Source organism: Ciconia boyciana, chromosome 3 (genome assembly GCF_034638445.1).
Source record: "Ciconia boyciana chromosome 3, ASM3463844v1, whole genome shotgun sequence".
NCBI lineage: Eukaryota > Metazoa > Chordata > Aves > Ciconiiformes > Ciconiidae > Ciconia > Ciconia boyciana.
This window is the reverse complement of record NC_132936.1, coordinates 49,862,489-49,934,294: the sequence shown is the minus strand read 5'-3', so window position 1 is coordinate 49,934,294 and position 71,806 is coordinate 49,862,489. Positions and strand designations below refer to the sequence as shown.

At 41.8% G+C, this 71,806-nt stretch overlaps 2 protein-coding genes across 4 annotated transcripts in view; both read left to right on the top strand.

Annotated features, from left to right (window-relative positions):
* The window catches only part of POPDC3 (popeye domain cAMP effector 3), a 13,551-nt gene extending 3,850 nt beyond the window's left edge, over positions 1–9,701 (top strand). The window contains exons 2-4 of the mRNA XM_072855586.1: positions 5,020–5,764; positions 7,636–7,744; positions 8,679–9,701. Coding sequence (XP_072711687.1) covers positions 5,274–5,764; positions 7,636–7,744; positions 8,679–8,999 — 921 coding nt within the window. The 5' untranslated portion in view covers positions 5,020–5,273 and the 3' untranslated portion in view covers positions 9,000–9,701. The remainder of the gene's footprint in view (positions 1–5,019; positions 5,765–7,635; positions 7,745–8,678) is intronic.
* Positions 9,702–21,368: 11,667 nt separating this feature from the next.
* On the top strand, positions 21,369–55,131 carry POPDC1 (popeye domain cAMP effector 1). 3 transcript variants are annotated; one of them, XM_072855585.1, is made up of 9 exons: positions 21,369–21,632; positions 27,116–27,349; positions 29,667–29,791; positions 40,143–40,330; positions 41,234–41,342; positions 43,323–43,490; positions 47,253–47,394; positions 52,614–52,717; positions 54,861–55,131. In XM_072855585.1, the coding sequence occupies exons 2-8, from the start codon at positions 27,127–27,129 to the stop codon at positions 52,679–52,681; spliced, it is 1,023 nt and encodes a 340-aa protein (XP_072711686.1). In that variant the 5' UTR covers positions 21,369–21,632; positions 27,116–27,126; the 3' UTR covers positions 52,682–52,717; positions 54,861–55,131. The 3 variants fall into 3 exon arrangements, with proteins under 3 accessions (XP_072711686.1, XP_072711685.1, XP_072711684.1); XM_072855584.1 differs by lacking the exon at positions 52,614–52,717 and adding an exon at positions 25,851–26,027; XM_072855583.1 differs by lacking the exon at positions 52,614–52,717.
* Positions 55,132–71,806: the final 16,675 nt, after the last annotated feature.

The window sequence follows — 71,806 nt, the reverse complement described above, 5'->3', positions numbered from 1 at the left end:
TGTGTTTTCCAGTATTATAATTACTGCTTTCTGTAGGATATAGTCTCAAGAAGTTTAAGGTAAGCTAGCTTGTGGTGTTAGTCCATGGAGAAATAATTGCTGCATGCATGTTTTGAGCCCAGAGTGGGTTCAAGGACAGTTTATCACTGAAAATAGCTTGTTTATCTGCCCATACTTGCCTATAGATGCGTAGCCATACCTCTCTGTAGGTGCATAACTCCTCTGTGCACCGAGTTAGACACTGCATTGCTATTAAGAGTTTGGTTGTCTTGGTCCCTTTGGGTATCTAACCCCAAGTGAACAACTGCAGAAGGAAAGTAGCTTGGGGAAAGTGTGCTACATAAACAACCATTGAGAGCAATAGGTATCAGTAGGGGGCCAGAGATTTCAGAGACGTAGGGGCAATGGAAGGAAGGGGTATGTTAATCGACATATGCATTTACATTGCATGTTAGAGGAAGTACGTGCTAAAATTAAGGAACAGCTTCTTTTTATACATCTAAATGATGGCCAGACCAGATGTAACTTGCCAGCCTAGATGGGGTGCTCAGAGCTGGTCCCTCTGGAAGCAGGGGGTGTTGATGCTGGGAGGACCTCCCTTGGCTGGAAGGACCGCTTGGCTCCCCATGGAGTTGCTGGAGCAGCTTCACTGACTGCTGAGCCAGGCTGCGGCCACTAGCTCATGTATAAACATCTACACTGTAAATGGCTAAAACCAGTGAGACACATCCTGCTAAATCCAGCATAATCTCATTTTGTACCTGAAAGTATATAGGCTATAAAATAAAATCTTCCCTTTTGCTTCCAGACCTGTAGCAAACAATTCATCCAGGCTGGTTACACAATCAGCATGTACAGTGTGAAAGTGCCGAGGGCTTTCTGGCTGAATACTTGGGATAAGAGAACTAAAGAATGGAGTATTCGAACTCTGAATAGCTTTACTTTTGACTTAATTAAAAAGACCAGAGAGAACTGCTGGTGGCCTCAGGGCTTTTAGGGTTTATTTTTTGCAGAAATTATTGTGATCCAGACACAGGAACTAACACTCAAAGCTTCTCAGAGCTGAATTTGAATCATCAGTGACAAAAATGGAGTGAAGTACCCAGTTCTCAAGCAAATAAAAAATGTACGTAATTGGTAATTCTTTGTGGGAAAATTACAGCGTATGGGGAAAACGCCCATTTGGGGAGGGGGAGGTGGTACTATGTGCATTTAAATTACAATATAAATTCATTCTGTTTTGACTGCTTTAGTATGCTGCTTATATGAGGTTTTAAGTTGCTGGCAGGTATTTATTTTGGAGAGTATAAGTGAAATACTCAGTTTACTGCTTTGAAGCTCCAGCAAACTTGTTGATTTTAACACTTTCTGATGACAGCTTAGTCCTTTCAGCAATGCTGCTGTTTGTTTTAAAAGAAGTCCATGCCGCTGTATATTGCTCGCATCTCTAGCCTGGGCTGATTTTTCCCAGCACTTGATCTGCTCCTGCTGGAGAGGGTGGGACATGTGGTGGGGCAAAACACCCAGAAGCATGCCAGTAATTCAGCCTGTGTTGGCAGGGCATGTCTCCTTCCTGAGCTGGAAGGAGACCTCTTCCACGCACCTCTGGCTCTGGCAGCCTACAGATGTCAATGTTGTGTTATTCTGAATACGGTAGTCACATAGCAGAGACTGTGCTTGTGCATGGTGGTGCTTCTCCTTAGGCATGGGACAGGGTAGAAAGTATTCGACGTTTACCTGGGGAAGCTACAGTTCGTCAGGCTTATAATCAAAGATACCTGCTTTAAATGCAGTTTCCTGCTGAAGCTTGCCTGATCACCACCACCAAATGAACCTGTAGCAATAACTGTTCACCACAGGAAGGACAGCTGAAGCAGGACGTCAAACAAGGCCGGGTCAGTTGGCGCGTTCCCTGTCCTGGTAGCTAAGAATGCGGAAGCATCTCAGTGAAAGGATGGTGTCCCCTCCGGGTGCTTACAAAGTTGGTAATGCCGTGCTACTGTCAGGACTTTGTAGATGGGTCATCAGTGGAGGATGACTCACAGTTGGTACCACAGCTGTTTGTTTTTTTGGTTTGGGGTATTTTTCTTCCCCCACTCCCACTTGCAGTAGATGAATGGGTTACTCAGAGTGACTGTTCTGAAGACCTCGAGTTTAAATTTTGGACTTGTAGAAACTATCAAGAAAAATGTGAAAGGCCTTATCTAGCACTAAATACCGATCAAAATTAGAAATTTTACTATACTTAGGCACATATATACTATCGTCTCTGCTCTAAACCCAACATTTTTTAGCTCCCAAATCTTAGAATAATTTCTTGATTAAAAAGAGGTGAATCCTCTCTTTCTGCCTGGAGTTCACTGGCAGGAAGCATACCTGCTCTTCACTGTAGCCCTAAGAAACCAGCTCCATTTAGTAGGAGGCTTCGTCAGTATTTCCAGAGGGTTTGTTTTTGCCTGCGCACCTTGTGTAGCTCGGGAGAGTGTCATGTTGGTGAGGCTGTATTCTGTGCTAGTGCTGGCCTCCCTCCTTTGCCCTTCCTCTTGCCCGGATGGAGGGAGGCCCTCTCCAGCCTGGGTGATGCTGTAGCACAGTAAAGGTTCTCATTGTGCAGAACTACTGAAATAAGTGGGAATTTTGCATACAGTGGTTTTGGAAGACAGGTGCCATTCAAAAAATAAACAGTTACAAATACAGGACAGTTTTTCCAGGGCTTTGGTTTTGTGTATGATGACCCTCTATCTGTGTCCTAGTGGTGTGCTGTTCTTTCCAAATGATTTTGACCGGTCTTGTCATGAATAGATGTTTTACAGCAATGCTATGAGCTGTAGTGTGGGCAGACTGTGAATGCTATAGGTGAATTGGAAATTGAATGTAAATTTTGTGAAATTATTGCAACATCATGTCAAACTATTGCAATGTGTGACTTTACATGACAGAAAGACATGGGTAGTAGAAAGTAGATCATAGTATGGATCCACAGTGGTTTTGTTTGTGGCATGCATACAGCTTCCCATGTAACTTCTCAGTCATGGTTCCATTCAAAACACCGAATTTTTTGTAGAAATCAGGGTCTTCATGAGAACTGCTCAGAGCAAAACGTTGGCAATAGAGTAGAAGTATTAACAATAATCCAGAATCACTGTTATGATTCTATTGATTCTATTTAAAAAAACAAACAAAAAACTTCGGCCACCAATTTTTGGCTGTGCCGTGGAAATGCTGACTGGACTCGGAATACAAGGTCTGGGAACTGCATGTTCCAGTTTTATTTTCTTTTGGTTCAGAAATCTTACCCCTTGATCACAGAAGTACCACTTAAAATTCCTCATGCTCTTACCATGCCTAGGTAACTTCTTCATAGCTGATGCAGTTCTCGTCTCCCATTCTCCAAGGGCTAAGTCCTGCATCTGGGGGGAATCCTGTACCAGAGAAGAGTATTTGGGTAAAGAGACAAACAGAAAAGCTTATAGTTGCACACTACCTCATTCTTGTAATGCTGGTTCTTCCACTGCAGTAGGATGTCGAGCATTTTAATTTGGAGAGGTTCCGTGCTCCGTAGCTGTGATACTTTTATGGGTCAGTGACTTCCCTATCACCACTCCCAGTGAGGGAGAGCTCTCCTCCTAACCTTTTCTTCTGAACTCTGCTGCTCGGTTGTTTAGGATTTTATGTCTTCATTTAGCATTAGTGTTTTTGAATCATGGAATTAATGTTGGGGCTTGAATAAACTTTAAAGAAGTAAAGCTGTAGCAGGTAGAAAATGTGATACGACTTTGCTTTATTAATTTCTTAGATCTGTCACTGTAAAAAAAAAAAAAGCCACTGAAAGCCCTGCTGAATGATGTTGGATGCTTCACTGCATCAGCAGTACTTTTTAAGTATTGACTTCTGCGACTCTTGGGGGGCGGGGGGGAAGCTACCTTTTGATATTCTAGACAGTCTAATAATTTAGATAGCAAGATATTTCTTAGCTTCCCTGCTGTTTTACCAGGAAAAGAACCAGGCAGTTAAAGACTTTGGTGGGTTTCAATCCTGATTACATTACTGATAGGCACTGGCTTTGCAATTGCTGCCATGTCTAATGTCACATTGAAGCATGTATTTTTACTTCAAAAGACAGACATAGAAAGCTGGTTTTGATTTTTTTAAAATTTATTTTGTTTTTTTCATGCTTTTTGGTTGTGTATCTTTTTATTTAACTCTTAGGAATACATTATCATATGGAAACAAATAGCATGTTTAACATTTTACAGTGTTAAACAATAAAATTGTGGTCTGTGGCATGAAATTATACAAGGTAGAACTTCGAATGTAAAATTGCGTTGTAAATGCCCTTTGAGAAGTATTTTGCAGGACTACTTACTTCATGTTCTAATAACATAATTTGTATAAAGCTGCCTTGAAGCTTTGTAGTCTTCCTTATACATGACAGCTTTTTGCCTGTCGTCCTTGGAGTAGAAAAGACCATCCCCGTGATACATGGGTTTCCCTTATTGTGGTGTTTGGGGATGTAGTTTGTTGTCTCCAGGGACAGAGAGCAGCCTTGCTCAACTCGTTAATGATAACAGAAAGGCGAAGGAGGGAAAGGAGAGTGGTTTGACCGAAATCCGGAGTGAGATGGAGGCGGTGAACAAGGAACAAGAGTTCACTGTCACTTCTTGTCCAAGAGCTAAGTAGGGCATTAAATGAGACTTGCAGGCAGCAGGTTCAGGACCAACAAATGCAACTACCTTCTCAGCCGTTAGCCTGTGGAAAGGCTTGTCACTGGATGTTGTGGATGCTCTGTACAGGTTTAGATGGATTTAGTGGCGATTTGACAGTTGCTACAGGGATCATAGATACAGAAACATGACCTTCAATTGAATGAATATTAAGGTTTGATCCTGGAATCACAGGGCTACAAGGGGCATTGGAAGATTGTAATGCAGTCTGTGGTTTTAGATCATAAAAGCTTTGATAGAGTTTAACTGATGAAAATAATTTTATAAGTAATTCATCTTTTCTTCACTTGTCCAGATCAGATGAAGCTACAGATAACACGGCCAAAGTCAAAACAATGCATGAACTGACAAGAAACAGCATTGCCTTCTGAGAATGTTAGCTTCCTAGTTGCTGGAAATCCTAAGTGTGACTTTGCTACCAAAAGAGACCCTGACGTTATGTGATCATTGAGCAGAGTTTGCAAGAATGGAAAAGCAAAGGACCCTGCTAGCTGCATCTCATAAATAAAAATTTCTAAGATTCAGCTGAATCGAAAAATTGTTCCAGCCATGGGAGAAAATGCAAGTTTTTGGGAAAGTTTGATATATGCACATCCTACGTGTACCACCTGGAAGCAAGAGGCAGAGGGATCTATCTACCACCTAGCCAGTATTCTCTTTGTTGTGGGCTTCATGGGTGGAAGTGGATTCTTTGGGCTTCTCTATGTCTTCAGCTTGCTTGGATTGGGCTTTCTCTGCTCTTCTGTTTGGGCTTGGCTGGATGTCTGTGCTGCTGATATATTCTCTTGGAATTTTATACTGTTCGCTATATGCTTCGTCCAGTTCATTTACGTTACCTACCAAGTTCGGAGTGTTTCCTTTGACAGAGAATTCCAGGAACTCTACAACGCTCTCTTCCAGCCTCTGGGAATTTCCTTGACTGTCTACAGGAAGATTGTCTTGTGCTGCGATGCAGAAGTGGTTACCCTGGAGAAGGAACACTGTTACGCCATGCAGGGCAAAACACCTATTGATAAACTGTCCTTGCTTGTGTCAGGCAGGTTTGTATCGGTTTGTTCAGATTACTGCAAATATCTTTATTTTTTCCTCCTTCTTGAAAATGAAAGCAAAAAAAAAGCCTGATTTGTGTATTGTTTGTTCATTTTCCAGTACAAAAGATTAAATATTAATGCAAGTAATATAAATATTAATAGGCTAAATACACTTGTCTGGGACAGCACTAGCGTAAAAACACTAAGCACTGTTAAAATCTGTAATAGCATAAAGAAAAGGATTTTAAGTCATTCTTTTCCAGACCACTGTATCATAGCACTTAACAGGTTAGGCTGATAAAGGGAACAAATGTATGCTTCAATCTTCAGGCTATGGTTTTCTATCTATCTACTGCCTAGCTGATAAACACAGCATCTTATTTTTCTTTGCTAGTATCATCTGAAACAGGACTAAAAGGTAGTTATGAAACTGAATATACGGAGACAAACTGTTTAATAGAGATCTTGACTTCGATACAGATTGTATGTGGTTACTTTCTGGGGAGTGGGAGAAGAGAGGGAGTAAGGGAGAGCAGAAGGCCTAAAAGTGCCCTTCCATTACAAGGGGAAATAGTCCAGCCCTATCAATATTTGAGAACTGAGTCTACAGTTGCTGTATGCTGTGGCCCTTAGTTAGACCCTGAGGCAAAAAATCCACCTGCTTGTGCTCTCTGCTTACTGGAGACCCTTCTGGAAACCTTGCTGGTGCTTTCCTGAAGGGAAATAGTAGCTGTCATACTGTATACAGAGTGCTGTACAGTACTGGAGCACCACAAGAGTAGATGGGATGCTCAGAGATGATGGACATGGTCTGTCTTTGATGGGACGCTTTGTAGGTGCGTTTTGACAGCCTGCTGCATGGACAGATGGAATTTGTAGGCAGCTTGAAACTCAGCTGATTTAGGACTACTTGCAATGAACAATAAGGATTTTAGGTAGGTGTCCTTAGTGACATTCAGAGCATTCTTGGGAGCTGTCTAGAAAGTACCATGTGGAGGTTGCTTTTGGTCATAGTCATACTGAAGGGGAGGTGTCCATCCTTCTACATGCCCAGCCAGTTAGTAATCATGCAGGGAGTTGCTGCTACCCTCCTTTGTGCAGTATAGGGCTGCTGCTTCTGATTTTGTAAGAAGCATTAATCTCGGTTTGTAAGCAGATGTAAAAAGAGCAGATGTAAAAAGGGGACTCCTACAGCTTGCTTTTCTTCTTTTAGCTCATGAGGATTAAGCATACGTTTCCTGCTTGTGTGCCTTCACACTTAAATATAATTTTAAAAGTAGAAAGTTAGTTTTTCTTTGGCATCTGCAGAAAGCCACAGCATTCACACAGAGATCCCATACCTCCATGCTGTTCTCCTGGCTCCAGAGACAGTCCTGTGGCCATGTAATTCCTGTTAAACATTGAGAGAGCCCAACCTAACACATACCGTGAGGAACTCCTGCTTCCCACGCCCCTGCTTTTGCCACTTTGTTCCCTCTAAAATGCATATTTGCCAAATCTAGAAGTATATCCCATGGCTTTCAAGTGAAGGAGGCAAACGGTGTTATGTGCATTGGTCTTTCACTTCTCCGGTGCACGCTGACCTTTTCATGACAAAGCTTGCATGTCGCTGCACAGACCTGCCCCGGAGGGGCACGTATGACTTGAATAAGGCCTAGAAAGACTTCCATTTCAGTTGCACGATGTCTTGTATTCTCTTTCAAGTGGCCTGATCAAGTTGTGTTCAAAAATATAATTAGGATACTGTTGGCCAGTGATTGCTTTTTCATGCTCTCAAAGCTGTATTTAAACTCCTCACATAGTAGAAATAACACATTCTTGTTGCAGTCGTTGCTGCTGTACACGTAGTACTAACAAATTAACACATCTTATCTTGGTAGGATCAGAGTGACAGTTGATGGGGAATTTCTGCATTATATTTTTCCTCTTCAATTTCTGGATTCTCCTGAATGGGATTCACTGAGGCCCACAGAAGAGGGAATTTTCCAGGTAAAAGTGGAGGGGGGTTTTCTGAATACTACAGAAAACTGTTCAAGTACTAATTGGTTTAGAAATAAGTTCATTTAGTTGTGGGTTTCATTTGTGAAATTATACAAACAAGTGGCGTTCCATTAATTTGGGGAGGGCAGTCCTCTTTACCCGCTGGACTGGTTATGCTGTTTGTATCTTCCTTCTGCTTGCATCTTGTTGTTACAACAAACGGGGTTTTTCTTAAAGCTAATCCGGGAGGTAGACTCTGTTTGCATTCTTTGGCTGTGCTAAAATCCAGCCCTGAGAAACGAGGTTTGCAGGAGGTGGGTGGCAGCTGGTGCTGAAGAGGCTTCCCTACGGGGGCTGAACTGGAGAGCATGGGCTGGCGAGAGGCATGGCTGTGGTACAGCTTGGCATGGGGGGACAGCGTGGGACCCGGTGTCCCTCCGGGCTGCCCCTGTGATCCATCAGCCCTCCCACTGCTGTCACCTGACTGACAGGCTAGCTCCTGCCTGTGTGGGATCTGATATCTCATGTCACGAGGGCAAATGGCATTTGTCGAGAGCTTTCTTTAGATCTGCCTTTCCAGCTGGGGCTTCCGAGTGCGAAGCAGGGAGTGCAGGGCCGATCCTGGGGTGCGCCGTCAGCCCGCGTCCTGGCTGGGGCTGCCGTTCAGCGTGGGCACGGGCACGCTGTCACTGAGGCCGCCGAGACGCAGTCATTTGGTCCGTTCCCAGTCACCCTTCTTGCTTGTCTTTTGCATACAGTAAACCTCCCAGAGCTCTCTGGCTGGATTAAATGGCTTTAATTGCAGTAGGCGTGAAGACGTGAAGTGTACGTTACAGGCACAGTCTGCGTTGCCCGCTGAGAGAGGGGATCCTTTCTGAGTAGGGGCAGCAGCGGCAATATCACTGCCTTATCACCTAGCCAATTTTAATTTTCTCTTCTATAGGTAACACTTACAGCAGAGACAGATTGTCGGTACGTGGCCTGGAGGAGAAAGAAGCTGTATCTGCTGTTTGCTAAACACCGTTTCATCTCCCGCCTGTTCTCAATTTTAATTGGGAGCGACATTGCTGAAAAACTGTATGCCTTGAATGACAGAGTGCATGTGGGGAAAGGCTTTAGGTACGATATTCGGTTACCAAACTTCTACCACGTTTCACTGCCAGAGACCCCTCCTGTGCAGCCCTCCCACCACCTACAGAGAGGGTCCCCCCGGCGCAAGCCCTCGGGGGTTACAAACTGCGGCTCCTTCAGCACACAGTCCTAGGAAGGAAAACTCTGCTGCAGCCATTGCCCAAAGTGATGAAGGGAAATGCAAAGCGGTGAAGCAGAAGAGCAGAAAGATGAAGCAGAATGAGACCCAGTTGAGCCAAATTTGACTGACAAGTGCCATTTACTTTCATTGGAATAGCTTGAATTCTTCCTCTCTCTAGAGCCAGCAGGTTGGCTTCTGCATTTTGACTGTTTGTGCAATATGTTTTTTTTCTGTTGGTTCTTTTTTGATCTTCATCTCCTTACTTTTGGAGGAAAGCAATCATAACAGGCTGAAGTTTTATTGTAATTGTGGTGGCCTCTGTGTTGTTTTAAAAAAAAATAAATTATACTTTCTCAAAATTATTTGCCATAATGAAGCATAGTCAGTATAGTCAATGAAAACAAGTAAGTTGTTTTCAAAATATAGCAACTTGCTTGTAACATTCATATTTATGCCACGTGAACATTGTCTCAATTAACATGAAGAATATTGCCGAAAAAGACTGAGACCAATTGTATTGGTTTTGTTTTTTAAAGAAAGATTTTGAAATGCACAGCAAGATTCTTAAAAAAACAAACAAAAGAAAACAACAAATTCTGTCCCATGAGCGATTGTTTTTTCTCGGACTGTCCTAAAGGGGTATTATGTGAAAACAAACATAAATGTAATTGCTGGCATTAGAAGAGTAAAGCAGTTGTAACTGCTGCAAATATAGCTTAGGGAAATGATTGTGTAGTGTTTCTGATAGAACCTAGGCTTCCACAGTATCAGTGCCATTCGTGACATGTACAATAAATACTGTCAATCAATCAACTGCCAAACCACTGGAGTTTGCTTTACAATATTCTTTTTAGCCAGGTTTGTCAGGAAGAAACTAGGAAACAGCTGCAGCAATAAATAAAATTTTTAACTGAAACATTCTTGTATATTTCCAGAGTCACTTTTCTGTGCCTGTGAAATTCTTGATTTAAAAGGTATTCTCTCCCTAATTCTGTGGTGTTTTAATGGCATAAGGGAGCACCAGCTCTCGCTTCAGTAGGAGAAAGCTGGTTTCGACCCTTGAGGTCACTGTGCCTTTGGGGAGAGTGTCTGAATGTCTTTGCTAACTCACCTTCCTGCTGCTATGCCTGATGCCTGCCAGTAATCAAAAAATAAGAAGCATTACTATTTTATGAGACTGTATTGCTGCATGATATATCTGGAGGTAGATCACGTTTTTAATATTTTAAAATTGCTGGACTGTTTGGCAAGACAACCATTGTGTGTTTGTGCCTGTGCGGGTATACATACGAGTTTAGATCTTGGGAGTTGCTGCTGGAGGACTTAAAGTAATGATACAATCTCATGCTTGAAAGGTAATAATGCAGTATGTATAAGAAAGCTATTAGAAGTGATATGAAACACCACCTGTTTGAAGGACCTTCAGTGTAGAGCAGATAACATTGTACGAGTTTTACTTTTAGCTTTATGTCCCTTTCTCAGAGAGGAAAATCTGCCAAACATAAATACCATAGCATACAATATGGTAATCCCCAAGTCCTTCTAGTAACCCTTCCACGCGCTGTATTCTGTATGTGTTACTTAATGTGTGAAGTTCCTGAGTCACAAAGCTACTTTGTCTTGGTCAAAAGAGAATTGAAGAAATGCAGACAGAGAGTTCATTGATGGCTATTAAAGACCAGCCCAGAAAATAACTAAAGCACCAAGTGCCGGAGGCTGGCAGTGTGTAGTAAGGACCTACAGCTGTGTGTGCCCTATTCCTATACTTTTTGCAGTTAAGGGACAGGATAGCAGGCTACCTGACCCCTTGGTATGACTCCACAGGTATTCTCATGTAACTTCAGCGCTGCGATTAGTATCATGTCTTATTTGTTGGCGGTGCCCGGTGCCTGAGGTGGGTAAGAAGTGCGTCACCTCTCGTGGATGTTGTCACTTAGGCTGCGCTTTGTGATCCCTGCTCTGCTTCACCCAGCTGAGCTGCTCTGAAAACCTTATGCTGGTTTTTAACGGGTGATTTAAAAATAGCCCCCCATCTCTCATTCTGATAAAATAACAAGAATTTATAAATTTATTGTGCTATAACATGTGTTGGACCAATATGAAGTTTATGCTTAATGTTTTGTGTGTTAACAATCTACAAACAGAAAAAGATTATAGTCTAGAAACATAAAAGAGATGTTATTCTAGACAGGCGTAATATAAATCATCGATTAATGCTCTCGGTTTTCTTGAATATATGGGATTGTCCCATATATTCAAGAAAACTTGCCTTAACTTAAATAGGGTCAGCATTTAATAAACTAGTATGATCATCTTCACCTTCAAAATAAGACCAAGGAGTCTTGCCTACCCAATTTCTGTATCAAGCTTATATATTCTATTTAAACTATAGCATAATGCTTAGAAAGATACCTGCTCTGGAGTGATGGGTGCTTCATTACATGCTTTGGTAATGTTTTCTTCTTTGTGACTGGTGCGTGCCTTGGTTTCAGCCTGGTTTCCAACCACAATCCTCTGTGACGCTTTTCTCTGCTGGCATCATTTACTATCAGAAATTTGTACTAGGACATGTCTGAGTCAATATCCGAACACACTCTCAGCTAATCTTGTTTAGCTTTTGCTACTGTGCTTTTTGGGCTTTGAATCACTCTTTAAAAATTGTTTCCAGTTTTCCAGCATCTGTTTGCGTCATGACTAGCAGAACATTTCAGCTGTAAAATTCAGGGCATATATATCTACAATAATATCAGTACACACAAAAGGACTGGAAGCGAGACAGCAAGCCCTCTCCACCTCTGTGTTTTTTAACCTTGACAGCACTTCTAAAATGTTCTGTAAAATGTGCTCTGGTATGTGACTCATAAACCAATGTTTTGGGAGAGCTGTATAATCTACCTAAGTAAAGACGTACTCAGACTGATGTCAGTGAAATAATACAAGCTTTTGTGATATCATTAGAGAGTTGGGGTTGTTCCGCCTGGAGAAGAGAAGGCTCTAGGGAGACCTTATTGCAGCCTTTCAGTACTTAAAGGGGGCCTATGAGAAAGATGGGGACAAACTTTTTAGCAGGGCCTCTTGCGGCAGGACAAGGGGTAATGGTTTTAAACTAAAAGACGGTAGATTCAGACCACGTATAAGGAAGAAATTATTTACGATGAGGGTGGCCCAGAGAGGTGGTAGATGCCCCATCCCTGGAAACGTTCAAGGTCAGGCTGGATGGGGCTCTGAGCAACCTGATCTGGTTGAAGATGTCCCTGCTCATTGCAGGGGTGTTGGACTAGATGACCTTCAAAGGTCCTTTCCAACCCAAACCATTCTATGATTATTTATAGGTTAGTAAACATTTGGAGCTAGATGAAGCTCTGACTTGAGCATCATCCAATTTATGCCTGTGTTATTACTCAGGAATAATTATGAGTGAGGTGGTCAGGCTCCTTCATAATTGGTTTAAGTAAACGGGTACTTGAGTCCATGCTGCTTTGTGAATTGAGAACACTATCAAGGAATCCTTTTCTTGATCTGCAGTGATTCCCCTTTACTCACATTTTACATTTCTAACAGTTCCATAATCTTCTATGGGATTATGTCTACGTTTGTATACTGTTACAGGTAGAAGTGGCAGAATGTGGTGCACGTGATGATTTGCTCATTCATCAGCATCAGTTGATCCTCCAGAGTTTTTATAATTGTGAGCATCATACTGGAATCACCCTTACAACCTGCAGAAGGGTTCAAATTTACTGTACAAGCTAAAAAAATACATGGCCTAGGACAGTCCAAAAAGGGGAAAAAAAAAAGAGAGCATTCAACTTCTAACTGGTTTTATCTAGGAGAGGTTCATTTTAAATTGGGCTTGTGGCAAATTAATTTATTGGATGCAGCAATGTATTGTGAGAGCTTCAAAGCAAGTCTTGCCTAGTTAGGGACATGGGACTGACCCTGCAATTCTTTCATGAGGTAGTATTTTCTTAACTAGTAGTAGTGTAAGTACAGGTGACAGATTCTAAGCAATGTTTTTAATCCATCATGCAACTCCACTCAAACCTACAGAATAACCAGAGAGAATGTATCCCAACGTACTGTTATAACTAATAATGCTATGGAAGGCAAATTGTAAGTGCTTAATGAAAAAGATTATTTTATGCGGTTGCCTGTGATAATAGAGGCGGGACTTGGTGACTGAGGAGGGCCATCCCGGTCCTAAATTTTCAAGAATTAATTGCCCTGCAACAAACCAGCAAATGTGATAGCGATCAAAGTAAACTTCATAATGGAAAGAATGATGGCAAACTATATGTATAGATATATGACCTCCACTGGGATAAAGCTGGGAAAGCTGAATACATGCTTGGATGAAGTTGTGTAGTTTTTGCCACACCACAAAAAAGGTATATGCTTGCAGTAATTAAATCATATGTTGATGCTACATTTCCAGCAAGAAAGTGCTCTACAGATTTCATTATTGTAGATGGTAAATATAAGACATATTTGGGCTCAATATAAATGAAAAATTAAAATACAATGTTGTACTGCTCATATAAACAGGTCTTGCAAACCATGTGTTAAAAATTAAACAAATCTGTAGCTATTTAGATAGAAGAAAACTATTTAAATAGAAAAGGAAAAAAATAATATCTATTTGCTGAATTCAGACATTAACAGATTAAATATTTTTCTTTCTATTCCTGTAATAATCAGATACATATTCTTCTGCCCCAGTGTTACTGTATAAAAGATATTTTTTTAGAGTACAACAAAATAAATGCCTCATTAAGCTGATTTGTTAATCCCTCCTGAAAATACTTGCTTTGATTACATTAATATGCATTAAAAATGTAATAGGTTCAGGGCTCCCAAGGGAAAGCACCCTTTTTTTTCTGTTTGTCTAATTCACGTTAACTTTCCTTTCTTGTAGATTTTTGTGTGTCTGCAATTTCTGCTTACTCTAATTCTATTTCTGTGTGAATCAAAAGAGTTAACGGAACTTAGCATGTAAATCAAGCCACCTCATCCCGATGAATCAAACCGTGTAGGTGGAGCTTCATCAGTAGGAGTGTGTAGGAGAAAGGCAGCGCAACCACGTCATGTGCAAGCCCCAGGATTCGGGGTCGTGTCCCAAACCATGGCTGGCAAAGCCCTTCTAGAGGGTAGCTTTGCAGGTGGCTCTGCCAGCAGAGGGTTTGGACCCAAATCATCACTCTGCAAGCCACAAGTGTTGTTAAACGTTGTCATGGACCAGGAAAAAGATGGGGCATTCCCAAAAGCTTGTGGGAGCAGAAGGATTTTGTAGCAGTTATTCTTCTGCTGTGGATTCCCAGGCAATTTTACTCGGTCGTCAGTTCCACCACAGCTCCTAATTTAAGGGATCTGTGGTGTATTGTGGGGACAGGACTATTTCCCTACCTCAGTGGGGTTTTGAAGATAAATGATGATAAAAGACATGATTAATAACTTGGACACTAAAGTCATATAAATAAACAACTGCAATAAAATAGTGGTAAATAATTATTTTAGCAGTGAATCTCATAGTTTTCATTGTATCCACTAGTAACTCTCCACCCAAACTTGTCTAAAGCCTGGGGAATATAATAATTTTCTGAGAGTAAGCTACCTTAGGCTGAGAAAGACACTGAAGCCAAAAATCCCATTTCATGGATAAATGCTCTAACTATGTCATTGTAAGGAAGTGGGCAGCGCCATCACCTTTGGTAGCAACCACAGGTCATAGGCGAGCGTTAAAGCATCTCAGCTGTGTGAAAGGAGGTGAGTGGGTCCCTGTCCCCAGGCAGGGATTCTGGCCGGATGACCCCCAGTAGCTGGTGGCCTGCCGGAGCCAGGGCTCGGTGGAGGTGAGGCACACATCTCTCTTTGGTGTTTCCTGTGTGTAGGTTTTACTGACTCCTAAGAAGCATACAGGACAATCTAAATACCCAACGGGGTTTGGACTTCCAGGGGCCAACTGTAGGACATGGCTACAAGGGTGGGATACCGGCAGGTAAGCTATGGGATTGGTTTAAAACTCATTAGGTATGACCCTGTATCTTCCCATATGCCTTCTCTTACACTGGGGTAAATGCAAAATAACTTATCCCGTAACAGAAGTGACGCAAGCCAGTTCACATCTGCTAGGATACACAAGGATGAATATCAGCAGTTACCATAAAATAGCTAGAAAGCCTTACTGCGCTTTGTTCATTTAACTCATTCGTGTTAAAATCCTTAAAGTTTTTAGTGAATCCAGTTGTAGGAGATATTCTATTTTACTAAGAGATTTAGCTTAGATAAAATATTTTGAATACTTATTTTGAATATGAAGCAAAACTGTCCTGGTTTCATTTACAGCAAGGTCGGGTCCTCTCAGATGACCTTTTTAAGCAGATCTCCCTAGTGAGGTGAATGGGAGTACTTCTTAAAAACCAGTCATACAGCACCGCACTCTGCTTTTTACTGGGTCTCCATTTTCTTGTTCAGTTATGGCTTTTCAAAAACATAGTGTCCTTTCAGTATATATGTTCAAATTTTAAAGAACTAAGAAGTAATTATTAGTAGGAAAAAATACAATAAATACCGATATTCTGAAATCAGATATGGAACATAAAACATTTTCATACTGGCTTTGGTTTTACAAATTATTAGTGCTTTTCCCTTTACTGTAGTCATTGCCATTTTAGTTCTGAAACTGCTTTATGCGGTATATGTACTTAAGCTAATACTACATGCAAAAGCAATAATCATATATATATATTATCTGTATATTTATTGTGGTCTGTATCCCTGTTTTTAACTCTGTATAACAGTTTTGTTTGTTGGTTTTTTCTTTACTGAACAAAGAAGTATAATAAACATTCTTCAGAGGACTGGTCTTATTTATTAATTGAAATTAGAGGAATTTTTTTCTTTTAATTCTGTGTTTGTCTTCACTCTCACAGATCACTCAAACAGTAGCAAGAAGCAGTGGAGGTATAATATGACTCTGCACACATTTTGATAGTCATTTACAGCATGCACAGCTGAAGTCCAGTGTCTGCATGTAGGAAGCAGCATAGTTGGGGTGGACAGTAAATGCGGACCAGACGCTCCTTAGCGATTGTTTGATGCTGACTCCTCTGAAATGGTAGAGGAGGCAGCTAATCCAGAAATTGGGTGCTTATTATCTCCTTGAGGGTTATGCTCAAAACGAGGAGTATTTCAGAGACTCTTGTTTAGGACTGCTAGTCTGATCAAGTGCATAAAATGCTCCTGCTTGATACTTGGGCTACATAAACCCATTTCTGTGCATTTGGACCAAACTTGTGCATTCCTGGTTTGCTTTTTGCTCTTGAACCTTGTTCCCAGCATTTATTTTGGCTTACTGTCTTCCCCAGTATGTTCCTTCATGGGATTATCCATTTTCTCCCCACTCTTGCTCTCTTCTCTCTGTGTCTTTTTTGCAAAGAAAAAATTAACTTTAAAAAGCTACCTCATGCCCATTCACGGTTCTTCTGAGGTAATCTATTTACCTTTTCTTCCCCCTCAGAGTGTGGACTATTTTCACCCTCAAATCCTACATGCTTTCTCTGTCACCTGTTTAAATAATCCGGTAGACTCATCTTCTGCCTCCCCCCACTTCCTCTTTGTCCTCCTTCCTCAAGTTTTTAAGTTAGATTTTTTGATTTTTTTTTTTTTTAGTTCTGTCTGTCCTTCTGGATATGTTAAACAGTTGTTATTTAGTTCCTTTTTTACCTTGAAATAAAATTCTAAACCCTTATCAATAATTTAAAAAATTCCTAGAAAATGGTAGTTTTTAATGATGCTAATATGCAAAGTCCTGGAGATTCAAGCCTAGCCTTCACTTCTCAAAACCAGCCACTGATTAATATTAAAATGCACAGCTAAAAAGGACTAATACTGCAACAAAACATTAATTGCCATTGTACCAATACCCAAAAGCATGCATACATTTATACCCTGACAATATTTGCAATTCCTTTTGTTTATACAGACAGTCACGTAGGCTCACATAAATTCACAAAGATGTCCGCAGAGAAAACATCGTGAGCTGTGATTGAGATGGATTTACTTCAGGATCAGCAGAGACATCTTTGCGTGATCATTGTGAACTTTCTTTGTGCATGGAAGTTGTCCAAAAAGGGAACAGAGAAATCACAGCCAGTTCAACCAGCGCTGCCAAATCCGCTGGAGCGGGGACCCCTAATGGGCTGTCACCCAGCGAGGGGACAGATGCAATGCAAAAGCACCGCTTTATTACTCGTCTTCCAGTTATGTGTGAAGTAAGAGCTGCCTCACGTTAACCAAGAGCAACATGTCGATAGCAACTTGAGTCCTGGACAAGCGATGTGGTCAAAACCCGTCTCTGGCACTCCTCTGTTTCCAGAAACGAGCAGACCCGTTGGAGAGAGGCTCCACGTTATTCCCCGCCGCCATTAGCGAGCTGCCCCGGCAGGGCAGTGACAGCTGCACCATGACCCTGACCTTAGGAAATTCAATCGGTTTTATAGCAGCTCTCCTTTTTTTTTTTTGGGAACCATGTGATTTAGGTAGAGCAAGAGCAAGCGGGGCAGGCCTTTCCAGCAGCAGTCTCGGGAAACACACTTGTGAGCGGCTCGTAGGCTTGCATGTATTCATAGAAATCGTTCGCCGAGCAATTTCAAATAATGAACATACAAATTAAATTGTCAGCAGGAGACAGCTCACGCATAATTCAGGAACAGGGATAATTGCTAAGTGTGATTGAATAAATTGTGTACTGTGCACAGTTTAGATAACTTTAATAGCAAACAATTTTACTCTGCCCTTACACCTCAGGATTGTGAACCCTTTGCATATCTACGGCAACCAGTGCATCTGTTAAAACTTGGATACTTTGACAGTTCATTTTAGAAGGAAGTTGGCTCCTGGCTCCAAGTTTGCAACAACCAATTACTATACTATCAGTCAGACACTTGAAAGCCCTGGGATACAATGTTTTATATCTCAAATTCAAACGAGGTTCACAAATAGATAGCCTTTCTTGTATAAACAGGAGACACCCTCCCTGCAGAAGTGGCATGGGAAAAATTGCCAGACTATATTGTGCTACATCAGAAAGTGGCCGTCAGAGGGTCTGAGGTAAAAATGCACCAGAATGCACACAATCCTCTTAAATAAACCTCTGGAATATTAAAGAGCTGAGAGTATTTGTCATTCACAATCTCTTCCATACAAACTTCCTTCTAATAAAACGTAATTCTCAAGGATGCTTTCAGGTAAAACCCAAATAATTTTTTTCTGTGGAAAATATGTGTAATTTTTCAGTTATATGGCACATAATTTCAGCATCTGGGATGGGATTTGTCTCAGTGAAATGTGGCACTTCTGAACCATGGCAGCATATTTCATCCCACTCCAGACAGTTGTCAAACACACACAGGATTAATTACTTTCTAAAAGAGCCCCCTTGCATTGTCTATAGAGGGAGTTTAAAAGATTAGTTTAGAGCAGACATCTTTTAGCCTGTAGATGCTGAATACGCTTCCTGAAACTATAAATGGAAACATTTCATAGATCTCACCATTGTCTGAAAATAGCCCTGTCAGCCTGGCACATCTGGGATCCCAAATACAAAGCATTTGTTCTCTTTAGTGAAAACTTTGCCTAAAAAAGGCTGCGGAATCGGGCTCTCATTTGGAAGAGGCAGAGCGCTTGCAGTTTTACAGAAAGTTACTTTATCATCTGCTTAATCAAGTCTTTCAATGCCCAGCGAGGCTGAACTGAGCAGCAGGCGAGGGAGGCTTTGGTCTCAGCTATGCTTCTGAACTCCTGTCCGACCTCCGCTGAGCGACATCTCCCTGCATCGTCAGCAGGCCTTATTTCCCCTGTAATACAAAAGAACAGCCAGGCACCAAGAGGGTAGGGTCTACTGTCGAAGATCACGAAGCAGGTCAACGGAGATAAGGAACGAGACCGAGCAATTTGCAACATCCATGTGACATTTTCTACAGCAGACCATTACTGTGGAGAATAACTAAATAATTGGAGAAAGTACTTAAGCTATCGAGACTTTAATAGCAAGAGAGAGAAACACGACAGAGAGAAAGCCTGCATCAATGAACAGCTGTAATACCATTAGACCTGTCTCTGCTAACAAAATGCATCAATTCAACACAAATCTCTAAAAATTGATCTGGCTATTTGAAGCCAACTCCTCATCAATGTAGATGCAAACAGTTTTTATTTATATTAGCAGACTTCAATGAACTTGTGCTTTATTGACATAGATAGGAAGTTAACCCAACTTTTTAAGTCTTTACATGTCCTACATCAGTAGGACATCAAACTGATTTAATTAAACCAGACCATTCTCCTACAGTACATGAGACCTTGGTTTAAGAGAATAAACTGTACTTAATACATTCTACTTAGAGAATGTTTACGTTAGCTGTATAACTATAGATACTGTTATCTATGTTATCTAATATTATGTATGTAACTAAAGGTTATGTAAAATTATGGCCATTAATATCTGCATAGGACTATGTGCTATTATCTATATAAAATTGATGCTAGTCATTCTATTAGAGAAAGGAAGGTTTTTCTTCTATGCATGGGTGCACCCCACAGCACAAGACTAGAGCCCATCAGAGCCATGCCTATGCTCTTCATCTGCTTATGGTCCTCCTGGAGGGCCAGGAGATAGGGGCAGCTCTCAGGTCCTCCCTCATTTCTCTTTTTCTGCTGACAGCTGCAGTAGATGCCACTATCTATGTTACCCACACAGCCTTGGTTCTCACCGCTCCGCTGCGCAGGGGAAATGACATTTAATCACGAATATACTGAAATATAAAGATCCCAAGAGACCAGCTGCAATCAGGACTAAGTTTTACACCTTCATATGGCTGCAACTATTATTAGTTCATTGCCAAGCTTTCCTAACTAGGATTTTCTGCATGGGGCGAAGCAGATACCGTTTATCACCAAGGCTCCCCACAAAAACAGAGAAGACGTGGAGGGTAACAAGAGAAGTACAAAGACTCTATAAAAGACACAACTAGTACAGCAAACTGTGTTTCTCCAATGCATAGCATTCAGCAACATGCTAGGAAATGCTTACACGTCAGTCTAGATTTGTATAGGAGCCCTCTGACAGGCTGCTTTGTGCTGCTTTTGGAAGCTACTTGGCTTTGCTCCAGCAAGCATAGCTGAATATTATCAATCTCAAACACATGCTAGATGCTATCTCTCATGACCATGCCTGTGGCCATGCTACCCTGACTCGCTTTTCCTACCCTTTTTCCAGCTCGCTTACTCTGCATATCTCAGGAAAGAGCAAATACATCCATAAGAATAAGTGGCCAGTCAGAGGAAACAGTCCCAAACCAAGTCCTTCATAATAAAGTCATAATATAGTTTGGAAAATCAGGTCTTATACCATGCAGCAGGATTCATAAAAACCCTATTCATATGGCACACATCACTGGAAAGATCCAGATCTCTTCTCCAAGATGTAAAGGCAAGAACAACCATAACAAAGCTGGAGCCTCCTGGGACACATGTTGATGTGTATGTGTATAAACAGTTACCTCAAAAATGATTCCGGATTCTGTATTCTTCTTCCCAAAAATATTTAAGTATAATGCTGACCATACGCTCTCAGCTGCTGAACCCCCCCCAGGCACACGCTTTGTAGCTAGCTCATCAGAAGGTATTGAAAGAGATTTTCTGCCTTTGCAGTCCTCATTTATGACTGGGCTGGGATGCCCACAGGCTGTATCTGCAATGCCTTTCATCGCTGGACGACACACGTCGACATCCTGGAGATGAGGGCAGGCTTGGTGGCTACTTTGCCCGTTCCGCGAGACTGGCGGTGCAGGAGAGGGCTAGAGAGGACGTCGGTGGAGCGGTCTGCTGACACACGGGGACACAAGCGGCCCGCTTCGGAAGCAGGCATTTCTGGGGGCTGTCAAACTGCCACACGAGCAAACTCAGCGACATTTCTTAAACATTATGCTCGTGACAAAGCAACCACAGCAGGTGCCAAGTTGAGAAGAGCGGTTTTATAAAGGCTATCGTGGCTCCTTGACTCACCATATAGGGGAAGTACTGCTTGCCACGCGTTTAGGGGAGAATTCAGCTCTTCTAATTTTAACCACCCACGAGCGAGGCACGTTGCCCAAGATCTGGGTTCACTCCCCAGCGACTGGCGGCGCCTCTCTGGGGCCATTCACCCCACCTGCCTTAGATGCCGAAGCTGGGCCCTACTCAGCATCCGCAGGCTTCAGGCTGGGAGGGAACGGAGCCGACGCCCGCAGCCAAACGGGGAGAGCGGGGCAGCCCCAAACCCCCGGCCCCTCACGCGCCCCGCCCCGCCCCGCTCCGCCCCGCGCCCCGCCCCGCCCCCTGGCGGCCGCGCCTCGCCCCGCCGTTCCCCGCGGCCCCGCCGCCCGCAGCCCCCCGGGGCCGGCGGGAGGCGCCTGCGCGCTGCGGCCGCTCGGTGCCGGCCCCGGAGCTGGCGCCGCCCGCAGCCTCCCGCCGGCTTCTGCCTATTTTAGTCACAGCGGCGGCTCGGTGCCCGCGGCGGGGCGCGGGGCCGGGAGCGGCAGCCTGAGCCCGTCCCCGTCCCGGCGGGCGGGAAACTTTTCCGAGGGCGCGGGCAGAGGCACGGGGCAGGTAAGGGGCGCTCCCGCCGCCGTGCGCCGGCGGCACCGGGCGGGGAGGCCGGCGGGCAGGGAGGGAGCGAGTGAGCGGCCGGAGGGGCGGTTTACCTGGGCGGCGGCGGCGGGTGCTCCTGGCTGGCTGCGGGCGGCAGCGTCGTCGGGTCCCTCTGCCCCCGGGGCCGGGAGCGGCGGCAGGAGGGGTGGGCGCCGGGCTCCGTGGTGGACCTGCCCTGCCGCCGGCGGCAGCGCGGCCCCGGCCTTGGGCTCTGCGTCCCCGTGCGGGGGCTCGCAGTGCCTCGCTGCGGGCGCCGCTGCCGGGCGCGGTCCCGCCCGCCCCGGTCGCAGCCCCGACGGGCGCCCTGGGAACGAGGGCTGCGCCGGTGTCCCTCCTGCGGCCAGGCACTGCCTTGGAAATGGCTCTCCGGGGGGGAAAGGGACGGGTTGCTTGATTATTATTTTTTCTTTTTTTTGTATAAGCGATGGGTTTGGTGTTCGCACGTTGTGGGCTAAAATGAAGCTTCGGAGGCATGGGTGAAAAGCGGGGCTGCAGGGTGACGGCTGGGGTTGCGTCCCTCAGCTCGGGCTTCAGGGCATCTGTGCGCGATGCAGTCACAGCGGAGAGCGAGCTCGAATGCGGTTAACAAACTTCCATTGCATAGCACAGCTGTGCTGCTGTTGTGTTGAGCGTACGTAAGAGTGCTTCCCATGGTATGGATATTTTTGTTACCTATGCAGAATGAAAATGTCGTTAAATTTTGGCTAGAATAAAGTGTAGAGTGAGACCGACAAATTTCTGTAGTTAATGATACGTTTAATGGAAATGAACTTGCCCCCAAAAGTATATTGAAATACGTCTTTTCTTATCCACTTTTCCATTCACTCCTACTTCATTATAAAAAGGAAACTGGTAACTTAAACTGTAATTAACTTAATTATGCTAGCACTAATAGTTTGTCTTCAGCTCACAAAAGCAAAGAAATTGATTGTCTAAATTCTCTATGCAGCTTTTGTGCTACAAGACCATAGAAAAGTAGTTAAAGTTCTGCAGATACGATTAAAAAAAAAGCCAGATTTTTTTTTTCCAATTCTCTTTTTTCTTTAGACACAAAATCCATCTACATAAATGATGGACTGTAAAGTTGCAATGACTGTAAAGTTATACAAACATACTCAAGCAAAGCTTTAAGAAGCTCACTTGAATAATGTTGACCAGTAAAGCTGTGGGATGTGAATAATCTCAGTAAAGTGGATGCCGACGTGAGTGGGACACTCAGCATTGTCCCGTATCAGCTTGGCTGACGTGTTCTCTGACTAGAACCAATTGGTGTAGAATTTTCTTCTACGTCTGTCTTCTGTGAGTGTTGTGTAGGTATCCATAAAACCCCTATTTTTTTTTTTTTTAAAGGCATCTTTGTGTCTGAAGATTTAGGGACTAAATACTTTTGGGAATGGTTTTCAGAAGCTTGGCCCCTTGTATAAGGATGTCTTGAGCATAGAAAAATCCTAGAGTAAGCTCACCTCATTTACATTCTGAGAATTTGTATTTTCAGACCTAAAAACGTGATCTATTACCTTAACTCTCTGTCAAATTCATGCACAAAAAAAATTAATAGGCTTTGTTGTTAACTATACTAATTTCTGATGGATTTAATGTTAAAGTGTCACTGAGTGGAGTTTAGTTCGATATTTGTTATTTTTTTTCTGTTTGGACAGCAAATTGGCTTGAGTTTTCAATCAGCTGACTTTTCAAACTCTCAGTTTGGTAAATCTAAACCCATATGAAAGAAAAATTACTGGATATTAAAAATATTCTTTTAATTATTTGTATTATGCTCCATAAAGCTTTCATTTCAGTTGACACTATTTCCTCAATTTTTCCAAAATTATTTGACCACGTTGGTTGCATTTTTAACTTCTGATATTAATACATGTCTTCATGTATGGAAGACTTAAGCATAGGACTTCGAAGTCTTACACTGTATTAATCCTTAGCACACATAACCCTAAATTAAAGTTTTAAAGGCCTGATTCCATACTTCCAAAATTAATTTTTGACTCTCTGAGATAGCAGGGGGTAGGAAATGACAATTGCTTGTTCATCTGTTGAACAGCAGATTTTTTGCTAATCCTTCAATATTATTTGACAACAGTAGACGTTAGGACTAAAGAATTGATCTAGAAATTAGAGATGTTGTTTTGCCTATTTGTCTTTCTGGTGTTACCTGTGGATAAACATTTTAGGTTAGAGCTTATAATTCTGCCTGCCTATTTTGTTGGTGCTTGAACAGGTTCCCTGGTTGAAATTCACGGGCAGCTCTCCTTCAGAGCTGGTGTCGCAATCTGTCCTTGTGTCGTTTTGCAGATAGCATCGATCTATTTCTGCCAGCTTTAAAATACCATCTTGACAGAGAAGTTCAACAGCTTTCCACTGTTTTCCAGTACGTTAGTGGTGCTGCAATGTTTATTTGTTAGTAGTAAGTTAGTAGTAAGTTAAGTTCAAATGTCATCATATAAAGGCTTCAACGTATTAAAGACAAAGCTTATAAAAAATGGAGGTGGCTAGATTTAGGTTCCTAGGTTCTAATTTAGGCAACTAAGTAGGTGGCCTAGACTTTCAAAAACATTGAACATCCTGTTGTTACAACTGTGGACTCTATTGTCAAAGGCTTTAAATGACTTGCTCAACACTTGATGGAGAACCATCTTCCCATTATGACAGTTTATGGCTGGTGGGTTGTGGTATCTGTATCTGTGGCGAACAGGAGACCACAGATTGTTTTGGCTGGGTTGTGAGGAGAATGAGGTTGTTGTGTTGTATCATTGATTTGGCTCCTTGGGTTTCCAGTCTTCAAACGTGTGATGCTTTACAGCCGAGTCTTAAAGAGTAAGGTAGCCTCTCTTCTCCCAGCGATGCAGTACAACATTTGCTATTAAAGTCAAAAATCTGGAAAGCCTTTTTGATTTATAATCAGATGCAGCTGAAGTTACTTGTTGCGGCCCATTTTGATCTTGAAGTGAGTTGATGGACTTATGGCTGGTTCTGTATCTGTATGTGAGTTTGGTTGCCTCTACTCCTTCTGTTGGCATGTTAAGTGGTGCTTTTATGGGCAGATGACTAGGCAGTGAAAGACTGGATGTAGATAGAAACTCAGCTCATAACTTTTTGCAAAGGATCTAGAGATCCTGCTGTTCCGGCATAGGGAGTTTTATATTGTTTGAAAACAACAGGAGCACAATGATGAGATGTGTGTAGGATGAGCACACACAGTCACCCAGTTAGCAATTATCTTCTGTTCGTCAGCGCATTAAAATGCCAGTCCTGCAGCCCCGTACGGGCTCACGCTTCCGCTCGTGCGTGAGCGGCTTTGTCAGGGCAGTGGAACTGCTCTCGTGGCTCTGTCGCTAAACTCATGCAAAAGAGCTGAAAGAAAATAGGAGCATGTTTGGACAGTGCCTGTATGATAGCTGGACCATGAATTTGTTTGGGCACCATGATTATTAGTAACAATTTAGTGTAGAATTTTTCTGTGCCAAAACCCCCACATTTTAATTAACCTTTGTGAATAACTGATGTAGGAATGAAGAGAGGAAAGTGAGCTTTTAAGAAATAAGTGAATTATGTATTTTGGTAAGAATTAGATATTTTTTTTCTTTTAAAATCAATTCTATGCAGATATGGATAGCACTATGTCCGTGCTAGTGTTTGATCCTGCAAGATGGCTCTGTGTGTTCTGTAGCATGCCTTAGCTGTGGCAGGCTGTGGGCATCAGAGAGGAGCTATCAGAGGCTTGAGGTTTTCTTTCTGATTTCTTTCTTCCCACTACTTTAAAAAAGGGTTTAAAAGACTGATTAATTTCAGAAGTTGTCCATCTTGCTTATGCCATGTACACAAGTTGATTGGGGGGGGAAATAATAAAAAGAATGGAGGAAGCAACTCAAAATTACTTGTCAGCCCAAGAAGCACTCTCAAGTAACAGAGCAATGCTGAGTGTATTCCACTCTGCAGGAAATATTGAGTATATTAACGGTGACTCAAAATCATCTGCTGAGCAGATGAATTACATGACAGTTAGTAAGCACACATGGCAGGGCTGTGCACTGTCTCTACAGGATTTACTTGAATGCCAATCCCACCGTGTTGTGTGTTTTGGAGCCTGTTTGCTCAGTGGTACGCGCATGTGTTTCATTAACAAGACTCAAGCAGAGCTCCATATGGTCTATACTGCTGCAGCAGTGGGGGAGCATACGTGCCTCGCTGGAAGCAGGGCTCTCCTGTGTTTCTGACAGCCCGTCTAGGAACAGTTGTGTTCCTTCATCTGGGAACTGCTCGGGGTTGAGAAGGCCTTCTGGAGTGCTTGTAACACTGACTGCACTTCCCTAGAGACACCGGCTTTTAAGATTTTTAAAGGTAATGTCTTGATCTTCCAGTTTCTCTTTGTAGTTTGTTTTTAATAGTAATTTTTTACTTTTTATTGGTTAGATATTTGCCCACAGATATATATATTTTTTTCCTTTTACTTGGTGTGAAAAGAAAATATGCTAGATTTATTACAACAACAACAACAAAAAACCTATGTATTTTTTAGATTAGGAATCAGCTTTTTTTATCTGTCTTGTTTTCTCCAGGAGTTCTACAGACAACCAAAGGGCTTGCAAGCATGCTCATACTAGGTAGACCAAGTGATTTCCCTGAAAGACTGGCAACCTTGCCATTACTTAGCAGCCTGGGCATCTCCCTTTCTGATTTGGTAGCGTCTGATCAACTAGGCGGAGAAACAGTAGTTTTTATTTACTGTTCTCAAAAGTGGTTTGGGGTTTTTTTGCCTACTCTGGTTAACGTGTGCAAGATGATATGTGGCTTAGGAGACCTTCAAATGATCCTGCAAATACTGCAAGAAAGCCAGAAGTTGAGACTGTCTTTGGTTTTGATTTTTGTATGGATTGTTGGCTTTTTTAATCAACCAAGCAGCACGTGTTCCTCCTTTAAGACCTTCCATTCCTTATTTAGAAGAACAGCTTTGTATGCCATAAAGGAGACATACTACATAAGCTTTTTTTCTTTCAATTCTTATCTAGGTTGTTAAGTTGTCTTAAATATTTTACTTTGCCTAAGATCGTGGACCCATGTAATAAATGGTAGACTGAAATGTGATTTTTATTTGTGTAGAACTAGGAAGAATACATAGGATGCTGTACTGAGCAACGACAGTCATAGTAGCTAGTGTTCAAGCAGTGTTGTTTATGTGCATATGGTCCAAATTTTGAAAGGTACCATTCTTCAAGCCTAGCACTTAAGTGAAAGAGATAGTAAAGCATTACTGAACTATAGATCTAGCTTATCCTTTTAAAGCATTTGTGGAATTGTTTTTCCTATGAATGATAACGGAAAATATATCCTGTGAAGAGAGAAAATAACCCTAAAATCCATGTGTATGTCTAATATATTTCAGTTTAATGCATGGTGATTTTTTTTTTTCTCTCTCTCTCTCATTGCAGGAGTCTCCAAGATGAATACTACAGCAATGAGCCCACTCACTGTTACTCCATTAGGTTTTATTCCAGGCTTAAAAAATGCCACCCTTGTGCCTTTCAATGAGACTGCATGTGAAAACTGGAAAGAGATTCATCATCTTGTTTTCCACGTGGCAAATATTTGCTTTGCAGTTGGACTGGTTATTCCAACTACCCTGAACCTTCATATGATTTTTCTGCGAGGCCTGCTCACCATAGGTAGGAGAATTATTCTAGAGAGATTTGTGACCTTTCTGTGACAGAAATAGAAGTTTGTGACCATTATGGAGCTGGTCCCTTCAGCCTATGATGAAATTACAGCCCATATTCATGGTCATTGTACTCTGCTGAGGGTGTTTTTGGTGTAAGTGGGGGTCTGTTCTGACCCTGACATACCTTTTCTAGATAGGTTATATGTGCCTAGGCTCTTATAATTTCCCAGAAATGTAACTTACAATTTCAAACCTATGAAGATGTCAACTTGAAAACAAGTGGGCCCCATTTACTTCGGATGTGACTGGCTGCTTAAAAGTCATTAAATTCCAAATCATAGTTAAGTCTATGGATCCTTAAGGTCTTAATTTTAGGTTTCAGGTAAGTACTGGGACTATGTATTGGCTGGTGCACTGGCTTAGTATGCCTATAGTAGGTGAGGTTTTCCTTGAGAAGCTTGATGTTGGCCCACGTGTTCTTTAAATGTGGGTTCAAACACGTGGCACTTGAGGGTCACCAGCGTTCTTTTCATTGCCGATTTAGAAGTGTGGGCCTTCGATATGGAGTGCAGTCTGTGTTCTCCTGAAGTCAGTCGTATTTCCTCCACCACTGTAGGCATCTTGCAACACCAAAATTTGACTTCAGAGGAAAAACTAAATTTGGCGTACTTGAGACTGAGCAAGCGTGGTTTCATTCGTAACGCTCTTGCAGTCCCACAGCTATTTCAAAGCCCCTGTACTTTGTGTGGGATAAGGCCTTTATGATCAAAGGAGAAGGAGTAGTGAGTCATTGCAGTGTAAGAAAGCTAAACCCAAGTGTATCACAACACAGAGCATTTATGCTTAAGTATTTTTAAGTGAGAATGCTTATTCATATAATAGTGCAGGTCACTTTTATGATAGAACTTCTATGGTTGAATTTACAATGATTCTGCCTTTTCTGTTTTATAGCTATTATAGGATAACTTATTAAAACAGACTGCATCGATGACCAAGGGCCTGAGCATTGCAAGACCTTTTGTCCGTGTAGTTCTCATTTTAAAAGCAGTGAGAGCTCTGCACTTGCTGAGCTTGCCACTTTGGTCTGTAGGTCTTGTTGCAATTTAAGCAGATACAGAATCAGAGTTTTGCAAGCTGAGGTGGCAGCTGGAAGCAAATTTACTCTGTGGGCAGCATAAGTAATGAAACCTGGTTCCTAGGGATCTGTCCCCTTTGCTTTTATGACCCTGCCCCACCTCTGTGCGGCTCCACAATATTGCTCCTCTTCAATACTTCCAGACCTCATATCTTCCCATCCCTTGTAGTCTAATTAACCAGCTGATCAAGAGTCACCATATTTTGATTTTTCTGATCTGTATGTAAGTGCTACCTGGCCAGTCAACAGCCCAGACAGAATAGGTAATACTGAGTTTGTGAATTCAGCATGATCTTCAGGGAGAAAGGGGAAAGGGACACTAATTTGGCACCTTCTTCTTGTTGTCTTTGCGTGAAACTGAAGGGAAAAATGTATCTGTGACCTCTACAGCTATCTCTATCAGATGGTAGGCTCACAGTTATCTGAGAGACTCACTGATGCATAATCTATCATTTGATAAGTATTGTCTTTGTAAGCTAAAAATAGAACCCCTAATCATACAGCATGCCTTATCTTTTAAAGCAATTGTCGTTATTCAAAGTAAAGCAACTAAAAAAAGAGTAAGAATTTGAAATTTTCTCTTTGATGTTGTACAAGACAATTAATGTTCCTGCTGTGACCTTGTCAAAATGCAGCAATGATACTTCCTTTAAACTTTAAAAAATAACTGCTTATGACTTCAGAAGGTTTTTGTGCAACTACTGCTCACTAGTTAGATATGAATGTTGCTGATATGAACAACAAACATTCATTTCTAGGGTCTTGTTTGTCTAATTAATGCAATACTAGTAATAAAGTTTTTTGAGCTGCTTAATTTTTTTTTTGTACTTAGGATACAGTTTTCCCCTACCCCATTTCTACTTTATTTTAGTAACCGATCATCATGGGCTGCACCTTTCTGCTTTCCCCAGTCCTGATCTGAATTATTATCGCTCCAGTATTGCAGTCCCATGCAGTAGGACTGCAGTCTGCTGTGAGCCTGCTCTCAGTGTCTGCTTGTAGCATTGTAGTGATTAGCTCATGCTACCAGCGCATGCATTGATCCACAGATCCTAACTGTAGTAAAGCTTGTAGAATATATTGCTTTTCAGTGTAATTACACTCAGTGGACACATTCTTGATGGCTGTGTACGAATGTGTTTGTTGTTCAGTGAAATTTAACTTCCTTTTTTTTTTTAAATTTTTACAGGATGTGCATTGTTCATCATTTGGGCTACACTCTACCGTTGTGCCTTGGACATAATGATCTGGAATTCTGTGTTTTTGGTTGTCAACCTCTTACATTTCATATACCTAGTATATAAGAGAAGACCGGTATGTATAACAGCTAAATTGCACAAGCAGTATAGTAAGATGCAAGAAAAGAAGTTTTGCCCATGTTTGCTGGACAAACCAATGAATTACACAGCAGTTCTTCTGGACAAAGGCAGTGAGCTACTTCAGGAAGGATCCAGACCCTGTATATGGTCTGATGCAGCACATAATTATTTCCTTGAAATCCATATTCTTGAAAAATGATTTGACTTTAGAAGTTACTATTGGCTGGTTTTGGCTTTTGTGTTTGGTTTTCGTTTGACTTTGGTGGTAAGGAAGGGGTTATATAGCTTCTTTGCAGAGAGACCAGAAATGGTAGTTTGGGCATTGTGTATATGTGTGTGGTGGCTTTTTTGTTGTTGTTGTTTTCCCCACCTTTCCACCTACAAGCATACATGCATACAGGCCTCCTGAAATAAAATCCTACCAAGATACTTAAAACTGAGCATTCCAGGACAGTAATTTTTTTTTTTATATTAGGAGTTTGGGAGGGATCAAACCTTCCTACTTCACTTAAGTCTTGAACATCCTCTGTAGTGGGAGAGGAGACTGATAAATGACAAGTGCCCTGATAGACTGTTATTTCAACATAGAAACAAACGCTGATGTCCATTTATAAATGACCGTCACACTCTTTGCTTTGCTGACAAGTGCTTTAGCCTATATGTTTTGTACTGCCACATTCCTTTTAAAAGCAAATGAAAGGTGAGATGCTACTACCCTTTTTGACATCTGTGGGACTCAGAGATAAGTGGCAAAATTGAGTAAGGTGTGGGAAGAAGTAAGGTGTGGGATTAAGTAAGATGATCCTTCCTTTTTTTCCCATTTAGTGCATTCATTGAGTTTTGAGGGTCATGTCTGGGAATTTTGCAACTCCTTTTGTTGCCTTCAGAAGGATGCATTGGGATAACTTTCCTCAAATGCACTCTAAGAATATATTTGAAACGTATACAAAAAATACAGGATTCTCTCCCCTGCCTTCAGCTAAGTGTTTATCCAATAGAAAATCGATTGATTTTGTTAGTATTACTCATCCAGAAGTATATTCTGTTTCTGCAAAATGATTAGCAATCCAGCCTTCTGTTGGTATATGCACATTAAAACTAGATAATCTTTAACATAATAGTTGCTGTTATGTGCCAATCAAATATTAATGAAGTGCTAAGTGTTCAAACTGTTAATATTACATTCTGTAGTCTCCAAAATCTAAGGCAGATAGATTTATAATGTGAAGATTACAGGAATACATGTGGGCTTACATTATCAGCAGAATAACTCTGCCTTTGCCCAAAATCAGACACATTCTGGAATTGTGTAACAGCTGGTACAAAAAAAACCCAAACCTAGCTGGAAACAAGCTCTTCACCAAGTCAATGCAGCCTGTGCAAGAAAACAGCTAGGAAAGTAGCAACCTCCTCCTTTCCTGGCAAGGCAGCATAAAGTTTGACTTCTGTCTTGCCTAGAAGATGGCTTAAAACTAGCCAGACTTATCTACTACTAGACATTTATAGACGTGTAGTAAATATTTCTAGTCATTTAAATTATTCTCTCTCAGAGAGTAATCTTCCCAATTAAAGGGTAAGCTCCTCTTTGGTTTGTATTGCTAATGCTATTATTTTAGACTATTCAATCCATTTATGTGTCATCATCAAGATACAGCAGCATGGTGAAACTACCGTATTTCTGCTAGTCAGCCACGGCCATGCTGCCCAATGCACCACACAAAATAACAGTTGTGATAATGTAGAGCCAGTAAAGCCAGACTCTACATGTTTGTGTCTGCAGTTAGATATCCTGTGCAGGTACTCTGGTCTTTAATATGGGATGAGCTCGTGTTGTATTCTTTGCCCTCAATGAAGCCACCAAGTGAGCATGTTCTTCTTCCCCTCAACCCACCCACCAACTTAGCCTTTTAATGTCATCTTGAGGCCTGTAGCCCTTTGTCAGATGGGACAGGAATTGGCTAAGAAAGTCAGAAATTTATTGCAAAAGGCAGGAGTGCACAGCTGATATAAACTCTAGAAAACCAAGCCTTAAAACTTGTCTGTATTTTAAAAAGTGAGTTGTGGCATTTGTTCTTAGAACATGGGTAATGGTCCTTGGGTTCATACCCATCCAGCCCTTTCCAAAATTCTAAATAAAAGGTTATTGGAGAGTGAAGGAGCATCTTGGGAGGAAGACACGCTGGTTTATGGATGAGTTTTTTTTTTTAAAATCCCCTTACAATGTGTAAAGCGATACTGAATGAAGAAGGAAAAACTGTGACTTCTGTGACTACAACTGTATACTAAAAGCTATGCTAGTAGAGATTAGGGGTTTTTTGTGTGTATTATAATATAGACTTCATCATACTGAAGTGCCAGCTACTTTCACTAAATTTAGTAAATTTGTGAACAGAAGTATTTGTAAGCACTTGGATACTACAGTGATAGAAGTGGATGAAGTACTCTATAGGTGGGTTTAAAAGAAGGAATTAGGTAAGGACACGAAACTTGACTGATAAACTGTCAGTCGCTAAAGCTGGTAGAAAATTACCAAGAGAGGAAGGACTGGAGGACCTGCCTTTAACTTTGCTCTCCATTTCTCTACAGCTTCCCGGCTGGCTCTGGAACCACGGCAGAATTGAGGTGCTTGGCACTTCCACAGACACTGCACCATACACACGTGGTGCAAAACCACAGCTGCTTTTATACAGAATAAACTAGAATTCTAGGCAGAGAACGTTAGAGGATATGTAGGAAAACAGACTTTGGTGGACATTTTCTAAAATGCTGTGCAAGTTAAGGATTTCAACTTAAGTAGAGCCAGAGCAAGCTGTCAAAGGAAGAAGAGTTAAGGGAAATGACAAAGTGAGAGATGATAGAAAGGCTGAAATCTTTACCAGTAGGGCTAAAAGCAACTGCAGAACAAACTCTGATAGGCAACCACAGCATATAAAAGGAGGATTAAGGTTAAATTGCATCTGTCTACAACAAGTTGATAAATTGAGTACATCTACTCATATGTGCTAACAAAGGAAGGCTTCTACCCACAGCAGTGTTCCTCCAGTATGGAGCACAGATTCACCCAAAGGTTACCATCTGCAGGGCTACGTGACCTTTACAACTTAAAGCTTAGCCAAGAATTAGTTCTGATAGATTAGCCATGCAGTGGTGTTTCTTTGTATTTTAAGACTTAAGAAAAATATTGAAATTATTTTTCTATTAAGTTTGAGAAATTACAGTATTTATGAACATTACATTAAAAATTATACTAAATATTATACTATTTTAATTGGTGTAATACATAATATTTTCAGTAATTATTTTTAAATCGGTGTTGTTTTAAAACACCCTCCTACACACCTTAACACTAGTTCCTTTTCAGTTTTAGTTCTCAGCTCACTGTCCAACAATGATACCATACAGAAAAATCTTTTTCAGAAAGACCTGAAAGGAAACCTAGTGCAAGCTAATTAACTTTTTTTTCCTTTAGAACTTGTATTCAAGGCACATAGTTTGGGCAGAACTTCTAAGAGCGAGTAATAGTTTAATTGCATAACAGCTGGTTCTTTGGGTGGGACTGGTATAGAAGAACCATCCAGGTTTTGGTGAGTCCAGCATAAAGAAGCTTAGTTCTCGTTAGAGTCTACCAAAATACTTCCCATGTCCTGGCAAGAACACCAGTTGTTTGCAACCAGCTTGATCCATGGTGTGGAAACTGTCCGGACAGCCACACTCCTGCTTCTCTGGCTCCTGAGTGAAACCAGAGGAGACCAGGGCTTCTGAGGGGGCTGGAGTTCCACCTGTACCTGTAGACAGCAAGCTCGTGCTCCAGCCACTGATACCTGAGACACTGTGCTGTTTAATTTCATGCTGGAACATTGAAAGGAGCACTTGCACAGCTGGATACCTACTGGGAGGCAAGCTAACTGGTCTGCATTCACCCGAGAGCCCTGCTGCCACTCTGTATGCTCATGCTTGGCTGTGTCCTAACTTGGATACAACACCATCAGGGGACTTTCCTGGCCAAGGTCCTGGGCTCGTGCTTGAGTCCAGCAATGATTAAATAGTCTTTGTGGTGGTGTGTTTTGGATTTATTTTTTTTATACTCTGATCTGTCTAGTTCTTTGCATGACTCCCATCACTGTAGCTGATTGTGGCCTAGGATTTGTGCTTTACTTCAAGTTAATGTGTATAGAGTTTACAGTGAATGTAAAACTACTCATTTCACCTTTGTCCCTATATGAATTTCTAGACTGTAGCTTTTTTTCTCTGTCCATGGCAAAACATACCATTGTTCCATAGGGAAGGATGAGGAAAATTTCTCAAACTAAAAATAAAGCATTGGAAAAATCTAATAAAAATTCTGTCTTGGACAGTGAGAGTACTTACAGTTGTGTTAATGAATGACAGATAATAAGTAGCTGAAGTCAGCTGCCTTTAAAGTAAGTTTCCTGAATATGTATGCTAACTCTTTGCATCCCACCATGATCAAAATATGGTCTTCCACCACATTCATGAACAAAAGTGATGTGGTTGAACTGCAAGTTTCATCTTTCTTGTTTGGTCATGTGGAACCTCTCTGGCACATATATTTAACCCTGATCTTTGTAGATGTGCACACTCCTCTTTCAAAATATGTTTTTGTGGTGGTAAAGCTTACAGCACTTAGTTCAGATCACTGCCCCCAGCTCCCTGCTCCAGGTCTTGAACGGAATGAGGGAGCTTGCAGGAACAGTCTTCCATGTGAAGGCTTCCAGATGCTCCTTCTGGTGAGACTGGAGTTACTGGAAGAGCTGCCTGAAACCAAATGTCAGTTTTATTGACTCTAAAAATGAATGACTACATCTTGACAGTCTCTATAATTTTGGATAGAGAACAAAGTAAAATCATGAAACCACCACCACAGATGCCTTTACTGAATCTTTTTTTTTTTTTTGCATCTTCTGCAATATTGAACTGCTTTCTAAAGGCAGAAATGTGTGGGAAATGGAAACAGTGACATGTAGGAGTAATACCAAATACTTTTAACTGGGAAGTGCTCTACACAGGCATTGACTGTTTTCTGAGGTAGTCTCAGTCACATTCTGATACTTGTCCTGAAATACTACATCATTCAGGACATGGGTGCTTCCAGAAATGAAAGGCCTCTGAGAGGACACATGTAATATTTGAGTCTAAAAATTAAGAGCGTTGTCGAAGAGTACAAATAATTATTTGTGGTCTCTACTTCTGCAACAGTAGCTTTGCCTTATGAAATAGGAATTGGAATCATCCTGTCTCACTCCATCCACCTCCAAGCTAAACATCTAGTTTAAGCAGGTTGTCCAGTGTGACTCAACCCACCCACCCAATATCTGTTTAAGACGTGATAGTGGCATCCCTCTCCACTGGCTAGAGAACAAGCCTGCGCAACCGTTATAAACTACTAACTTAGCTTTATGTAGTCATAGTTAGGTGAGATGCTCTTCATTGCTGTGAGGAAAAAAATTAAAATTGCTTCATGCTCATCTAAACCGTAACACAGTGGAGAACTGGAGTCTGGCTTTCAGCTTGTATTACTGCCACTGCAGGTCTGGTCTGGGAAGTGTGGGTACTCTGTTTCTCTGAAGACTGGGCTCTAAATACCTAGTAAATTATGTGAATTTAAACAATAGTTGAAATTATGTAGAATCAGGGTAATATCCCAAACAATATATTAATCTCTTTGTTACAGGCTGATCAGCAAGCTTACTTGAAGTGCTGCCTAGTAGTCATGCATGTCTTTTAAGCTGTCTTACACATTCTGTTTGTTATGAACTTGAAGGCAGTTTTTAAGTGCTTTTCCTATAGAAAGCTAGAGAATGAAAAAAAAAAAAATTTCTCAGGAACTAATTTTGAATGAGATTTTCTGTCTGCAAATTTGTATTGCCCATCTCAAAATCAATTTTATTTAGTCATCCTCACAAATGATGTTTTTAAGGAAAGAAAGGAATGGAAGAATAATTACAAGTTATAAATTATTCATTTTGTAATATGACTGTGTTCAGTTGAGCATATTTTATTAAATGGAGCATGCAAAAGAGCAGTGAGTTTCTCTTCTGACCAGAAGATTTTTTTTCTGTGGTTTTCACTCCTTGGAGCTTTACAGATTTGGCTTTTTTAGTCTGAGTGGAAGCCGAAAGAGTCTAATTGGTATGTCTACAGAGCTCTGACTCGGAGCTCTGGCAGCATCCCAGAATATTTCAACCACTGCTGAACAAAACATTAAACCTACCCGTATGGTTCACTTGGAATATGACCCACAAGCATGACTGGAGAAGCAGTCAGCTGGGCTTGTGAAGGGTGAAGAGTCTGTTACGAGGGAGGCCATCTAAAATATATCTACAGTGTCCAATCTGATCAATCTTTAAGAAAGCGGTTATGTCTGCTTTCCCTTTTAAGTATTGTACATTAGAGGAAGATTGTGAAACCTGAATTATGTGCTAGTAAAGGATTGCATTAGCACTCCAGGGCCAAATCCTGTCCTCATGTCTGTATGCGTTGTTTTGAATTCAGGAGTCTTGGGAGCTACTTGTATGTTCATCTGAAAAAGGAATTTATCTTTCTTTGAGTTGGAGGGGTCATGTATAGAAAGAGGTGCAAATTAAATTGGTACGGCTGTTAAAAATGAGGGAGAACCTGTCAGCAAAACAAATTGTCATCCAACTTCACACTTACATGGAACATATTTTGAAATCAAACAGTTCAGGGCAATCCTTGACGCAATTTCTCTTGCTAGTTTAAATTTAATCTCTTGTTTTGTTTAAATTTAACCTTTGTTTTGTCCATGTAGATGTCCTCTGAGGTGTTAAAGACTGTGGCATAAGGAACATATAGGAAATTCAAAACTTCTGTTTCATATAAATGTAGTCATTGGTGGAAGACGTAATTAGTAATTGATTCAGTGTGAAACTAGTGTAACTTGAGGCCGAGTGACATACTAGACATATGTAAGTCCATGAGCCCTGATGGCATGCATGCACGAATGCTGAGGGACCTGGCTGATGTCACCTGTGAGGCCACTCTTGATAATCTTTGAACAATCATGGTGACGGAGAAGTGCCTGAGGACTGGAGGAAAGCAGATGCCACTGCTTTCTTCAAAAAGGGCAAGAAGTAGGACCCAGGGAACTGCAAGCTAGTCAGCCTCACCTTGATCCCTGAGAAGGTAATGGAATAGCTAATCCTGGAAACCATTTCCAGGCACGTGAAGGACAAGAAGGTGATTGGAAGCAGTCAGCATGGATTCACCAAGGGGAAGTCATGTTTAACCAACCTGATAATGCTCTACAATGAAATGACTGGCTGGGTAGATGAGAGGAGAGTGGTGGATATTTTCTACAGTAACGTTAGTAAGGCTTTCAACTTCCATGTCCTCTGGTAGTTGTCTTCCATGAACTCCTCATAGAGAAACTTGAATTATGGGCTGAATGAGGAGACAGTGAGATGGATTGAAAACTGGCTGAACGGCTGGGCTGAGGGTGGTGGTCAGGGGTATGAAGTCTTTTTGGAGATATGCACACTAAACCAGTGTATGGTATGTACGCTAGTGGTGTAACCTAGGGGTCAATACTGGGCCCAGTCCTGTTTGATATCTTCATTAATGATCTGGATGATGGGGCAGAGTGTACCCTGATGACACAAAACTGGGAGGAGTGGCTGAGAGGCCAGAAGGTTGGGGGGGAGCAACCGGAGGGGCATTGACAGGCTGGAGAAATGGGCCAACAGGAGCCTCATGAAGTTCAACAAGAAGTGCAAAGTCCTGCACCTGGGGAGGAACAACTCCATGCACCAATGTATGCTGAAGGCCAGCCAGCTGGAAAAAATCTTTGCAGAAAAGGACCTGAGGGTCTTGGTGGACACCAGGTTGAACATGAGCCAGTAATAGGCCCTTGCAGCAAAGAGGGGCAACAGTATCCTGGGCTGCATTTAGGAAGAGCATTGCCAGCGGGTCAAGGTGGGGGTGATCCTTCCCCTCTACTCAGCACTGGTGAGACTCATCTGGCGTGCTGGGTCCAGTTCTGGGCTCCCTAGTACAACAGAGACATGGACATACAGGAGAGAGCCCAACGAAGGGCCACAAAGATGATTAAGGGACTGGAGCATCTCTCATAGGAGGAAAGGCAGAGAGAGCTGGGACTGTTGAGCCTAGAGAAGAGAAGGCTCAGGGGATCTTATCAATGTATATAAATACTGGAAGGGAGAGTGCAAAGAAGGCAGAGCCAGGCTCTTTTCAGTGGTGCCCAGTGACAGGACCAGAGGCAATGGGCACAAAGTGAAGCACAGGAGGCTCCGTCTGAACATCAGGAAACGCTTTTTTTGCTATGGGGGTGACTGAGCACTGGCACAGGTTGCCCAGAGAGGTTGTGGAGTCTCCATCCATGGAGATACTAAAAAACCATCTGGACATCGTTCTGGGCAACGTTGCTCTAGGTTAGCCTGCTTGATTAGGGATTTTGGATGAGATGACCTGAGGTCCCTTCTAACCTCAACCATTCTGTGATTCTGTGACTATTGTTAATCTTGTCTGAACATTTATATTCTAGCCCTCCTCTTCTCGGTCCTGATAGCATTTCTGGGGCAGAGATTAATTCATAGGAGGGAGACGTAACAAAATGTTGACAGAGTAATGAAATAGGAAGATCCATTTAAATCTTTTGAGGAGGCAGTAATTCACATTTGATTGAAGCTTATGTATGGACGCATCAAAAAATCAAACTGAATGCTTTAATACAGTTGTGGGTGGTAAATGTACACAGATACTGTACACAAAGTTGACAATAAGTTCAGCTGTGTATAAGGAAAAGAAAGTTCTCAGGAGGGCTCTCAGGAGACTTTTTTACATTAAGCCCTTGGAAACAGGTATTGGTGTGTGTTCCACATGGAGGCTGCATAAAGATCCTCATGGTTTATGAACTTGCTTTCACTTTTCATGGTTTGAGGCTGTCTGGGTAAAAAGTGAAGTCTGCAGGTTTGGGATATCCTTTTGTTGGGATGTGGGATGGATCTCATCGGAGATTGAGGCTGTGTGTGAAATACTCCAAACATGGTTCCATAAATCTAGAAAGTTTCTGCCTCAGCTCAATTTGTTCTATATGTAACTAAATTTGGAATGTAACAAGGAAACTTTCTCAATTTTCCCAAAACTTTTCATTATGCTTGATTTACTATTTCACACACATATGTAATTCTACCGAAAACAGCTCAGGGAGGATTTTTGATGTGGAATGCATACATCTCATAGGGGCTAAAGACTAATATTTTCACCCTAAAATGCTCTCCTGGGCTGGGAATAGTGACAGTTTGAAGTCCTCATGGGCCTCAGACAGCCTGGGGCCTCCTGTGGTCGTTCTGGATTCCCCACCTCCTCCAGCCACAGGGTGACCAGAAGTTTCTTGATTCCCACTGTTGGCTACCATCAGCTGAAAAGTGACTCCTGGACTCCTGTGCTGCTGCCTTCTCTTCTCCCCTGTTTTTTATATTGAAATAAAAAAAAAATCTAGAAAGTTGTGTAAACTTGGAATATTCTCGTTTGTTGGAAGTGATGACTCCTTTTCTTCTTTTTCTGCCTTTTTTCTTGGTTGCTTTTCCTTATATTTTGTCTTTTCATTACCTGATGCTTATTTGTTCTAATTTGTTTTCCTCCCAGCAAATATGCAGGCTTTGTTCAGGCTGCCTCTGCTTTCGGGGAGGCTGGGACACTGTCTCATTCCCTGCTACCTTCATTCAGGAAAGACTTCCAGCCTTGGGATTTCAGCCAACTTCCTTTCCCTCATTGCCACTGCCTGAGTTTGGGTGGGCTCCTAGATGTGGGATGTTCAGCTGGCAATGGTTTTTTTTTTTCCTACCTCATCACACGTGGCTTCAATATGATGGGTTTGTTTTTCAAGACTCATAGTACTGCTTTTCTACTACAAGTAAGCCAAGAAGCTCAGGGATGAAAGGGGCTCCCAAGAGAGCCTGAGGGATGGCCAGAACGAGGTGTGCATATGGTGTGAAAAATGCAGGCAACCTCATTTTTCTCCTGTGTAAGTCTGGCCCAAGTCCTTTTCGCTGTTACATCAACAGAAGTCTCAGAAGACTCCTTGTGTCTGATTTAATGTGCCACTCGGATGGAATAGCATCCTAAAGCACCAGTGTGCCAGCCTGGCTAATTTTAGATAAGGTTTTGGTCACCCTCTCATCGGCAGTGTTTGTGGATAAATGTCGCACATTTACCACTTCTTTCCTTGCCTAAACATTTCAAAGACAAAGATGTTCCTCAAACGTAGCAACTAAAGCATGTGCACACTTACCCTTTTTTAACTAATGCCTCTGTGTTTATTGATGTCTTTTGTTTTTGCATTCTAGATCAAGATAGAGAAGGAGCTTAGCAGCCTCTACAAGAGAATGTTTGAACCTCTCCATGTGCCTCCAGAGCTCTTCCAAAGACTAACGGGACAGTTCTGCAACATTCAGAGTTTAAAGACAGGTCAAGCCTATGCTGCAGAAGATAAAACATCAGTTGATGATAGGCTGAGCATCCTGCTGAAGGGGAAGTAGGTTCTGTAAAACTTGGGGACACTCTTATGCTTTGTGTGATGGTTGAATAGATTAGAAAGTTGTTGGGGTTTTTGTTAGCTTTTTAAATGTTACGGTTTGTAGCATGTTATGGTCTATAGCCGAATAGTCTACAGCCATAGACTATTTTGTGACACAGTTTTCAAATGACAGTGATGTCTCTTAGTGGAAGCATATTATGCCTCCACTTGTGTGCACAGCTGCATGGACTTTAATGGGAATTAGATTTGTATAAGACCAAAGGCAGGTGTCTTCCAGAACAAGCAAGAGATTTGTTTGAGTCTTAGATATCTAAGTCATCTTCTCAGTGCATTCTCAGGTTTTAAGGTTAAAAAATATTGTGCATGAGGGACGGAAAAAATATCGCTTCAGTAGACTTTAAAACAGGTCTATTGGAATTGATTCATTGCACATGTACATGCAAGCAGAGAGGGGCAGGTGCACTGCCCAGAGGCTGACAGGACCCAGGTGAGAAAGCGTAAAATAAATGCCCATGGCCAGGCTGTAATCTTGAAGCTCTTTCATCGTTTTTCTTTGAAGTCATTAACTGCTCATTACTGCAAAGCTAGTTATGTAAAGGAAGCCTGATTCTGGTCTGGCTGTATAGCGTAACCCTACAGACCTTCTTCATTTTGAATAGCAATGTTCTGAGGGTACACGCCATGTCTGGCCATTCGAATTGGCTGGCAGCCTGTTCTGCTTGCAATCGGTGGAGGTTTAGGCAGAAAATAGGTTAGCTCTGGGGCTGAAATTCCAGAAGATGGACATATTTTTGCCTGTTACCTGCTGCATTACCACTGTCAATAATCACATCCAAATTGAGATTAAATTAATCAACTTCCATGACTTTAAAATGTTGTTTCATACATTTTTATTTCCAGAATGAAGGTGTCTTATCGAGGGCATTTTCTGCATAATATTTACCCCTGTGCCTTTATAGATTCTCCCGAATTTCGATCAACGCAGATGAACCGGGGGGAAAAATTCCAGGTACACTTTGGTTTAAATGTCACTGGATATGAACTGATGAGATCATTAAAGAACAGAGTATAAATTTGATCAACAGTGAACTACTTGACTTGCATAATTTTGCTAGCTTTCTAGTACTGGTGTTTCATGATGGACCATATCAGGAATAACTTTTAAAACGAAATGCTGCAAAACAGTATTATGATGGTGTTTGCTGAGCAATCCGGCTTTTGCTATTCTGTTCTCTTTTACTGTTTTCAAGTTTATTGTGTGTTAAGAGATTATTGAGGACAAATAATTTCAGAGACTGGAAAAAGAGATGATGTGAGCAGTCTCATCACTGGTTCAAAAACAGAAGAGGAAAAATAATTATTGTAATATTTGGTGTTACTAAAATGAAAGACAAAATTCAGGCACTAGTAGTTTGAAATTGGTATTTATCTAAATGTATTAATGCTTCTGTCATTTTGAAAGTTGTTAAAGCAACGTAAGCTGAAAGAGATCACAGTATTCTGAATAAAAATATTCATACGGGGAACAATAAGGGTATATGTCTCTATCAGTGTAGTTATGCTACTACATTAAAGGAAGTCTTATACTACAGCTTGTGGGAAAAAATACTGTTAGAGAAGGTTTTTTTCACATAGTACTGCAATGGCTATTTTGCTGCCTCTGACTTTTTGTTCTTTAACTGCGTATGTGTAGTAATGACTGGACTGTGGCTGACTGGGTACATCCACATGGATGCCCTGGCAGAAGGGGAGGGAGGGAGAGCAATGTAGACTCTAAAATCAGTGATTGATGTCATATGTTCCAGTCAAATACTAGGCTTAACGCCAAGGAGAGGGAGTTGTCCAGATGTATTCATTTCGCAGCAGCGAGGTGTCCTGCAGCACGGCCGCCCTCTTGGCACAGCTGTTTCTCTCATAAGCGACTGGATACGAATCGGTCCCTCTGAAGGCAAAAGGCTCATGCCTCAACTTCTGCCTGCCTTAAAAATTATTGTAATCTGTACATCCTTCACTCGTGAGTTCTGCTTGTTACTGCCATATAAACGCTCTCAGCGTTGCCATTGCAAGAGGACACGGATTCAATCTTAAGGACCCCATCTGCTGGCAATGCTGGCAAATTCTTCCTCAGCCTGTGTGCTTGTATTCCAGACCGTGAAGTTAAAATCCATGGATACATGACAGTTTCCCATTATTTCTTAGGCTTTATATACTTTTAATTTTTCTGGAGGTAACGTTAGCTTGTAATAGCAGAGAGCACCTGATTTCTTCGTAGATGACTGACTTCCCCTTGCGAAAGTCTGTTCCCTTCCATCAGCCCAGCGGTGCAGGTTTCAGTGTGCCATTGCCCTCTGCCGGCACAGGGGGACGAACCTGGCAGGTCCAGCCGCCCTGGAGAGGGTGCAAGCTCCTCTGTGACTATCGATAGCAGAATTACCACTAACTCAGCGAACAGAGCCTTAGCTCACCTGCTAGAAGGTGGTACTCCTGGGATCAGCAGGGCTGACAGTGAAGAGAGAAAGGCGAAACTTTAAAAAAAACACAAAACCAAAACCACTAAAAACTTTTTGATGGAGACCTTTGGATTATACCGGTTGTTCCTGTTTGGTGACAGTGACATAAAATAAAACCAAGCAACACGTAGGCCTATTGGGATGTGAGTCGTGTCATCACTGTAGGACTGACTTTATATGTGAATCTCCTCTAACAGAAATGCTTTTACAGTTTGGAACGTATGAGAGGTTTTCCCCCATTATCTCCCCCCAGGTTTTCTGAAAAACAAACTGGCAATGCTTATCAGTTAATAAATATCTGAGGTGTTTTACATTTGTAAATATTACGTCCTACGGGATACCGAAAAGTTTTATGGCTTTAAGAGTTATTTTAACTGGAGGCACAAATAGAATGGTATCACTTACTTTAAAGCATGTTTAAATGTGCTAATTATAAAGCATTTTTTAAATGTGCTAATTCTGAGCATGTATTTTCTCAGGTCACCATTATCGCAGACGATAACTGCAAGTTCCTGTGCTGGTCCAGGGAAAGGCTGACTTACTTTCTGGAATCTGAACCATTTCTTTATGAGATCTTTAAGTATCTTATTGGCAAAGACATTACAAATAAACTCTATTCATTGAATGACCCAACCTTAAATGACAAGGTAAGCAACTGAAATTTCATTTGGGAATTTTCCTCCCCCACACAAATGTATTGTTACTTCAATTTTAAATCCTCTTAAAGCACCTTTTTTTAACCTCCTGCTATCAGCTGCTGAATTCACACTCATTGCCTTTTAGAGCCAAAGTATGAGTCAGTGCAGCAGTTCTGTCAGAAGCAATATTGGTTAAAGTTAGCACGGTAATGTGCAAGAAAGGTGAATAACTGAGATTCAGAACTGATTGGCTAGCGCAAATATTTCTAACCAACTAGTAGTTGTCATGGCTGTTAGCTAAAAAGGTGCTTCTCCCTGGGTATCCTTTCTCATTAACAAATGGGTGCCTTTGTACAAAGAAGCTTCAGGGCTTTTTCTTAAAGAATTTGCTTGCTGGGATCAAACAACTGGGTAGTACTGATTGCCAAGAAGAATAATTTTAACATGTGTTTGAGGGTTGCAAATACAAAAAAAAAAAAAACCAGCAAAAGGAACATTAGGTTGATACAATGTAATTAGTGGAAGGAGGCATGAAATACATATAAAATATAAATAAATATAAATACATATAAAATACTCAGTGGTCTGAATATAACTCATTCTTCTTTGCATGTAGAGGGAGTGTGTTTTAGGTGTCACAGTAAGTGGTTTGGGTGTAGTTCTGGGTGTATCGATTGTCTTGTTTTATTCACTTTGTCTCCTTACTTAGTTACATGCCTTTTCAAGATTTGGATGGTAACTCAGCTGCTGGTGGGGTTTTTTTATTATTTATGGAGTGGCTGTAGGGTTCTCATATATAATTTATTTGAAGAACTTTCACCATCATTTATGAAAAGCTTTATAATTTTATAATACAGTATTTTCATATTCTGTCTGTATTGATTTAACTCACACTAACTCAGAGCAAAAATCCTTCTCATCAGCTTGCCCATAAATATCTTATATATAAGTTAAATAGTTACTTCTGCAGAGTTGTGAATTTACTGGAAAATGATCCGAAGGGAATGACTGCCACTGCTACTTATACCGCAGACATCAGCAGGCTGAACTTGTAATGTCTTTATGGCCAGTTAGACATTGTAAGTTCTCCCAGTTTTGTCCTGGCTATAGAAAGAGAAAAGAAAGAATTGCTGAAGAAACAATTTAATAGCAATAAAGCACTGCTTATTCTGCCTTCTGGTCAATGAAATAGAGGATTACACTGTCTTGCAGTCAGATCCTCAGAACTATTTTGGATCACTGTTTTCATCTTACTAATGCAGCAAGACAAAAGTGATCTAGCGGGAATGTACCATCTATAAAATACATCTTATAAAGTGTGTGGTTAAAGCTTTTTTTTTAACAAAAAAGAATTACAGGAGGATTTTCTGTAATAAAACCCACATCTGCATAGACAGTAAGTCATGGCATCTGAAAGGAACATGTAGCGACGTGCCTCCTGTGTGTGCATTCAGACTGCCTCTCCTGGGAGACTGCTGTTCTCCACACTCCTTCTCACCTTGCCTTTTCTTTTTTCTTTTTTCCCCTCTTTTTTCCTCTTTCTTCTTTTTTCTCTTTTTTCCCCGTTTTCCTTTTTCTCTTTTTTCTCTTTTCTATTCTCTGTTTTATTTTCCTCTTTTCTTTCCTCTTTCGTTCCCTCATTTTCTTTTTTAACACATGCATGACAGCATTAGGTTGTCATGCCCAGTATACAGCCATCTGCAACGAACTTGTGCTGCTGAATTCTGGCACTGTAGAGCTTCAACACTAGTATAAATATTTCTTGAAATGGAAGTATAATAAAATACTCATTGTAAGGTTGTAATTGATTGTTTTTAAGTGAATGGTCCTTATCATACCTTCTAAGTATTAAAAAAACCCCACCAAACTTTTTGCCTCCTTTGACTTAACATCTGCACACTTTTATAAAAACAACAGCACAAGCATTTGTCATCAGTACATTCGTTTTAGGCTTCCTTGCGAGAGCAGTGAGCTCCCCCAGCTTCTGCCTCCTCCCTTCTAACGCTCCTGTTGTGTTGCAGCCGCAGGTATTGCTGTCATCGCATGGCAGTCCTGTTTGAAAGGTTTATTTTGATTAGCGCTGTGTTGTATGTGCGCAGCCTGTAAAATCAAATGGGTGTCCAACCTGTTGGGTTAGGTGAGATCAAGGCTGAAAGGGACTTTCTATTTCTGTACTTAACCTGTCTGTATTTCCCACTGCATGGTTCAAGTATAGCTATATAATGTACAGATGAGTCAGTATGAACAGAAAAGTTCCATTTAACTTTATTCCAGCTAATAACAGTTTTGACACTTCTATTTGCCACTCTGTTTAATGCACTGAGTATATATTTCACTCGCCGTCCTAAAATCATATACAGATATGTAAATCTGGCCTCACAATTTTATGTATATTTCTTAATTAAATGATATTTTCACTTTAACTTGAGTTTGTACCGAGTCTTCAGTGAAAATAGTCACTTGAATTTAAGATTATTGTTGCCATTTTATCACAGTAACTTTTGAAAAATGTATGTTATAAAAATTAAAAGTGAGCATTTGGGAAATTTGTAGTATCTTTTTATTCTTCCTCAAATGAAAATCCTGTTGCACAAGCCCGTCCTACATAACGTAGGACAAGAACTGTCTGTCGAGTAAATTCTCCTTTATTTCCCCATTGCCAGCACCCTATGGGCATGTCACTTCTCACAGGCTTCGTTGTCAAATACACATATTATTGGTGTCTTCAATGCTTTTTAGCTGGTGACAGTCTCAACAGAAAATTTTGTAGTAGACTTCTGTACACAGGGGACATACAAGAGAGCAACTAAACCAAATCCAGTATAGATTATTCATAATCAAGATGGTACTAAGAAGATAAGAATATTAATTCATTGTATGTTGGAAAACAGAAAAGTATCCATTTATTTGTAAGGAACCCTGTGATTTTTTTCCTACCTAAGGAGATTTTCACTACTGTTGGAACAACTGTCGTTCCTCTCCACATGATGCTAATTCCTGACAAAGTTCAGTAAAGTGGAGTTACCCATTATGCTTTTGTCATTGATTACTACCTTTCACATACACCTAAAATAGCATTCTGACTTGCAGTAATACTTAACAAGGTACAGTGTATGGGTTCATATAAATATTATAGTACAAAGACTTCTCAGGAAGACTACTCAAAGCAAACGGACGCTCCTAAGACCATTTGACAGGCAGAGGATAATGTTCATATGATGCATTTAATCTGTCTTCAGTAAAATCAAGAGCCAAATGATCATCTACTAGGAAGGAATGACATTCACTGTTTTCTAACACGATGAAATGAAAAGCCAGGAAAGTGAACAAGTTTCTGTTAAGACATAAATTGCTAAACTCTATATGTAGCATGCTGTTTTGTTTAGCGAGGAGGACCAGGCTCATCATAAAGGCTGTATTTAATTGTAGAGCATCATACCTGAATAATGAATTACCAAATAATAAAAATCAACCTTTCTGTAAGAAAATACGTGAAAAGTCCAGTGCAAAGCAGAATTAAAATTTAATAACTAACCTGAGGTTTCATGCTTGTCACTGTTCTAATTCCAATATATTACTGGCATCTTCTGTTTTCATTTAAATCAACTTACACTGCATAGAAACTTCTGCTCTAACCAGCTTCTTAATTCATGAATAGTCATTGCTGAGACCAGAGCATCTACTACACAGGAAATAGTTATTTTCCATTTTTATTTTAATTTACTTGATACCTTTTTAAAAAATAATAATTTTTACTTTTTTTTGGTTTAGGCTTCAAAAAAGATTGATCGACAGCCTAGTCTTTGCTCACAGCTCTCTGTGATGCAGATGAGAAACAGTATGGCCAGCACCAGTGACAGTGAGGATGGCTTGCAGATGTTTCTTCGCGGGACTTCCTCTGCATCCTCTCTTCGTGAGTGCTCAAAATAGTTGATGCCAGTTTTGAACACAGCTTGGTTGATCATTAGAGATGATTGTAGAACTCCTGTTGTCTTCAGTGGGAGCAGACTGTAGCTTTTTGGATGCTGCTGTACATCAACTTAAGTGGAGGGACCTAACTATAGGAAATTCATAAGATGCATAAGGCCTTGTATGCTAACTGAAGCTACCTCATGTAGATGCTGGCAAAAACACCAGCATGTATTGTAATAATTTTTGGCATAATGTGAATGTGTAGGCATAATATGGAATGTTTATAGCAATGGGGCAAAACTGTGAATGTACAATGCCTGTCACAGTAGTATCTCCTTTGGTCTGTGACTGGTGCTTATAGGAATTAAAAACCCAAACAGAACTTTTTCGCTCAGCAACTTGGTGCTCTGCATTTCCTCCAGTACAATAGTTTGTATTGGCAGGGTCTGGAGAAATGTGGTGTACCACCAATATTTTGATGCCACCTGGAAAATCTCCAAATATCCTGTCAGGCTCTCCTCTCCTGTGCTTTGTATGACAGGAGTAGTAGAGAACAGATGAAATGGAGGAATAAACCATATCTGACCTTTTTCCTTCTACTCTTGGAATTTATTCCTTTACAGAAACCTTCTAAACGATTCTTTATAGGCTATTGTTATTTTTTACTTTTCATTTTCCAGAATCTCAGCTTCAACAGTAGCCTGAACTCTGAAAGCAGCTGTTGAACAAAAAAACCCAGAAGATGCTCAGTTTTCTAATTTGGCATAAGCTGTTAGTTTAACAGAAATTAAAAGGATCTTAAAGGATTATTTATTTTGATTTGGGAAATATTATTCTTCAGTAATTAGAATTCAAAACCACTGCCAGTTATTTATTATGCTTAAACTCTCTGCTAAGAAGAGAAAGTGATTTAAAGTATTTGCACTTTCCCATTTAATTATCTGTTCTCCATTGTGTTCCTCACAGTTCTCATCCAGGAACTCCTTCAGATTTGGAAGTTTTCACTCCTATCTGTTTTCACTGCATAACATTGGTATAGTCTGCATGCCCAGTTAGACGGGAACAAAAGCCCTGCTAGTGTTTCACCCTACTAGCATGTCGAGGGTGACAGCTGGGATATGGTTTGATGAAAATTCCAGTGTTGTTTTCTTTATTTCTCCTGTTCCCTGAAAGGACATTTAGACTCACAGAACAGTTGAGATTGGAAGGAACCTCTGGAGACCCTCTAGTCCAACCCCATGTTCAAAGCAGGGTCAGCTAGAGCAGGTTACTCAGGGCCATGTCCAGTTAAGCTTTTAATATTTCCAAGGTGGAAGATTTCACAGCCTCTCTGGGCGACCTGTTCCAGGGCCTTACCACCCTCATGGTGAAAAAGATTTCCCTTATTGCAACTCATGACTATTGTCCTTTGTTCTTTAGTGCATGCCTCCAAGAAGAGTCTGGCTCTGTCTTCTTTATACCCTTCCATTAGGTAGCCGAAGACAACAGTAAGATCCCCTGAGAACCTTCTGTTCATAAGGCTGAACACACCCAGTTCTTGCAGCCGCTCCGTGTACGTCATGTGCTCCAGCCCCTGACCATCTTGGTTGCTCTCCACTGCTCTCGCTCCAGTATGTCCATGTCTTTCTTGTACGGGGAAGCCCCAAACTGGACACAGCACTCCAGATCCTGTCTCACAAGTGCCAAATAGAGGGGGTTAATCTCTTTCATTGACCTGCTGGCTCTGCTCTTGCTAATATGGCCCAATATATGCTGCTAATATGGCCCAATATATGGATGGCCTTCTTCACTGCAGGGGCACTCTGCTGACTTATATTCCATTTTGTGTCCACCAGGACCCCCTGGCCTGTTTCTGCAAAGCTGCTTTCCAACCAGTTGATGCCCAGCCTGTACTGCTTTGTAGGCTTCTTGTGTCCCAGGTGCAGGAATTTGCCTTTGGTGCACTTCATGTGGTTTCTGTCAGTTCTTTCCTCCAGCCTCTGAAGGCCCGTTCTGACTAGCCACCCTACCCTCTGGCCTGTCAACAGTTTCCCTCACTACTTGGCTGTTGTCTGTGAACTTTGCGGGATTGCACTCCATCCCGTCATCCAGGTCGTTAATATATTGAACTATAAAGTTCAATATATTGGTATGGGTATTGGCCCTCAAGGGACACTGCTGGTAACCAACTGCCAGCTGGGTTTTGTACTGCTGTTCACCACCCTGTGAACTCAGCAGTCCAGCGAATTTTTCACCCAAGCTGTAGTCCATGTATCCAGTCCATTTCTCACCCATTTGGCTAGAAGGAGTCTATGGCAGGCTGTGGAGGGCCATGCTACAGTCCAGGTAAACAACATCCACTGTACTCCCTTCATCCACAGAGCCCATCATCTCACCACAGAAGGTGGTCAGACTGGTCAGGCACAATCTGCCCATGGTACATCCATGTTGGCTGTTGCCAGTCACCTTCCTGTGCTTCATGTGCTTGGACATGGCTTCCAGGAAAACAGGCTCCATAATCTTCCTGGGGACTGAGGTTAGGCTGATAGCCCAAGAGTTCTCTGAGTGCTTCTCCTTGCCCTTCTTGAAAATGACCATGACATTGGCCTTTTTTTCTCTCCCCTGACTGCCATGACCTTTCCAAGATGATAGAGAGGGGTCTTGCAGTTGCATCAGCCAACCCTCAGCACACTTGGATGCAGCCCATGTGATTCCACAGTCTTGTGTTTGCCCTGTTGACTTCAGTGGTCCCTAATTCAGTCCAGCTTTCCTCTAAGTCAAGTATCACTCTTCCAGTCTCTACCACTAGACTCAGAGACCCAGGAGGCCTCAAGACGAACCTGTAAAGTAAAAACTGAAGCACAAAAGCTATTGAATATCTCAGCCTTTTCCATGTCCCTGGGTCCCATGCCCCACTGAGCCATGGTCCAACAGTTTCCCTGGTCTTCCTTTTGTTGCCGATGTATTTGTAGAAGATGTATTTGTAGAAGCCCTTCACCAGATCCAGGTCCAGCTGAGCTTTGGCTTTCCTAATTCCATCCCTGCATGCTTGGGCCATGTTTCTGTATTTCCCCCCAGCAGCTCATCCCTGCTTCCACTTCGTGTGTGTGCGTTTGAGCTCTGTCAGGACTTTCCTGCTCATCTATGCCAGCCTTCTACCACGCTTGCTCAACTTTCTGTACACTGGAATGGACTGTCCTTGTGTTTTGAGGAAGGTGTCCTTGAAGATCAACCATCTGTCCTCAGGTCCCTTTGCCCTTGCAGGCCATGTCTCATGGGTTCCTGCCAAGTAGATCCCCAAGCAAGCCACAGTCCCCTGTTCTCAGGTCCAGGGATGTAAGTCTACTATTTGTCTTGCACACTTCTCAGTATCTTAAACTCCACCAGCTCCTGGACCCTGCAGCCAAGGTTACCATCAGCCTTCTGCTCCCTGATGAGTTCTTCCTTGTTCATCAGTGACAGGTCCAGCAGACCCCCTCCCCTAGTCGGCTCATCGATCACTTGTGAAGAAATTGTCTGCTACGCTCTCCAGAAATCTCCTGGACTGCTTGCTCCCAGCCCTGTTGACTTTCCACCGGATACTGGGGTGGTTAAAGTTCCCCATGAGTACCAAGGCCTGCGATCATGAGGCTTCATCCAGTTGTGTAAAGAAGGCTTCTATCTACTTGCTCTTCTTGATCAGGCAGCCTGTAGCAGATACCTGCCACGAAGTCTCCCGTGTTGGTCTGTTCTCTGATCTTTACCCATAAGCTCTCGACTGGCTCTCACCTGTTCCACGGCAAAGCTCCATGAAGTCGAAGCCACTCCTTTGCATAGAGTACCCTTGGACAAATTTGCACACTCAGAAGCCTGAAAGAAATTGTAAAAATGTATTTGTGCAATTAGCTTGAATTAAAATTCTTTTTCAGGCTTAGCAGCAAAACACTTACACCAGTATTTCGGCTTTGGGAGAAAGTAATCTAAATGCATGACATGTTCAACTGTAATTACATTAATCCCTAAGATGCATCCATGCTTAGCACATACTTGATAAATACACTTTCCTCTGTTGTACTTTTCCTTGGTTTGTGTACCGTATTTTCTGGTGTATGTTGTGTACTTTCCCCGAAAGAGGGGTTTAAATGTCTTTTATGTTCCAAAATTGCTCAGTCCAACAGCGGTTGGTGTAGTTGATACTGCCAATGCCACCACCCCACTGGCAACAGTAGGTGTGGCAGCAGCCTCCCGAGTCCAATACTTCCCTTACTTTTGGGGAGGCAGGGGGGTTACCCATACAGCAGTGTATCATACGCCTCGGGAAATATTGTCCTTTATTTCTCCTTTGCATTTTGATTAATGCAAAATTTCTGACTTCTGTAAAAGGTTGGTAGAAATCTCACTAAACTGTAACGCTTCAATCTTTCTTTTTGCCAAAATAGCTTGTTAGTTATTCCTGGGTACTGTCATTGCCAATGAGAGGTTTGCTACCAAGGTGGGCTCTGCTTAAAGATTTGTATTCAGTGTGGATTGTGGCCATACGTAGGTACTTTCTCTCAGATCACAGTGAAAACTGAACAAAAAAGCTGCCATTTGCCTTCCTACTGCTGTGTTTTCAGAAAACCTTCTCCTGGGAGCTCTCAGAGCAGCAGTTAGTCTTTTTTTTGGTCTGTTTTTTAAGATTCAGTATGAGGTACATGCTGAGGCATACTGTCCAGTGCTGTTCCCCTGGATCCTCCTTCTGCAATCTTACATTTGTTTATTAAAACAAAACAAAACAAAAACCCCAAACCAAACCCATAAGATTTAGTGAGGAACTTATGGAAATGACAAACTTTTTTTTTTTTAAATTAGAATAAGACATTAATAAGAGAAACTTATCTGTACAGGAGCTCTACAGAAATACTGTCTTGTCATTGCTAGGTGATTGCTTGTTGTGTGGACAAAAGCTTGCCATTACAAAGATGGTATTTGACTACTACAATACAAATAAGTTTTATTCTCCTAATTTCCATATTCTTGAAAAATTGAGCATTTATATTTTTGTATAATCCAAACTTTTTAAATTATGCTTTTATCTGTGCTACAAACAATCAACTTTGACTCATTTTCTCAATAAATTGATATAAAGCTTTTTTCAAAGTGTTTAGTAGTGAAAAAGTGAAAAATACTAATTAGTAGGTCCCAAACTACGATTACTAACAAAACTGTGTTTTGAATTTAATTGACTAAGAAACCCAACTAACTGTTTGCTTTTATATTAAGGAAATAACCAACAAGAGTTCTATAATGCTTATGGAGTGAGTCGTTTGCAGCATGATGTTTTCTGTTGATAACATCGTATTAACTCAGCAAGCATCCTCAAAAAGGTATTAAAGTGGGATTTGTTTTTCACGTGGTACTTGTGCTTGACATCCACGGTCCATCTGTATGTAATTTATTAGTAAATTAAATTGATGCATCTCTTTTTCCAAAATTTGAGTTAAGCAGAAATAGTTCAACGTGATTACAAGGGTAGCTTCACCTAACTTTCAGTCCTTTAAAAAACATTTCGGTATTAGTTTCTATTCAATAATTCTATTGCTTGATAGTCATTCACATCCGTATTAGTGATACAGTCTCCTTTTCTGTGCTGCGTGGTTTAGATCACTGAGATTTGCTGGTCTATGAATCTGTATTTGCAAACTTCTAAGCTAAGCAGGAATGTAGAAAGGTTTTGTTTTGGTAATGCTTTTATTGGTATTATCTCATTATGTGTGCTCCCTATGTTATACCCAGCTTGTGGTTAAAAGCAGGATTGGATTTCATGGGAAATGGCGTTTTAATAGGCATTTGGGCTTAGGTCCTCGAGAGAGGGCAACAGAGTCGTGTATGGAATGCCTGGGTTCAAGGTCTGACTCAGTCTCTTGAGCATCTGTCCAACACTGGATAGAGGCATCAGTGGACAAGGTTTTTTGTATTTGGAGAAAATAAGGGCATGTCTCTGAACCAAACAACTTGATACTATTAGACTCAATATTGGATCCTGTTCAACACACTTATGGCTTCTTACTTCTGATTTCTGGAGAGAACTAAGCACTTTTAAACAAAAGAGAACTAGTCTAAAAATGGTAATAAACTAGTAACAAAGTAATAAAAAAGAAGTGCTTAACAATTCCAGTATTTAAAAATGTGTGTGAATAACCCTTTATCATGGTAGTTTTTGAATGTTGAAAGAAAATACTAATAAATTTTTAACATAAAATGTTATAAAAAGCTAATTCCGAACAGTGTTTGTGCGAATGTGACTTAAAAATGCAGTAACACGATAACCCGCTGGTCTTGCCTGTAGCTGTGTTTTCTCTGTGTGTAACACATGCAGCACAAAGGAGTCCTTCTTCATAAACAGGCTTCCTTAGCAGAGCACTTTACTGTTTATCTGATAAACTTTTTTTAAAGTAATAAGAATAGCCCTGCAATAAGAGTATGTTATGGCTATCAGTATTTTTGTCAAGAAAATTTGATTTTTTAGCTTGTGTACAGACAATCTGTCAGACAGGACCACTACCTCTTGCTCTTTTCTTCTAAAATGGTATTTCAAAGATTTCCCTACTCTTTTTGGTCATCATATTGTAGCTGTTTACAACCTTGTACCATTGTGGTGGTTTAACTCTAGAAGAAGGTACTGAGAGAAAAAAAAGTCCAAGCGCAGATGCAATTTCAGAGTGGACAATGAGAAATAAACCTGTTTGGCTGATGTCAAAGTTGCTCTCTGATTTGATTCTCATGCTGAAAATTTAACTACAATAGAGGTAGTTTGCAGCAGTAACTTGCACAAAAACTCCATTTAATGTCTTACCATTAAGTCTTACCATCTTAAGTGTCTGTGGTATGCGCTCTGCTCTGGCAAGCTCTATGAGTTGCTGCTTTTCTAAAAGATTGCCTTGGAGCAATGAAATCACTGTCAACCAAAAGTTACGTGGCCTTCACCCGTTAATCTTGTTTTCTCTATGTTTTGCTATGGGGGCATTATATTTTCCATAAATTTTATTGTGCTTTTAAGGCTGTTAGAGCTGTGATCATGTACCCACCTGAGGTTTGCCCAGTACACCAAGGAATTTTTTCACAGCCCAGGCAAGTGTGCAAACGTACATCCCTTTTGTACTTAGGGCAGTCATTCACATCGCTGTTTGTGGAGAAGAACTAGCGGGTGCGTGTAGAGGTGAGAAAACGATGGCCAGGGACACGGCGTTGGGCACCTCACGTGGTCAGGATTTGAGGAGAATACTGTGCCTGTGGCCGACCGCAGGGTTTGACCCTCGGAGGCATTGCCGGTTCATAGCAGCGTGGCTCTCCCACGTCTAGGATTTCCTGATGCCTGTGGCCAAATAACAAAGACACCTTCACTTATAAAATCCTCTCGTGAGGGAACTAGGACAGGATCATCAGATTGCATACACTTTGTCACAAATAGGAGTATTTAGCAGGTATGTGTTGTTAAATTAATCGGTAATTTCTTTGTGACTGTGGCAGGCCCAGGCCGGACGTCTCCCTACCTGAGAACTTCGGCAAAAATGAAGCCAATAGAAGAAAGTGTTGAAGATGATGTCTTTGAAGCACCATCTGCTGATAAGCTTGAACTCCAGCGGTTGCCTTAAACAGATATGTCCTCAGGCGCATCAGAGCTTGTACAAGGCTCCAGTGCGAGAGGAAGAAGCTGAATTTGGGAGGAATCTGAAAGCTAAAACCACCTCTCCGTGTTTGAATTTACCACAGCATATGTCAGTGGCTTCTAGATGGAAATGTCACGTTTTATTTTACTTCTAAATAAATAAAAAAAAAAACCCTAAAACTTTTATGGGTTTTATTTTTGTTTTCTGGACATGGGTATTTGCTTTATTTCTACTTTGACTCTTGCCATCGTAAATTTAATATTAAATGACTGACTAGCCTGAAATTTCTAGAGACATTGTTGGAGCAGAATATCCCCAGTTTCATTTCCTTAAGTTTCTTAGAAGCCTGTATCTTAGTGTTTTTCAGTGGGAGATTTTGAAACTACGTTTCCAAAGCCATGTTGCTGTTACCTACCATCATTGTTGTGAGAGTCTCATGTGAAATAGTGCACGCTCTTCTATTGGGAGGTATTCGCCTCTAATTCTGGCATTTCCTAACTTGACTGCTTGACTCTACAATTGTAGTAATGACTTCAATTTTTTTTTTTTTCTTTTTGCCAAATATTTAAATTTAATGCTGCCTTTCCAGCCTTTTTCTTCTTTAGGTAACGGTATTACACAGTTAGGCAACCACTTCTTTTTGTTCACAAGACAGAGTCGAACAAAGGCTAACAAGGTCACATCTACGCTACGCAGCCCCTCCGTGCCAAACACACATCTCTCTTTACAAAGCTGTGACGGCTCTAGTGCCTCTCAAGGAAAAGGTGCCCGTTGTGGTTTCTTGATTTGCTTTTTTAAGATGGGCAAAACAATATGCTTTTCCTTAGTCTTATCCATGGAATGATTGAGCTGTTCTGGATTAATCTTTCCACACAGCAATACGTGAGGTACAAATGACACTTGATTTAGGAAGTTCGGGTCAAACTCTCAAGACTGGGTAGCTGCAACTACAGTAAAGCACGGTCTCATAATGGGAGGCATTGGGAAGCCTTTATAACAGGCACTTGCAGCAGTCCTGTCTGTGATGCACGGAGACACGTAGATGGTAGCGTCCTTCTGTGCTTTGACAATTCTTGAAATCTGTTATGCAACAAATAGTATATTTTAACTAAACATAACAGAAAATAGATACTAGCCAGTTATCAAATTGCACAAAACTCCAATACATACAATAAGAGAAGTTTGGCATAAAGTCTCAAGCATTCAGAGGTGTCAGAGTCTGGTTTTGCTCCATTTTCTATCACTCCATTTTAATTCTAAAATTTATCCTGACAAAGCATCTTTGTATCAGCCTGCATCTGAGTTACATAACCCATTTATTCCCTCCTCAAAAGCTCGTGCAATATCAAAATGTGCAGGTAAAGGATTGGACGTTTGACCTGCATTGTCAGCAGTCCCACTTCTGTGAATTTAAATGCAGTGTTTAATATTACATCAATATGTCTTGTGGTTCAGTCAGTTCTGCATTATTAAAAATGTCGCACTGAGGTGAGACATACTGATTTGTGTAAGTAGACGTAAAATATCTTTATGCCACACATATGCAAAAGAGAGCACATTTGCTTCTGTTGGAGTTGATGTAGTTTATCATCTAAATCTGATCTGATGTTATGAAAGTCTTTGTATGTAGAAAATAGGAAGTCCTCCTGTAGCTGTTATAACCTAGGCACAAGTGTTAGTTGGAACAGCTTTTAAAGCCACTGGTTTGATAAGCCAAAATGATAGGTAAGATCAGTTGTGAGTCTACTGGGGTACAGCTGTGATTCAGCAACTAAAACATAAATGCATATTTAAAATTATACCACATTTTTAGCAGCTGACTGTCAAATACTAGCAACTGAACAGATTACACCATGAACAAAAATACAGTAGACAACAAGAAAACTGAATATATTAGAAAAATATGAAACATTCTCTATGCAATAAAATGCATACCAAGGGAGAAATATGTATCCTCATAACTCCAGCAACTGCTTGGTGTAAAGTTTGAGTTTTCTGATGTCCTGTTTCTTTTAATAAAAAGAATACTTGCAGAACATTTCAATAGGATAAATTATAGAAATATAGACTTATTTAGGCTGAGACCTCTGCAAGTCATCTGATCCAGCCACCTGCTCAAAGCAGGGTCAACTTCCAAATGAGTGGAAATGTTGTAATGATGGAGACAAAAATACTAAGAAGTGCTGTTACGGGAACATGGCTACATGTGAGAAACATATGTCTAAAGTGCTTACCTTCCTTTTGGATTACAGCACAGCCACACTTTGTAAATAAAACAATTCTGTATATTTTCGCAGGTTTTACAAAACCTGTTGCAAGTAGTTGATTATCAAGCTGTGTAAGTAACGCGATTGTGAGAGACTCGCAGCTCGGTGGGTGAAGGCTTCCTTGCTCCTGGCAGCAGTTTCAAGCTCTGCCTAAGAAATGACGTTTTACTCCCATTCCAGATAAAATGATCCCTGTGGATAAAGTCGGATAAATGTCAGTCGGAAGGAGGATGCAGCTACATTATTTTTAGTGGTTAGGACTAAAAAAAATCAACAAACCCATTTGACCATACTGAAAATATGCAAAAGCCCTCTCCTCCTTCCTGGGTTACAAGCAAAAGATCTCTTACACATAGGAAGCGAGTGCATCATTGGTTCAATGCCAAAAAAGAGTGGCTGTATCTTGAGGTTGCCTCTTGGCTGCCAGGAGAGTAGGAGAGGATATGAGAATTATTTTACTTATGAGGAAATACAGGGAACCATGTCCTTGTCCTGATGTAATTTTCTCTACCTTCTGCTGGTTTTCAGACTCCCTTGAAGAGGAAAACCAAACTGGTGGAATAGAGCTCATGTAGTTTAACAATAACCAGAAAACCCAGAGTGGCTGAAGTAAAAACAGCAGTTTCCTTTCTTCTTCTTCTTCCCTCTCCAGCAGAATAATTTCTTATGTCTCGTTATCAATTCAAGCCATATTCAATGTCCAGAGAGGTTGCATCTCCTGAACAGAATTTGTCTTATAAATCAGGGAGGCCCTGCAGAAGCAGAACTCTGCGTACATGTTGCGTATCCCAGCTTCAGGACCATAACTTGTTGTCTGCTGGGGACAAGAACCAAGTCATCTTTATGCCTGCAAAGCATCACATGTGCTAAGGATACTGCAGCAATAACATTGCAAATAATGATAAATAACTGTGTTAGTCTACCAGAAGCAATATATTACCTAAAAATACCTACCTGGAAATTTTAAAATTCCTAATGAATGGGTAAAATTAATAGCGAATAAGTTTACTTCATAAACACAACTTGCAAAGTCTGTTTACCTCTGTTCCTGTCGTTTCAAGTAGGGCTGTTACTGAGACAACAGAAGTTAAAATAGACTGTAGCCTGCTTTTCTCTATTGAATGAGGCACCCCTTCCCATGGCTGTTGCAGAAGGTAAGGAAAAGCAGCCTGTAATAATTCAGATTTAAAGGAGGAGTGCTTGTGTGCATGGCTAGAGGATGGGCTGTAAACCCATTGTTAGCTCATTTCAAGGTGTGACTAGTAAATCAAACATAAAACAAAATATGTTTTTCAATCATAACATCATGTTCTGTTGGTTGTAACTGTAACTACGGAGCAGATGTGAATTATACTAGCAAATAGTTCTTTTTACTAACCAGAATGCCTGTGGGGAAAAAAAGGAAGGTACTTCATCAAAATGTATTTTTTATAATTTTTTCAAGAATTCTGCGATTTCAGTGCATTTATATAGATATAGTAAAACACATCTTGAGTACCATGTTTGTCAGGGAGACTGAACTAAAAGGTGTCAGGAAGCTCTATCAAGAATTGTCTTAGAGATTCATTTCAGGCTCTGTCCTCCTCTCATTAGCAAAGTGCTGCTTGTCTTGCTCTTAAATTGTGTGGAATAAACTTCACGTGGAGCTGACCCAGCGTCTCTTCAGCTGTAACTCATAGGCACAGGAGCTTGCATACTCCTACCCCAGGAGGTAAATCCGCTTTGAAGAAATTGTCCAAAGCTTGAAAAAATTAATTTGGGCATTTAGAAGAGGATTCAGAAAATCAGTTGTAGCCCAGCGCTCAGGAAGTCAGGCATGTAAAAACTGCTCCAGCTGTGGATCTGGTGAACCTCTAGACCTTGGTTAATGTAAAGAAAGGTGCTAGTCACTACCCACAGCATCTTTCTACAGGCTGAAAACCAACTCTCAGGTCCTAGTCTATGATGGATATTTGCAGTAAATAGCAAGCTTAGAATGATCAAAACTATTTCAGTAATATGAATGTAGTTTTGATAAGACTATTTTTTTAAATGGTCATTTTATAAACAAACCCAATATTTTTAAATTCAAAAAAATGAATGTGTTGGACTGGTATGCAAATACTAAATACTTTTTTTTTCCTTACTTGTTTCCCTTTCCTGTACTTATTTCCCTTTAGGAATTATACCTGAATTATAATCTCCTTATGGAAAATAGGCTACTTTATTTGATATATGCATTGGAAAGCAAAACAAAGATCTAATGAAAGAGGCACTTCAGTAAAAAAAAATTAAAAAGTAGCAATGCTGATATAGTTAGAAGGCAAGGGCTCAGTATCTAGGCATCTAGGTAGAGTCAAAATAAAGACTCAGAAAGTATCGTCATATGCAGAAAGCAGCAATTTCATGAGCAACATTGTGCATGACAGGCTGTCACAGATACCTTCAGAAATCATTTGGATGGCGTTTCGGGAACTGAAATTGTAGTGACACATTTTAACATCATTACTGGAATCACAGCAACAGTTACTTTCATTATTGTTTCAGAAAGGTAGTCATGGGAAGTGCCTTAGAGGAAAATGTTGTTTTTCTGTCTCTCGTGTGATGTTGGTCACAGCTGCTTCTGATTAAAGGGGAATGGGTTCTCAGTACTTAAGGGATTAATAAGAGAAGACAAACCATCTTAATTAATTAGCCCTGACATTTCAACTTCCTGAGAGCATGATGATGATAATATGAGAGTCATTAGAGAGTGCAGAGAGGCAATACGAGAGCAAAAGTTGCAGGATCGCTCAGTATCGATTGCAATACAGTCCCTATAGTTTTTTCAAAAAGGAGAGGACTGCAGAGTGGCTCAACAATGTGGCAAAAGTTGATGGGCTCTTGTTGGGCCATTTAACAGAACAAATTGCTTTTCAGCTGATGAAGTTGTTATGACTACAGGTAGAATAAAGCATTTTCAGTGAGCTTAAATATCAGCTGAATTTTAGTTCACAAGAACATTTACTTAGCACTTAATGAACGTAAACTAAGATACAAATCTAAGTATACAGCCATGCCATGCCATGCCATGCCTGTGTGTTTGCTAAATACCTCCAGAAGCCTAAGAGCGCCTGCTTTCTTTTCCAGAAACCTCTTTAAGACCCATAAGTCAGAATCATAGAATCATTTAGGTTGGAAAGGACCTTTGAGATCATCAAGTCCAACCATTAACCTAGCACAGCCAAGTCCACCCCTAAACCATGTCCCTAAGCGCCACATCTACACAGCTTTTAAATACCTCCAGGGATGGTGACTCCACCACTTCCTTGGGCAGCCTGTTCCAGTGCTTGACAACCCTTTTGGTGAAGAAGTTTTTCCTAATATCCAACCTAAACTTCCCCTGGTGCAACTTGAGGCTGTTTCCTCTCGAGTAGGAAGAGTACCTCGAGTAGAAACCAGGGCTTTGCACTGGGATGGACATAAGGTGTGTTACAATCTCCAGACACCGCTGTAGCTATCAGATGCCTCTGCTGAATACTGTCCAGCCACTGCAATTTACCGTACTTGAATTCCTCCTTAACTTTTTCCTGGGGGATTAATATCTGTTACGGCCACATCCTGATTTCCTGTGCAAAGTGCTTTTGGGAGAACAATTCCCCCTCATCCTTTGTAGCAAAGAACAGATCAAAAGCAATGCCTCTTGACATGCATCCACTTGTATGCTACTGCATCAGTACTGTTGTGTTCACTGCTGCTCAGCGCTCCCTTCTGTTCCAGAAAGCTAAGAATTTAATAATAGCATAGACTTTGTCTGCCAAAATACTGTGAAGAAATATGAATCTTCTAAGCTTTTAAATGCTGAAGAAAGCATGCTCTCCTTCAATTTTTTAAAAATAATTTCCCTGATCACACTACCCTCTGGAGTTTTACGTTGTGCTTTTTTATTCTTCAGTGTACGTGGGCTTCTTTCCAAATGAGGTAAAACACACAAGCAGCAGGCAAAATGGCTTACGATGAAGGGATGAAGAAAAACTGGTAGTATATAAAATGCTGTAACAGCATGAAAACACATTTCTGTTCTTATTCCATTCATGTGAAGGTGCCTTAAGATGACAGGTTTGTCTAGACAGAAACAAAGGAAAACCTGGGCAGCTATCTGATTGCAGTTGCTCAGACTGGGAAGGTTCATATACTGCAGAAGTTCATGTAAATGGGAAAAGTGTAAGAATCGGCTCTAATGTCGGTGTCGCTAAACACAAATCAATCCTCCTTTTTTTTTTTTTCACTTTACTAACTTATGCTTGCTACACAAACAAGTTACTATAGCTTAAGAACATGGATTTCTCTTCCTAGTAGACCCCCCAGCTGCCACCCTGACCTGCTTGCTGGGGGCTCAGATCTAGGACACTGTGGAGTCTGCCAAGGTGGACAGGTCCCATGTCTCTCTTGCACTGAGGAGGCCAGAACTGGGCCCAGTACTCCAGGTGTGGCCTCACCAGTGCTGAATGGAGGGGAAGGATCACCTCCCTCGACCTGCTGGCAACAGGTTCCTGGGGACTGGAAGAGAGCAAATGTCAGTCCAAGCTACAAGAAGGGCGAGAAGGAGGATCTGGGGAACTCCAGGCTCATCAGCCTCATCTCAGTTGCTGGGAAGGGGATGGAGTGGATAACCCTGGAAATAATTTCCAAACATTAAAGACAAGAATGTGACTGGAAGTGGCCAATATGGATTTACGAAAATGAAATCCTTAATGAACCTCATGGCCTGCAGTAAACTGACTGGCTTGGTGGATGAGGGAGAGCAGTGGATGTTGTTTATCTTGACTTTAACAAGACTGTCGCCCTGTCTGCCATAACATCATCACACACAAACTGATGAAATATGGGCTACGTAAGTGGACAGTGAGGTGAACTGAAAACTGTCTGAACTGTCAGGCTCAGAAGGGTTGTGATGGTGGCCAGGCACTAGTGGAGTACCTCTAGAGTCAATGGCAGAGTCAGTATTGTTTAATATCTTCATTAATGACCTGGATGATGGGACAGTATGCACCTTCAACAAGCCTTCAGACAATACAAAATTGTGAGGAGTAGCTGATAGGCCAGGAGGTTGTGCTGCTGTTCAGAGAGACCTGCACAGGCTGGAGAAAGGGGCCGACAGGGAGCTCCTAAGTTTCACGAAGAGAAGTGCAGAGTCCTGCGCTTGGGGAGGAACAACCCCATGCACCAGCACATGCTGGGAGCCAACCAGCTGGACAACATCTTTGCAGAAAAGGATCTGGGGGTCCTAGTGGACACCAAGTTGAACGTGAGCTAGCAATGTGCCCTTGCAGCAAAGAGGGGCAACAGTATCCTAGGCTGCCTTTAGGAAGAGCATTGCCAGCAGGTCAAGGTGGGGGTGATCCTTCCCCTCTACTCAGCACTGGTGAGACTCATCTGGCGTGCTGGGTCCAGTTCTGGGTTCCTCAGTACAACAGAGACAGGGACATATTGGACCAAGTCCAGCAAAGGGCCACAAAGATGATTAAGAGATTGGAGGATCTGTCCTACAAGGAGAGGCTGAGAGAGCTGGGACTGTTCAGTCTGGAGAAGAGGAGGCTTGGGGGGGGGGGGATCTTATCAATGTATATAAATACCTGATGGGAGGGAATAAAGAAGATGGAGCCAGGCTCTTTTCAGTGACAGGACCAGAGGCAACGGCACAAACTGAAATACAGGAAATTTTATTTAAGCATAAGAAAGAAATATTACTGTAAGGGTGGTCAAACACTAGAACAGGTTGCCTGGAGAGGTGGTGGGGTCTCTGTCCTTGGAGGTATTCAAAACACAACTGGACACAGCCCTGAGCACCTTACTGTAGCTGACCCTGCTTTGAGCAGAGGGGCTGGGCTCCAGAGGTGCCTTCCAGCTCCAGCCATTCTGTGAGTCTGTGTCAGCCCACTCACTAGCTAGCCCATTGCTACCACTACTGAGCTGGCTTAGTCCTAAGACTTTTTTCATTGTTCTTCCTGTAATCTCATTCCTTTCCTCAGCTGTTTTCACCATTTACCCAGACCTTTTCTGTACTGCTTTTCCATCTTGGTTTCATAAGTTATGTTTTTATGAAAAGTCCTTACAGAAAAATCTTTATGAAAAGCTTTTTCTATAAAAACTTTTCTTGGCTAAAAATTTCCAGGGTTTGGTCACTCATGTCTGAAAATACTTTGTTTGGCTTTCAACAGGAACAATTTCTGAGGACTACTGCTTGCTGAAAGCTGACTTAGAAAACCAAACACCGATCCGTGTTTATCCCTCCACCTTTTCCTCCTCATATAATTTTTCAAAAACTGTCAAAGGAATACGAAGAGGGGATAAGGGTGGAGGAAAATCCCTTTCAAAAGGCCCCAAATTTCATAACCTGGTCTATAACCTGGTTCTATGCTACTTCTATAACCTGGTTCCTTGCTACTTCTATAACCTAAGTCTAACCTGGTTCCTTGCTACTTCTCCATGCAGGGGTATTCAGGAGAGCTGGCAGGTGGCACTGCTCATCGGCTGGGTGGCTGGCTTAGACATAGAGAGGGCATGTAGCACACCTGCTCCTGGCTAAATGGGATACGAAGGGATATTGTCCTGATTTCTAAAGGCTTTGGGATGAGTGTGGAGGCATGGCGCATGCAGTGACTTCCAGGGGAGCAAGACAGAAACCCTTGGTACTGCTCAGAGGCAGGACTTTAAAGAGATCTTTTTAAACATTAGTTAAATGTCTTAAAATCACAGCGTCGTTGTTGATGTATTCCCATCACACCTCCACCACCGTTTCCCTTTCCTGGAGCACACAACCATTGGCCTGTGCCAAAGCACAGCTGGAACCAAGCCGTGAGCTGGGCTGGAGGAACAGGGTTTTTTTCCTCGACGTGGGAATTGTACTGGGACCCGTGGCAATAGGCAAGCCCAGGTGGAGATGGCTGATTCATTCGGCTGGGTGTGATAAGAGAGGAGTGAGCCGAGCCAGCAGGAGCAAATTAATACATGGGTGTGGTAGAGGTGATCTGTTTTCTTGGCGTTGAGCTAGATCATCCTCTGTGCTTGGGAAAAGTCACTGAAGATGTGTTTGTGGGGTGTGCTTAAACCACTGCTGCTGTGGTGCCCATCTGTGGTGGTCTTGCCTGTGGGCTGGGGAGAGGTAAGTGATCCTGAGCACAGGGCAAATGTCTGCATAGTCCCTGCAGCTTGTACCTCCACAGGGGTTTGTCCTTCTTAGCAATAAAGCCAGATTTAGTTCTTTGTTCCAGCTGATATTTCATTTTTGCAAGTGTAAGGAGGAATTGCAATGATACCGTTTTGTCCAAAATCAAAAGATGCTTGGTGGTGAGGATGGGAAATTTGAGTTGCTCTTCTGGAAACCCTATAGAGAAATGAAGCTCACATAAGTATCGTGGGGCTGCCTGGCTACCTGTGTCTTTTCTGCTCCCTTCCCTCTTTCCTTCTTTGAACCAAATCTGGCAGTAGGGACAGTTATCAAAGGAAACTATTAATTATGCTCATTTGTAAATTTTGATATATTCACCACTAAGCTCTATAGTTAGCAACAGCAACTCTGATCAGCGACCTTGAAAGACTCTCTTTGACATCACCTAGCATTATATTTTGAGGAATAACTAAAAAATTACTGCTTCTTTTGGCTTAGAGTGTATTGAACAGAAAATGTTTGTTTGGTTTTTTTTATGCACAGTGTGTTGTAAAACACCCTACAGAATATGAAAGTTTAAATACATACCTTTACTTAAATGTCAGGGGGAAAAATCATATTACTCAAATAGAATAAAGTGGAGTTTGTTAAAAAGTTGGGGTTTTTTCTTCCAAAAAATGTCCTAGTGTGTCTCAGATATCCTTTAGTTGCAGTAAACCTAGTGCTATGAGCCCTTCTTGAGGAGGGAAGAAGTAAAAGACCAAGAAAATGTATTGTTAGTGTGTGATTCCTGGAGAACTTGAATTCTTCTTCCTACTCTGCAGCGAATGCCTGCTCCCTCCGCTGCCTTCTGCTAGACATGGGGGGGTCTGAGCCTTTGCAGGTGAAAAGTCAACAGACAAATAAAGATCCTTAAATAACCTTTTCAAGCAAATCTGTAACAAGATGAGTAGGATTTATTTTTATGTTTTGTTTTAGCGGGCTGAGAACCCTGGTTTTCTTCACAGAATTTCTTCACAAGAATTTGGGTTCAGCATATTTAGTTTTTGTCCTAAGTGGCACACAAATACATAGGCAGTATGTATCCATGGGATATTACCATGGAATTTTTGTTATGTTCATTTAAATCAGTCAGAGCTGATTACAGTTTGTCTACAAGTTGCTTACACTGCATTCAGCTCAAACCACTTTATTTTTACATTGACTGTATTATTAATGGATGGAGACTCTGCTAAATTTTAAATCTTATCTCCACTCATCATAAGCATCTCAGAAGACCAATTGCTTTCTGAATGTTACCTTAAAAATGGAAGCAGCAAGGAGAGCTGAATCAATAACTTCTCTGTGCTGCAGGTACCTTGTCAGGGTCTGGAGCTGGGAGGCAGCCTTATGGCCAAGCCTGTTCCTAAACGGCTTCCAGATTGCACTCAGCCAACACATGTGTTTCTTCCAGTGCGGCCCGATGGCCTGACAGCAGCTGAGCTCTGATCAACTGTCAGATGCTGTAAAAGAAACGAGTTATGCATGAGAGCACCCTGGAATTTGTGTTGTTTTGCTCAGCAGAGGAGAAATCTAAAAATTGCTCATGTTGGAAGATGAGAATGCAGACAAACAGCAGCCTCTACTGGGGAGAAACTTCCTATGCTTTGTGCAAATGCTGTCGATATCAGTGGGGAAGCCAAAAAAAAAATTCAGTTAATTGGGAAGACATTGATTTGGCAAAGACTGTGGTAGCACATGCAAGCTTCAGGCTTGCTGGTGAGCCAGATGAGTTTAGATGAGTTTGTCTCATGGTGCCCGAAGTAAGCGATGGAGGTAACATTTCTCTAGGCTGGGGTGAATAAGTACGGCTACAACCATAAACTTTTGGGGGAAGTGACTAAAATGAACAGAATTGTTTTGATAATTGGTAGATCTGTAAGCTGCCTCTGCAACAACTTCACCAGATAGCTATGCCCATTAAAGAAGTATATAGCTACAACAGTGTACCACAGGTGACGGTGAAACTTAAATCTTGCATCTCTCTTCCCAGTTCTTGTCTTCCTCTTAGAGATGCTTTCTCCACCTCTCTGAGTTAGAGGCAATACAGCCTACGGAAGAAAGACAAGGAAAAAATCAATTGTGGAGTGAGTAACTTAATCATGTCATGGAAAGAATGATCACTAAGCTGTTTGTGTCTTGAAGCAGTTGATCTGAGTTCTGCTCTTGTCCAGCATCATATTTATTATGCTATACAGTGCATTTAGAAGTACTAAAAAGTGCTGACTGCTGAAAGCAATGGAAATCCCCAACAGAGTCAAGCTGAAAAAGGAGACAAGCTGAAAAAGGAGATGATGTATGTAAACAGTACGGGAAATATTTTAATGGCTTCCAATGTGGGGAAAAAAAATATTTTTCTTTTCCAAAGGGGGAAATGTTTCTGGAGAATTTCCACGGTCATCTGGCACTTTCCAGCTCTAAATTAAACTTCAGTTTTCAAAATCAAACCCTCTTACATACTTTCTTACACTCTTTTTGTTTTCCTTACCAGCTTATGTATATTAACCTTGATGCCCTAATATCCAAGCCCAGCTCTGGCTTGTACTATGAAAAGAAAAAGATAACATCTACTGAGCTGTTATTAAGGCATTTTTGGCATCTGCAGTATGGCTCTTGCAGAGTGAGTGTTGTCCTCATGGCCAGCTAAAAGGGATATTTCTCATCAAAGCCTGCCTCGTTACAATTTGGTACCTTGTGCAGCATAGCAAGGAAGCAGCAGATTAATTTTGGCAGATAATGCTGTGGCAGTCCTAAGGCATTCGAGATCCCGGGTAGCTACTCTGCCTCTTCCCCGATGGCCCCTACCCCTTCAGAATGGGGCAGGGAGAGGAAAGATGAACCCATTTCTCCTGGACTTGTCTGGCCCAACCTGGGAATCCCCCCTGGTAAGGCCAGGCAGGTGGTGTTCAGTGCTTGCCTACTGCTGCAAAAAGAAACTGGATTTAGTGGGGGTTTTTTCCCCTCTCATTTGGACTTGGAGAACAACTGTGTGTTAGTCCCTCTGAGCCAGCCTTCCCTGTAAAAGGAGGCTGCTAAAAGAGAGATGACAACATCTGCTTCTTTCAGCCTACCCTCATAGCTGGCATTTTTTTGCATTTATTGCTTGTACCAGAAGCTGTCACCTTATGGTGTGGTACCTTCAACTAGAAAAGCTGCTCCAGCTGGGTCCTCGGCACTGATGCCAGAACAGAGCGCATTCCCTCACATGTTTGCTTATATAATGTTATGATGTGTATTTTCTCGAACAAACTTCTTTCAGCAAGAATTACAGGTTGTTGATACATATTCAGTAGCTGGCCCATCACAGTTTTCCTATCTTCTTTTTTTTCCAGTGCTGCCAAATAATCTGCAGGTACACTGTGTCCTCTGGAAAAGGTACTGCACCCTGCTTGGCACTATTGAAAGGCACCCTGCTAAATGCCTGTGTTCCTCCTCTAACCCTATCCTCTAAAGCGCCTGCACTCATCCCTCAGCTTCATGCCATCTGAGGGCACTTTCCATCCCCCCATCGGTGCTGAGGGTGCCGAACAGGGCTGGACCCGTGATCGGGGCTTTAGATGCCCTTTCAGAGGAGGCAGGTCACCAGCGTAACTATCACAGGTGAGACTCAGCCCCATTAGGGCATTTTCACTGCTGAATGCAAACCTTGTCCTGAACTTCTGCTGAAGTGGAGAAGATCTATCTGGACATGGCTCAAGAAAGGAGCTATCTGGAAGAGTGATACAAAAATATACGGGTCTTGTAATATTAGTAATTACATGAAAACAGGAGGGAAAACACCAGTTTTCCTCTTTCATCTATTGCTGATTTGCAGCAGAGATAAGGCTGACGGCACTGTAGAAAGAAGAGGAAAATAATACAGTGCTTGTGTTGGCATGTAGGTAAACTGTGGGTGTGAAAAATAAGAACTTATGCTATGGGAACACTAGCCACCACTCTGCGGTACCTCGGCCAGCACAGGGCCGAGAGCAGTGGCCGGGCACTTGCTCTGGCAGCAGATTAATGCAATGTCAGCCGGGGTAGCCGGGAAAGTTGCTTGCACATTCTCCCTCTGCCTTTTCATAGAGCTGTGCCTTGAGGCAGTTGGGCTTTTCTTGTCTCAGCTGGCAATGAGAGTAACAGCAGAGGTTTCAGGGTGTCAGACGCAAGTTCCTTCTGTCTGGCAGGCGCGAGCTGAGCGGGAGAAGGAGGGATATAATCCTGCCAGTGCTGGCAGACAAAAATTGACTTGTGCCCCTGGGAATCGTAAGATCGGCTCACAGGCTGGGGAGGGGTTGTTCAAAATCATAGATGGGATGTTATTTTGCAACGTATAACCTCTATGGTCCCGCTTCTTCTAGTTGAGCTAAAAGTTACGAGTCTTTATACTTTGCCAGGAACATCCATTGGATACAGGGGATTACGCTTCTTTGTGGGGACAATTCCTCATGTAAGCAACGTGTACGGACTGCTGATCTGCATTAATAACGCCCATAACAGCTACCCTGCAGTTGAGCGTCCTCAGATTCCTTTTGAATGGGCTGCATAATGTATGTGGGCATCCCGCACTCACGGGATCCTGCGAGGTGGATCTAGAGGCACACCTCTGAAACAAGCATCTTTGCACAGGACAGCAAACAGCTTTTGTATAGAATAAATTGAACAGAGCCTTGCAAAATCCTGAATGAAGTAAGTGTGTGCCAGGGGTCTGACAGTGTGACATTCTCCTCTTGCTTTGGGCTTAAACTGTGAATAAGAAATATCTCCCTCAAGCAGATGGCCTCGTGTTAGGACTGCAGCCTGTTCCTGTCTGAGCAAGAATCATGTCACTGATTTCTTTGCCTATTTAATCTTTTTTTTTTTTTTTAAATGGAAAAAAACCTCAGGACATGAATACGCCCAGGTATTTCTGGGTGTTTCAGTCATGTATAGTTCAAAATCATGCTTTTCTCATATGGCCTTGTCCATGCTGTCCAGTAAAACTGCCGGGAGCTTTCTTTGTTTCCCTGAATTCTGGCTCAAGCCTTACAGCTGAAGGGCGATATGTTATACTTAGAAACCCACGCTGCCATTTTCTTTTGGTTAGCTAATATATCCCCATACTTTTTGTGTATGCGAGGCAGTTTTTTCTGTTGATGTGTGTGGATTAACTTCAAGTGGGACCTTCTAACTCCATTACCTGTAAACGTCTGTGAATGTGGCAAAGTTGCGTGGTGCCCGTCCTGTGAGCGGTGGTCCTGGGGATGCCCAGCAGCTCTAAGTGCTGCTCTGAACACCTGGCACCTCTGCAGACCAGGTCCTGGGTTTCCAAAATTAAGTTGGCATATGTGAAAGCTGATGCTTGGAAATAGTGAGGATGGTGGCAGCAGAGGCAAGGACACCAAGGGGAAAGTTAGCTGCTACCGGCAGTGGGCCCAGCTGTGTGAGGCTGAGGTTTACAGCTGCCACTTGGGCATTAAGTGCTCCGCCGCTGGCAGCGGGAAGGCAGAGCGTGCCCTGCCTGCACCGCCGTGTCCCGAGGGGGCAGCTGTTGTGTGGAGAAAGCAACAAGGTGGGTGTTCAAACAGCAGAGGTGGCTTAACAGTTTGAGAAGTCTATTCTGCTTTTGGTTTGCAGAAGCACTCACTGCAGCACTGGCCCACCAGCGGTGCAAGGAGAGGAGGCTCCTTCCCTGGTCGTGGTGATGAGCAGCTGTGGCATTGACACCTCTACCCACCAGAGCCCCCATCTTGGGCATGGGGATAACCTTGCATTTCCCGTAGTTCCTCACGTCCCAAGAACAGCTGGGTTAGTAACTCTCAGCTGTTGATTCATGTGCTACCTCTGTTGTTTGTGGACCACCTGGTAGCCTGATCTTGATGTGCCCAAACTCATTGGCTACTGGCAAAAGTTTGCCACAAATACTTTCTGTGGTTAGTCTGGTGTTCCTAGTTCTTCAGAGCAGGTATCCAAACCGGGAGGTGGTGACTCAATGCAGGAATAATAAAACATGTTCCTGTTGGCTGGATGAGTGTTATCTGGGGATTTGGCTTCTAGTGCAGCTAATACTATACATGAATTCAAGACGATGTATTTTTGTAATTGTTAAAGTTAGTTGTTTCAGGAAATCCTTTCTGTGTAAAAGACTCTAAAGACATCAAAAAGCATGTACTGTAAGAAGTTAGAGAAGCGGTTAGACCTCTGTACACATGTCCAGCGCTAGCTCTAATATGAAATGTAGAGGTAATATCTTCTCCGAGGCCTTAGAGGGAAAAAGGCGATTGCTCAGTGACCATTAATAACAGTAACAACAATGGCAAAATTATGCATTGAATTAAAAATAATTAAAGATACAGAGGAGGCAGATGAGTAGATCTGAAAATTCGCAAGGCAAATACCTTGCTATATAATCTGGATGAATAAAGCAGTGCACAATAAAGAGATTTGGGGTACATTAACTGTCCTAAGACTCTGAACAAACCACATGATGTCCAGAGAATGAAGTGCAGAAGCAGTGATTTCCAGGCCCCGCGTCTCCTTGCTGTGTCACTGCTGGTTCGGTTCACCAGGCCTGCTTTTTCAGAAGGGATGGGCACTTTCTGGAAGCTGCTGAAGCTGCACTTAAGACATTTCAATCCTTTTCAGGGAAGCAGAGGCTTGTCCTCTGTGCTGACCTGTGACCTGGCTGCTGGGGCCTTGCTGAGAGCCAGTGAATAGCAGACAGGGATGAGACAGAGTAATTACGGTGGGTGAATGGGGAAAATAAAGATGGACCTCTTTCTTTCTTTTATCTCAAATAGAGGAGCTAATTTAGGGAACCCTTCTGACAAAAGCTCACAGTGACCCAAATCCTTCCCCCTTTGACTCAATGGGGACAAAACCAGGCTCAGAAGCCCCTCTGGAATAGGTTGGATGACACTTAAGATGTGCTGGGTGATGAGTGCGGGTGGATCCTGGCGGTGCCGGCACGGGACTGGGAAGCTCGGGGGGCTCAGGGTGCCCCCAGGAGCCCCGTGGCCCTCGGGACCTGCCGGCGTCTCCCTGTAGCCAGAGGAAACCAATTGAAAGAGACTCCTGACCTTCTTTATTCTCCCACCAGCCCTTTCTTCTTGTATCCTGTTACTTCACTTTCTGACTTATGCTTTGTGGTGGTAGTGTTCCAGGAAATGGATGATTTTGTTTTTATTTTGAGTGAGTATAGCATGTCCCTGTGTGACTTACAGGGGTGACAAGGTTTTTCTGGTAATTACTTGTGGCTGTTAGCTGCAAACTAATACCTTGTGTTACTTAGGGGCTCAAAATCTGTGCTGATCGGTGTATTTTCTTCCATTACCTTCCCTGTACCTGTTGTGTCTCCCTGTCTAGCCGTAGCTCCTCATATCTGTGTACCTATGTAAAAAGAGGCCGGTAGGC

What these genes read in the sequence shown, in the direction of transcription:
- POPDC1 (XM_072855583.1), top strand. Translation starts at nt 27,127, where the DNA reads ATGAATACTACAGCAATGAGCCCACTCACTGTTACTCCATTAGGTTTT. An exon ending in AGCATCCTGCTGAAGGGGAA is followed by an intron (nt 40,331 to 41,233) that starts GTAGGTTCTGTA and finishes TTTTATTTCCAG; the next exon opens with AATGAAGGTGTCTTATCGAG. An exon ending in ACCCAACCTTAAATGACAAG is followed by an intron (nt 43,491 to 47,252) that starts GTAAGCAACTGA and finishes TTTTTGGTTTAG; the next exon opens with GCTTCAAAAAAGATTGATCG.